Here is a 70,701-nt window from a genome sequence, read left to right on the forward strand (position 1 = left end):
AGACCCCCTTCATCCTTCCTGATTTTCAGATCTTCCCATTTTTTCCAATGTATCCCAGCATTCCTGGTACTATTTCTCCACCAGAAATTCGCCACTTTCGTCTCTATAGCTTTGCAAATCGAAATAGGGATTTTGAAGATAGACATGGCATACTGAGGAATGGCTTGTATAACTGATTTGATTAAGATTTCCTTCCCGCTTTCGTCAATAAATTCTCCTTCCAGCTTTGCAATTTCATATGAACCTTGGCAAGAATCCATCCAAACATATCCTTCTTTGAAGCCCCCCAATCCGACGGCATTCCTAAATACTTCCCAGTTTTTTCAATTTCTGTCACACGTAGTTCAAAAGCCATATTTCTCCTCAAGTTGTTCGGGCAGGTTTTACTGAAATATATGCCTGATTTGTTGCGGTTTATAGCTTGACCAGATGCAAAACAGTATTGATGTATGATAGTGGCTAGGTTTTGACACTCCAATATTGTTCCATTTAGGAAAAAGATAGAATCATCTGCGAATAATAAATGTGATAGAGTAGGGCAGCTGCTATTTAACTTGATTCCCCTTAATGTGCCATCAGCTATTGCCTCTTTCATCATGTGTGAAAGCACATTTGCCACCAAAATGAATAAATAGGGCGAGAGTGGATCACCTTGTCTAATCCCGCGTGTAGGCTTGAAGTAGGGCAGAGATTCCCCATTGAAATTTATGCTGAAAGCAACCTGAAACACACCTTTGCATGACCCACTTGGACCCCTTTGCTCACGAAACCCATTTTGATTAAGCTTGCCCGAGGAAATCCCATTCGATCCGTCATAGGCCTTTTGCATGTCTAACTTTAGAACAGCTTGAAACTTTCGTTTATTCTCCCTTGTTCTCAGCCTGTGTAGAACTTCCTGCACAATCAATATGTTATCTTGGATTTGCCTACCCCCCACAAAAGCGCTTTGTTCTTCAGCAATTAGGCTAGGTAGCAGTGGTTTAAGCCTATTTGTCATCACTTTGGAAATAATTTTATATATGAAGTTGCAAAGGCTGATTGGTCTGTACTGCTCAAGTTTTTCAGGGTTTGGGATCTTTGGGATAAGGGTTATATGGGTTTTGTTCATTTCGGGTTTAAGTATCTGTGTTGAAAAAGTTCTGTGTTTCTTTGAGGATATCTGACATAAATCTGCCCAGTGTCTTCGAAAGAATAGTCCATGAAGCCCATCTGGTCCAGGAGCTTTAGTTGCTCCTAATTGTTGCATTGCAGTAGTTATTTCCTCCATACTGACATCTGCCACTAACCCGTGATTCATATTCTCGTCCACAAAGGCAGGATTATTCTGTAGTAGAGGCTGAAAATCTCTGGAGCCTACTGATTGATATAAGTTTTGGAAGTATTTCCCGGTCATTTCCTTTAGATGTTGCTCCTCTCTTACCCATACTTCTTCTTCGTCTTCAGCATGGATATTCTGTTTCGATCCTTCTCAGTATTCGTAGCATGAAAGAATTTGGAATTTCAATCACCCCATTTGAGCCATCTAATTCTGGATCGCATGCCCTAATACATCTCCTCTTGTCTCCACAGTTGTTCTATTTCTTGTGTAATTTTCTTTGCTGCTGCACTTTCTTGTAGTTTGACCGTTCTATTCAGCAAAGTTTGAAGTTCATTTGTTAGCCATGCAAGTCTCATTTTAGCATTTGCCAAATGGTTTTTGCTCCACTTCATCAACTTGTTTGCTGTAATTTGTAATTTTTCCACCACTGTTAGTTGTTGGCTACCGGGATCAGCCCAAACTTCCTTGACTACTTGTGACATTCTTCTTCCTCAGCCCAGAATGCTTCGTATTTGAATCTCTGTGCCCGTTTCTTCCGTTGTGGGTTAAGTGTGACTAGGATAGGGCTGTGATCAGACCCTATAGGTGGTAATGCTATACTCTCTGCTATAGGATATATTGTTCTCCAAGTAGCAGTGCAAAGAGCTTTGTCGAGACGCTTCTTTACTAACTGATCCCCTTCTTTGTTGTTTGTCCAGGTGAACGCACAACCTTTGCTCTCCAAATCCATTAATGAACAGCGTTGAATGAAATCTCTGAAGGCTGTGAGTCGGTAAGTTTCAGCTCGGTGCTTGCCCACCTTTTCCCAGTTGTATAGGATCTCATTAAAATCCCCTAGACAGAGCCAAGGCTGTTGATATTGGAGACTTTCTCTGTATATAGCTTCCCATAACAAAACTCTCTCTTTAAATTCATTTGGAGCATGAATGAACGTTAGCTGCATTCTCTGTTGTGTAGCTTTAATTTGACATTGAGCATTTATAGCATTTGCCGAGGAGGAATCAATAGATATATTAACCTGATCATCCCAGAAGATAGCCAGACCCCCTGTTGTCCCTGCCGGATCAACTATAAAACTGTTCTGAAATTTCAGTTTTCTCCTTATTCTAAGCACTTTATGCGCCTGATTTTTTGTTTCCATTATGAACACAACGCTGGGCCTTTCTTGAGTCACTAGGACTCGCAAGGCTTGAACTGTCAAGGGTGTGCCCAACCCTTGACAATTCCAACTCAGAATTTTCATGTCTGATTTGGTGGCTTATTAGGGCTAGCCACCAAAGCCCATTGGTCTGATTTCGCAACCACTGTTATAGGAGTTTCCACCAGCTGTGTATGTTCAACTACTGATGTAGTTGATGTGTTTGCTCCATATGGACAGAATCTTTTCCCTTTTTTTGATGATGAGGCCTTTGCACTTTTCGATTTCTTTCTGATTAGCCCCTTCTCACTTATTGGGTTCTCTTGCATTTCCTCCTCTGCTGCCTTCTGCTGTTCCTCATATATCACAATTTCTGATTCTTCATCCAGGCAACTATTCCCTCTTTTATGAGTTTCTTTTTTCTCCATAGGGACGATTGCTAAAGGAAGGGTGAAGTAATAGTTCTCCCCTGTTGGATTTGTGGCATTCTGTTGTTCTCCTAAAGGAGTTTCAAGTACTTGCTCATCATCTTCTGGTGGGATTTCTTGCATGCCGTAAAAGATCTTTCCATATGGGCTTAGTGCCTTCACTTCAACTCTCAACCAGTGCCCGAATCTGCCCGGTAAGTTTTCAGCCAACCCTGAGTTCTCATATGGTATTTCTGTGCAATCAATTGCATAGTGACCTATTTTCCCGCATGAATAGCAATAATGCGGAAGTCTTTCATATTTGAATTCCACCCATAGCCTTTTTTTATCCAGATTTACTAAAACTCCGGTCTTAAGGGGTTCTTCCAGATTCAGCTTGACTCTTGCCTTCCCTGTTTTGTAGCTACTGTTCCCCTTTGCTTCTAGTTTAACATCTATCACTTCACCTATTTTTGAAGCAATGTTTCGGACCACTGCAGCTGACGTTCGCCCCAAGGGAAGGCCCAAAAGATTCACCCAAAATGCACAGTGAGTGAAGTTATAGCAGATTTCAGGGGTATCCGGTTCACATTCCTGCAGAACTAATAAGTTGCTTGAGAAGGACCAAGGTCCAGAGTCGAGTACTCGCTGTTTGTCTGCCTCAGAAGGAAAGGAAAATGAGAAATACCCAGGTTCTATCGTTGAGCAGGTAACGTTATCCACTTTCCAAGCTTTTTTCATAACCCCGATAAATGCTGTAAAGTTTACATTCGGCTTTGAGAAAAGTTTCCCAAACAGGGTTTTGCGACATGCTATCAAATTTTCTTCTGAAATCTCACCTGTTACATCAACCACATCTTCTTCCGACCAAAGCTTGCCTAAGCTTTTGCAAAGAGCATTCACCCGTCTCTCTTCTTCATACTGATCGTTCATCCTTTCTCCAGGGGCGAGATAGAGATGGAATCACAGCCTGACTTGCTGGTTTGGGATTTGGTGACAGTGGTTTCTGTTCGATTAGGTTGAAGGGAGCTCTGGATCGTATGTGGGGGGATGGTCTCTAAGTTAGAAGATTGGTGATGGATTAAGAGGTTTCGTGTGGTTGAAAGAATACCCTGGTTGATTCAAAGATGGTGGGGGATTAGGGTTTTACCTGCAGACGATTGAGAAGATTCCGGACCATCGCGGGGAGAGTAGGCATTTGCGTGATCTAGGGTTTTCCCCATTCCGAAAGGTGTAATCAGAGAGGAAGGGTTAGGGATTATCGATTACCTTCTGTGATGAAGGTGGAAGAGCACTACCCAGCTGGTAGAGAGAACTCTCCATCGCAGGGAGAGAGAACATTCCCCGCAAGTTGACGGGGTGACACTAGTGTCATCTAATGTCATTTCAATTGCTGAAGCTTTGTTCTCGCGGATTGCAGCTCGATTCCATGTGAAACTGAAGAGACATGTGAGGAGCTTTGTTAGTATCCTACCACTACCTCCCACTTCCATCGAATGCCGATTCTTCCTTCGAATGCAGCTAACAAAAAGGAAAATCTTTTTCCTCTCCTTCTTCGTTTTAGCCTCTTCAATTGCGTTTGGGAGACATGATTGCAGAGATTCATGCTCCAATCCAGGTGAACAGAGATGCAGAAATGCCTAGGTTGGCCTCACCAAATCTGGTAAGGCTAACCTTTGCCTATGCAACGCTTGGCGAAGCAACGGGTAGCCTCTCCCTCACCAAGGCCAGTCCTCACTAGACATTGGAAAGAGGAGGAAGAAAAAAGAGAGGAAAAAGGGAATAAAGGAAGGGTTAAAAGAAAAAAAATATATTATTAAAATATTATTTAAAAATGTCAACATCAATGCTAGCTATAACATGTAAATTGGCTAGCATCCACTTAGCAATATCTGGCCAAAACTAGTTAGAATGATTAAATTAGCTTTATGTCAAAATGTTTATGACTAAATTTAGCACAATTAAAATATTTAAAACTAAATTAATACCAGTACAATAAGTTTAAGACTTTTCTAACACTTTTCTCCTCAATTTAGTGATAATATAGGGGGATGGTTAGTGTAGTCTGGTATTCTAATGCCCATTTATGGCAAAGAGGAAAATATGCTTGATGGAAAGGGCTTTCCTTGGCGTCTCCTAAAACACTAAGGGACGGTAAGAGTGAAAATGAAGAAAGTGACGTTTGGACGAGAAATGGTATCTCCAACGTCGCATGCCGATCAAGACCCATTTCCTATGACGTTATACTAGTTACGTGTTATGGATTTTAATACATATATAGATAAGTGATAAGGGAGTTTGTCTTCTTCTGTTAAAATTTACTTATTAATATCATTGCGATTATGTATTTTTCTAGAGGAAAATCTAGAAAACATGAGATATATGGGGAAAATGAAACAAATAGTTCCTAAATTTTGATCCAATATACAATTTGATTTCTGAATTTTTAATTTGTTCAATGTGGTGCTTGAACTTTTGCTCAATGTGCAATGTAATCCCTAAATTTTTAATTTGTTCAATATAGTCATTGAATTTTTTCTACATGTTCGATACAGTATCTGAAATGTATAGAAATGCTCAATGTCCCACATTAAATATTACCATAGTTCAAGGACTATATTGAATATATATCAAAATTTTATTGATTATATTAAATAAATTAAAATTTTAGGAACCACATAACATATTGGACTAAAGTTTAGGGACCAAATTGCATATTAGACCAAATTTTAGAGACCGTTTGTGTCGTTATCCCAAATATATGGGTTTCAATGGTTACCTAACATCCCTCGTGACATTGCCTTATTGATGATGAGTTCAAAATGTTAGAATAATTATCAATATTAGAATAGGAAAACTATAGCGAAGAGATATGAATGTAACATAAAGCTAGCACAATTAATCCAACATGATACAATGAGTTCCTTCATGAAAATTAAATCCAAATCATAAAAGATAAATATCTTTTTACAGTGACATGTCAATAGTAGGCCTTAATATTGCCCCACTACTAGATTGAAAAATTGAGAAACGTAAGAGGCTGGGAAAAAAATGTGAATGAAGCTGATACTTACCAACTTATGGTGCGTTTGGTGACTATTCTATTTCTAGGAACAATTCCTGCTTCAAAATAGTTTTTTCTGATTTTGTTCTCTAGATGAGTTTTTTAGCATTTGAAAGCATTTGATAATTACACAAAATTTCTATTTCTGGAATAGAAATATGTTTGATACGGCGTTCAAATTTTTTTGCGAATTAGAATTTATTGTACTTTTTGATTTTATTTATTTTGTATTTTTCTCTTCTTCTTTTTTTCTTTTTCTCCTTTTCTTTTCTTCTTTCTCTAGTTGGTCGTAGGCCTCAGCCATGGCCGATGATTGGCTAGACGAGAGCTAGCAAACTTGCCCATCTCGAGGGAGCCTCGTCAACTCCCGGTGAGGCTGGGCCTCATCGGCCTAAGCCTCACCGTGGTTAAGAGATGCCAACCTTGCCTAGCCACGGGCGAGGCTCAACCTCGCCCCACAACTGCAAGGTTGGCATCACCCAACCATGGCAAGGTTGACCTTGCGATGACTAGGTGAGGTCGAGCCTCGCCCTAGATCTTGGCGAGACCAAGCTTGCCTAGCCACCAACGAGACTCCTTTGAGGTCACCGACTCTTGTCTAACCGGTCGTCAGGAACTGGCTGAAGGAAGAAGAAGAAGAAGAAGAAGAAGGAAAGGAAAAGAGGAAAATAAAAGAGAAAAGAAAAACAAAAAGAAGACTAGAAAAGACAAAAAAGAAGAAGAAGAAAATGCTTGATTCTTGAATTGTTTCAAGACCAAAGAAAGAACTTTTTTTTTTTTTACTTCTTGATTATATTTTAAATCTATTACCGGGAATAAATTTATTTACGAAAACAAAAATGTTACCAAACGGATTTCTATTCTATTTTGCTTTGGGAAACAAAAACAAAAAAAAAAAACATAAATAGTTACTATTTGGCCGGTTATAGAACATGCCCTTACTAAATTTGATGAACTCTTGAAATTTGTGCCAATTATTCTTTTGTGATTAGTAACCTAGTAGCGAACTTGCTAAAATGCGGTAGACTAGACCATGAGATTTTGGCTTTTTTTTTTTTAATTTTATGCTATTGTCAAGACCTACCATTTTTGTCCAAAGGGGAAACAACAATTAGTTTAGGGGTATTATCTAAAAGGACGAGCCTACACACTAGATTAGGCATGGGCTCTCCCTAGCTCATACCCTACGCAATGTTAGACTGTTCAATGTTAGCTTAAATTAAGCTATGAGAATTTTTTAATAATGAGTTATCACTAGCCTATTGGGGTTACCTAAAAACCAAGTGAAGTTCTCTCCACTGCAATTTCAGCAAAATCCAGATGTACCCATGCACGCAAAGAGACGTGGTTTGTCTATGATGCCTTGTTCTCCGGGGGAAACCTTAGCCACCATCCAAGTATATCAAGAGAAATTCATAACCCTGTCGATAGAGTTGGCAACAGGGTGTCCAAGATATGAACAATTTTAGGCTCCAAAGCACTGCATAATTTAAGATACCGGAAAAGACCGCATGGCAGGAATTTTGACATAGCATCTAGGTTGGGACCTTGTTTAAGTAGGTGGTATCCCTTTAGTACACGCCTAGCACTACGTAATTTATATCATGGGTTATATTCATGTTGGTGTGACGATCAGTCAAGTGATTGCTCGAGTTGCAAAATTCTAGGTCTTGTGGGATTCAAAATTGGAAAATTTTGGCGTTGAGTAGAACTTTAAGGTTGCTGATATTATTTTATCTTGTTAAAAATTAAACTAATCTTCCCGTGTAGGCTATTGAGTATTGATAATTAACTTTGTAATTTGATACGGTGACTAAAAACAATAAGCATGTGATGGGTCATTTCCTACCTTTGGACCTCAAGCTCCATCCAATGTATCATTTGACCACATCCTCCAACAAGAATCTACCTTTATTTTCCACAAAAATAAACTAATTAGAGTATGATAATTAAAGGAGAATCATACTTGAATATTTGGCTTTCAATATTTTCTTTTGGACACACTTGAATTTTTATTTTTGGTCAATTTTGTACTTGAATTCACCTCCTCATTTTTGCCATTTCTCCCCCTTTTCGTTATTTTTTTTTCTCAGTCTTTTCCTCAAATTTCTTCCCTTTTACTTTTTTAATCGCATGACGATTACATATTCAGAATAGTTAACTTTCAAAGAGATATATTTCTACATCACATATAGCATTTGGTCAAAGTTTGAAATAATTATTAAATAAAAAATATTTTCATTATCAATAATAATTTATGTTTTAAATATTTTTCATTTATATATTTTATAAAGGTTACAAAAATGGTTTATTTTTCACGAAATAAATTATGCTTTGTCAAAATTTATAATTAACACTTAACAAGATAGGAGTAAAACCGCGATAGATATGTGGAAATGACAAATGATTTCACACACCCAACAACCGTCGTTACTTTGCTTTTATCTAGTTCTTGGAACTTCATTGGATCTAGGTTTAGGCACGTCGGACCTTTCAAATCAGGAACCGTGGGTTGGATTTCCAGGACCCTGGTTTGGTTTGAACCGGATCTGGTCAGTTCTCGGTTCCCAGAACCAGTCAGTTGACTGTAGAAATTCCGAACTGGGACCGACCCTTTTAAAAACATGCTTCCCCTTGATTTTTAATGCTAAGTAATCGGTTCCAGGGCGGACTGGGTCGTGCAGGTCTAGTCTATTCAAGAGGTCCAGTCTGTGAGAACCGAAATCTCGTTCTCTCGGTTTCTACTAGGAATCGGATCGGATTGGGACTGATTACCTCGTGAGTCAATTTGACCTTTCAACCAGGGGCAGCTGCGGCCTCAGAGGCCGCCGAGGAAGTTTCCGAGCATTCGCGAAGCTCCTTACGGCGGTTCGAGTTCTGTATCATCGGCTTCGGTGACGGGAAACAACTTCGACGTGTTCCTGAGCTTCAGAGGAAGCGACACCCGACATGGGTTCACCGATGTTCTCTACAGAAGCCTCGTCGATCACGGGGTTCGCACCTTCTTAGACGAAGAAGAGCTTTCGATGGAGAGTACATCAGAAGCAGCTCCTGAGTCGATCAAGCTGTCGAAGATTGGCATCCCGATCCTGTCCGAGGACTATGCCTCGAGTAAGCCGTGCCTTCGTGAGCTGGCTCAGATGGTCGAGTGGCGCAAGGAAGAATGATCATCATGCCCATCTACTTCTTGATCACGGCGTGGGATGTGGAAATGAAGGATGGGGGGGTCCCTACGCCGATAAAATTGCTGCACACAAGAAGAAAGAAAATCCGGATACGATCCCAGAAATGGGTGGATGCCCTCAAAGTGACATCTGTGAAAGGGCGGCAACTGACCGGATATACTGGGTAAAGGTTGAAGAAGGATCTGTAACTAGTTTTGCTTTGTTTTCTTTTCTTTTCTCCGTTTTTGTCCTGAATAATGTGGCACTCTCATGCTCACTTCAATTGATTTCACGGCAAATTGCCCCATATACGAAAGCGGCGGCCTGTTAAGGGTTGCGATGGGCATGGCCGATGGTCACTCTGAATTGACTGGGGCACACTCTTGCATTTGTACCGAGCGTTTAACCATTCCGTCGCATTCACGTTTCATCAGTTTCAGATCTTTATCCCCAGTTAACAGTGTCCATGACTTTGTGTACTTTCCTTCTTTCTGAAACTTTTCTGTTTTCTAGGCAAGGAGAATTTGTAAAAAATGATGGTCTCAAAAGTTCTGAAGAGATTGAGAAAGGCTAAGCTCAATTTGTCTGACAAATTAGTCGGGATTGAAGACCGCTTGCCTGAGCTGAGAAGAATGTTGGATACTGACTCTAGTGACGTGCGGATGATTGTCATCTCCGGCATTCCAGGCATTGGTAAGACAACCCTCGCAAAATCTCTCTACAACGATATCTGCCACCTCTTTGACCGTCACAGCTTTCTCGGTGATATTGGAGACACTACTGAGAAGAAGGCTCTTCTAGCTTTGCAAAATCAGTTGGTTTCTGACATCGTCAAAGGGACTCAGCAAAACTCCAATCGGTTGAGGAAGGAATCAGCTTCCTCAAATTAGGTAAGCACCTGGAAAGTCCTCATCCTTTTGGACGACGTGCATGAGAAGTCTCAGCTTGAAGCTTTGGTTGGAAGTCTCGGTGGTTCGGTTCAGGGAGTAGGATCATTATCACAACCAAAAGAGTTCTCAATTTACGTGAAATGGCAGAAACTGATTATCCTTAAACACAAAGTCCCAGAGATGGAGGATAGTGATGCTCTAAAACTTTTTTTTTGTAGATACGCCTTTGCTAAGGATTGTCAGAACATGACTATGTTGATCTGTCCGAAAGAATTGTGTCCGCTACTGGAAAACTTCCATTAGCTGTTGAGCTTGTAGGTTCACACCTGTCTCTGCTTCGGGATAAAGAGGAGCTTGGGAATCTCTACTGGAGAAGTTACAAAATGTAACTGATGATAAAGTCCGAGAACAAGTTGAGAATAACTTACGAACAATTAAACAGTTTCCAACGGCATATTTTTTCTCGACATAGCTTGTTTTCTTTTTGGAGAGGATAAAGAATCGCATCTTACATGTGGGATGAGCTTCAATTGTATCCTTCTTTTGAAGTCGAGATGCTTTGTCTCATGTCCATGGTAAAGATTGGAACGACAGCAGGATGTGGATCCATGATCAGCTAAGGAAGCTGGGCAGGAAAATTGTTCAAGAAGATTGCATGAAACAGGGGAACAACAGTAGACTATAGGCCACTGAAGCTCGGAAAGATTTTTAAACAAGATGAGGTCAGATTTGACATTTCCTTTTTGGTCTGTCTGTTGAATACATAACTCTCCTTGTTTTGATCCCTTTTGGAAAGAGTGAAGCATAAATGATCCTCAGTTCAATTATTGTATTGGGGTTTCATTGGCTTCTGTCTAACAATGGTGTTTGACCAACAGAGTCAAATGAAGGTTGAAGCTCTGTGGCTTGAGATGGATAACACTGAACAAAAAGACATGGATGGTCGATCGCAGACCTCTTTGACTGGTGACCAATTTAAAAGAGTACCAAATCTCCATCTTCTCATTTTGGATCACTTTGACCTTAAGGAGGATTTTAGAAATCTTCTTTCAAAGTTACTTTGGCTCCGTTGGCATGGCTGTCCAAGAGCTTTTAATGTAATCAATTTGAACTTGGAGGTCTTGGTTGTTCTTGATTTATCGTGGAGCAAGATAACTGAAGGTTGGGAGGTTGGAATAGTATAAAGGTAGCTCAAATACTTTGCATTTCCCTTTTCACTTGAATACTTACTGCAACATTAACAGTTTCTGTCTATTTGTATTGCTTGCAGTTGGCAAGGAAGTTGAAAGTCTTAATTCTCAGAGGCTGTGTTGACTTGATACAAACTCCAAACTTCTCTAATTTCAAGTCTTTGGAGATGATGATTTTAGAATATTGCTCTCATTTGGTTCGAATCGACCCATCGATTGGTCAGTTGCAACGTTTGCAAATTTTAGATCTGAAATTTTGCACTGACCTCGGTAACTTGCCCAGAGAACTTGATTCTCTGGAAGCTTTGAGAGAGCTCCGACTTGATGGAACTTATATAGAAGATATTCCAGTCTCTGAAGATGAAGCATCTTAAAACTCTCAGCGCCTGCAACTGTAAATCATTGGCACGATTATCAGTGAAATTGGTGACATAAAATCTCTAGAATTTCTTTCGATTGATGGCTCTGAACTTACACACTCCCGGACTCAATCAAAAGGCTAGAAAAGTTGAAACAACTGTCTTTGAGAGATTGTCGGTTGTTGTGGAAACTTCCAGACGCCATTGGAAAATTGACATCATTAGAGAACCTGGATCTCTCAAGTACAGGAATAGACAAATTACCACATGCCATTGGTAATATGCATAATTTGAAAGGTGCTGAGAATGGATGGAAGTTTCATTAGAAAGTTCCCTCGATCTATTGGAATGCTGAAGAAGCTTGAGGAGATTCATGCATCACGCTGTAGGAGTTTGGAAAAAATTCCTGAGGAGATCATAGGCTTGTCTCGTTTGAGAAATTTGGTATTGTCAGATTCCAATATTCCCAGCCTACCAGGGAGCATCTCTAGTCTTTCCCACCTTCAAAACCTTGATTTATATGGCTGTGACAATCTTCATGAGGTTCCTCTGCTTCCCACTAGTTTAGCTACTTTGCGTCTCACTTATGACTCAAGTAAATTGAAGTCTTTGGATATTTCAAATCTGACCAATCTCAAAGAGTTGTCCCTTGCCAATTATTTGGAGGATGAGGCATCTCCCGGCACAGATGGATATTTGATGGTGGAGCCGATCAGCCTTTTGGGGATTGGCAAAGTGACAAAAGTTGAGACCTTAAAATTGTGCCTCCCAGGCTTCACTAAACTACCGGAAATGGATGCTCTTAAGCAGCTAAGGAAGCTTGATCTTCAATGTCCAGACCTACAACATCTCCCACGACTACCCAAAAGTTTGAAAAAACTAACCCTCCGAGACTGCAAATCCTTAAAGACATTGCCGGAGCTTAAGTATCTCAAGTCTCTATCTGGGTTGGAGCTTCTGTTATGTTCTGTAATGGAAATCGAAGGACTTCAAAATCTCTCATCCTTGGTAGCCTTGCTTATTTCTCACTGTGAGCTGGTAAAGTTAGACGGCCTTGAATGCTTGACATCGCTGAGAACATTGACCATCTCATACTGTGATTCCCTTCAAGGACTGCCAGATTTGTCGAACTTGAAGAAGCTGAGAACACGTCATATCCAACATTGCAAGAACATAACTCAAAAGGACAGCCTCTAGTAGTCGAGCTCCCTAGAAAGGCCAGATATTTGCGAAGGTTGTGGTACGCCTCTGGTCTAAATGAGGACTTGAAAGAGATCCATTTCATGCTTCCTCGAGCAAGTCTGAAGTTTCTGAGGCCAATATTCATTCTAAAGGTCATGCGTCTTTTCAATTTAATTATGATCCATAAGTTTCACTTGCATTGTTGGACTTCCTTGTGACTGGAATTCCTTCTTCTCGGATATTTCCATTTTTCTTTTCACTTCTTTAGAGAATGTAATATTTTTCCTTTATGAAGTTATTCTCAACAATGCCCAGCAATTGCTTGGTATACCACTTAACACTTCGACTTCATTGTACCGTTTTCACAAATATGTGAATGAGTGCATGAATCAGCATTTCTGAATTCCCTTTTCATTCTGGTCATTGTTGTTCTTAATTTCTTCCATCTGACTGACTGATTATCCTTAGTAAGATGATATGCCCATTTATTCAATATGCATGGAGTATTCGCTAGCAGGAGTATTGTAATGGAAGAAATAACTGGATGTGATCTCTGTTCATTTCTTTTGCCCAACGATGATGTATAGAATGGTCATATCTGAATGTGATGCAGAAAGGCCAAATATATGCTCATACACCTCTACATAGACAATACTGAGGGAAAAATCACCATGGCATGCACTTTTTATGTGGGAATTATTTATGTGATTAACAAGAGGCACCCGATAACCCTGATGATCTAGATGATTACAAGATGAAAATTCAAAAAGAATGATGAATTGATGTTACTGAAGATCATCTGGCATTAGTTTGTTGTTTTTCCCCCTTGAATAAATTTTACATGCTAAGTAGTTTATCTACTTGAATGAATATCATTCGACTCGTTTTAGTGTTTTCTGGGTACTCTGAAATATCTCTGTGAACTAATGGCTCAGGCTGAGCAGCCAACTTAGGCTGAGCAGCAGGTAAATGTTCCATCATGAATAACCCGGATTAGTATAGCACATTCCAGGACGGTCTTGCCTTTCACAACCAAATAAAATGCATCGCTTTGTTGCTAGGCCTGATCAGACAGAAGATTCAGAAGCTGTGAAGAGACTTGCATACATCATACAGTACCCACTTATTATAGTTTCCTTCTTGGTAAGTCCGTGGTAGTAAAGACTAGGCTGAGGAATCTTATGTCACATGGGTAGAGGAGCAAGGCGTGACTTCACTCAATTACATGTTTCTGAATCTTCTTTTTCAACATAGTTGATCTTTTTGCGTCTCTGCATGATTCAGGCATCTGCTTTTGATATTTACGTCCTGCTTCATTAGATGATCCCTCCGAAGAATGTAACATCTCTGGATTTCGTTTTGCTTTCTAGACACATTCCATAGAAGTGTTTCCCTTGCATTTCTACTAGCTATTTCTACGATTTATTTTGTTGAAATCTGCAAGATCTCAGCACCCACTCTGTCATCAGTTTATGATCTCTCAATTCCTAGATTTCTGGAAATGTACCATAATATGGTTGTGTGGTGTCAACTGTCAACTTAAACAGACTCTTCTGGACAAGAGAATTGAAAGAAGAAAAAGGCAAACAGATTTCCTGAGAATTGACCGCCAGTAGTTAGTGGCATTCAAACATGAGGCTCCCCGATGTTTCTATGAGCAACAACAATGAAGCCCGCGAGAGTGTTTCCGAACTTTTTCTCTTCCCATTATATGCCCTTCAAAATTTGTACCACTTGATATACCAGAAATTGTATCCTTCGAGATCTTCATAGAAGACCCTTCTTCCTATACATTCCAGTTCATGTCATCATCGATAATCAAATTCAAAAGTATCTTTTGACTTTACAGTTTTCATGCCACAAGCATCTCTCTTTAGAAAAAGTAACCACCAACATTTTCCGATGATGGAAAATTATTCAGTAGTTATGTTCGATTTATGTTTTCATGAAAATCGAATACTGGCACAGTGAAATATGTCGTGAATTAAAAGAGCCGATCATTTTGGTTCCTTCAATTTTCTATTGTATTTTCCTTCCAATTTTCTATTGTATTTTATGCGATTAATTTCTTTCCCTCGTTGTTGCTTAATACTCACATGTATGTTTTTGTCTTGTTGGTTTGCTTTCCGTGCTCTTCATTATAACGTGCCAAGAAAAAGATGTCCTATTAATATCTTGATTTCTTTTTATCGACCTTTTCTCAAGTTATTATTACAATTTGCACACATTGTCAATTGACATTTTGAACCATGTTATCGTGGTTTATTCAATCTATAACGTTCGGCCTTCATGTTTGTAGTTTCATATTGAAATTTTTCAAAAAATTTCTATTTTAACAAAAATGTCATTTTAATACTACTATCTTTACTTTTATCTTATAGTATATTTTTCCCATTAATATAAAGAAGAAGTACTACGTACATTTTGTTCAATTAATCAAATAAGCCATGATATTAAATTGCTAGATCTGCAAATTTTTCATTCATTGTTTGAAGTATGTGCAAATTTTCCATGCAATGAACTTTTTTGTGTTTTTTTATTTTTTTTCCAAATCCGCATTCAGGAAAAGAAAAAGGAAAGAATTTCTCTTACTATCCAATGAATGAGAACGCATAAAATCATCTTCCCAGTAAGATTATTTTGCTGTTAATCTATGTATTGAGGTAATATGACTTTTAATTTTTCTAAGTAATTATTCTATGGGCTGATGTTGGCTTTTTTTAATCAGGATACATGCATTGCTATTGATTCCAATGATCAATTTGAATAGTGATCAATTGAGTAATACAATTATCTATAGCAAAATTTCAATTTATTCCACGAGTGTTGCGTGGGGTGATAGACTTTTGGCCATCAGCCCACTGTCAAGACAAATAATTTTGTGAAAAATCCAGATGAGCGTTTTCCAAATTCATGTTGCCTTTTTCCATAGTAGCTTTTGGAGGCTCTTGCAATTGTAGATCTTCTGTGTCTCCTATTTGCTTCGAAGCTCATTCCTTTTGTGCGTTTATTTCAGTGCAGAAAATGGAAGAGCACGTCTTTCTGAACCGTGGTGGGTCATGGCCTCGATTGAGAGCAGTAAGCAAGTGGTGCAGATAATGGAAGAGCACATCTTCCAAATTCTTGTTGATTGACTGAGAGCAGAAAGCACGTGGTGGGTCATTGCCTTCCCTTGGACTTGATCTCCGCCCAATGTTATCATTTGGCCATATCCTCCAACAAGAATCTACCTTATCTTCCACAAAAATAAACTAAAGGAGTGCTTTTAAAGCGTGCGAGGAGAGAGGTTAGAGTATGATATTTAATTCTAAAGCAGATTATACAATTAAGAATTAATATCATAAAAAAGTCTTAAACTAATACACCCATGATAAATTTATCCAAAACTAAATTTTTTACCACGAAAAATTTCCAACCAGTACGCTTGTGACAAAATCATCATCCGTTAATTTACATTAAATTTTCTTATCAAATTATTGAATTTTATGACATGTGACAGTTGCGGATACTCTCCATTTATCATAACTCTACCAGTTTGTAGTTTTTCATAGTATTAATCTAATTTAACATAAAGTAATGGATGATAAATTTGTTACAAATTATACTAATTAAGGGATTTTAGTGATAAAAAAATTAATTTTGGATAAATTTATCAGAAGTGTATCAGTGTGAGATTTTTGTGGTATTAACCTTACAATAAAAAATGGTTTACAATTATGCTTATTGTTCATCAATCTAAAATTACGACAAACAATCATTCTATATTAAAACAGTGGGTTTTAACAACTTAGTTGACGATATATTTAATTATAATGATGACTATCAATTTATTAATTGTGATTTTAGAATACATTTTTGTAAATGAATTATAATGTGTATCAGCATATTTTATTAAATTCATTAGAATTAATATCCCATTCTATTTTCACAATGCATTTCCTGTAATAAAGCAAAAGAACCCTCATTGTACTCATCCTGTAAACTTACCGAATAAAAGTTATCCCATTCCGTTTTTATTGTATCCAACACAAATTTAGTGGAAATTGAATAGGTTATAGTTGATTGGTGTCGCTTAGTCTACGAACTTTGAAACTTTTAAATTGATATCCATTCGGTTTGTTTGCCGGTGATAAAAAAATTGTGACTTTGATGGATTAGCCCTTTCCCAAACTTGTCCATTCGATCTTTGGGTTCAATAAGTCTAGCGGTAATTCTTATTTGTGTTGGCTAAGTTAGGTCAGATTCATCATTAATGACCATTGAATTTATGATTGTCACACATAAGACCCACATAATTTATGATTGTCCATTTGATCCCATGTAGCAGACTTCGATTTAGTTGATTGGTGTCACTAAAGTCGCACTTGAATTCACCTACTCACTTTTTGCCATTTCTCCATTTTTTTAAATATAATTTATCATTTTTTCCCTCAAGTTCTTCTCTTTTGCCTTTTTTTTAGCATGACCATCGTATACTCAAAGCAGTTAACTTTCAAGAGACAAATTCCAAGTTTCATCGGACATATTCCAAGTTTCATAGGTCCAGTTGATCACAGCCCGTGGTCTTTAAATGTCATATACTCTAGCATTCTCATATTTAAGCTCATTTATTGGTTTCTACTTTCTTATATGGGATAATTTTCCATTAAAAACTCTCTAAACAATCCCCACAAATTTGGGGACTACTTGTTCTTAGTTATAGTGTTGGGGGCAAAAGCATCATGGTGGTAACATGAGAAAATTGAATTAGACAAATTGAGATAGATTTATATCAAAATGCGATACAAATATAACACACAAATAAAATGTTATGTCCCACAACTATTACAATTTATTTTCTCGCTCCACACACTCAGCCTACCTCATACTAAGACAAACTCTTTAACTCTTTGTTTATTCATTTCTCTCATGAAGCCAACTCTCTTCCTCTCTTGTTCTAAAGCTCACACTTTGGTTCCGCTGCTTACTCCCAAGCTCCAGGTAAAACTCTGTTTGTAGAGCTATTGGCATAATTACAAAAGCTGCCGCCCGAGGAAAATAACGTGGCCGCATAAGTTGAAGTGATAGAACCATGCGCTTCACGTGTAGATTTAGATCTCTAAGAAAGAACCATACTTCTTCAATTTGTCTGAAGGAATTTAATGCTTGCCTCCCAGCAAAGGAGAGCCCTGTTATTAGTGGACGTTCACCTCCTTCTAGTTTTACCATTTGCTACATGGTAGCCTAATTAAGTAATTATTGATTTCAAATAAATAGTGCTTCTTATTAAAAAAAAATGAGAAAGTAGTATTCTCACTTTTTTATTGCTTAGTTACATGGGAAAAGGACACTAACAATTCCATAACTTTCATATAACACTCGTTTTGGTGTCATAATTATTTAATCAATCACTTAAATTTTATAACTTCTAAAAAATATTCACTTAAGTGACATCAATGATTTCCATTATCAGAAAATCCAATGTGGCATGAATTTAATCTAATTTGATGTGACTTACCAAGGCACTGATATCATCAAAAGTCTGTAGAAAATTTTTTTCTTTCTACCCAAAATTGATAAATTGGGGCTAGATTAGATCAAACCAAAAAGCCCAACCGTTACCTTAACCCAAAATCAGGTCCACAAGTGACAAGTCTTTATCTTGTGGGTGCCGCCAAAGGATGCCCTTGAAGCAAATGTCTTCGCCACCGCCATCAAATCAAATAGTAGCTTCCCCCCTCTTTTGTCTATAAATTTTGCTGTTTGTTTCCTCTCTTCTTGTTGTTCAATGTAGGGGTGTGCAATGGAAATTACCCGGACTGAACTGGATCAATTAGTTTTGGGCAATTCCGAGGGGCAGCAGTTCAATTCCCAATTCCATAAAATTGAAATCGGTGATGAGTGGTCGGGTTCTCAATTCTAAGATGAGAACCAAATCAACTGGGCTGCCGGAACCGGACCAACTATACTGCCCATGCTGGATCCATTTTTTCATTAAGCTTTGTCTTTGCATTGGGAATGGAGGTGGTTTTCTCTCTCTCTATCCGACCCCAGTCTATCTCTCTCTTCTGCGACGATCCTTATCTCATGCCCAGAAAGTGTGCCTCGGCTTCAGCTTCTTCGCTCCTTCCGGCTTCGAGATTTTATTCCACCACTGAGACCTCAGAGCTCCTCCGGATGCTGCTTTCCCTGCCATTCGCATGAAGCAGAAGCAGAGCATAACGATAACACCACGATGGCTTCCTGTTCTCGCCTTTCCTCGCTGCGTCTCCCTCCTTCCAAGCCCCCTCCGAGCAAAACCTTCCTCGCGTTCCTCGCATTTCCTCGTGAAGTGCCACCTAAACGATTGACTCCAGCCAGAAACGCGTTGCCTTTAAAAAGAGTCACGTTGAATAAGTTATTATTATAAATCCACGTAAAATTTATTGTCGAATATATGTTGCTGAAGTCAGTCAGTGAAGTGATTGGACATCCCGCGCCTTGGTGGAAGAGTCAATGATTCTATTTTCCTATTCCACTCTAACTTGACTATTAATATGCTATAAATGTATGAATAACAGTTAAATATTTCTTCACTAAATATAAGTAACCATTAGATGCTGAACTACAAATAAGAAAGCCACATTAACATATACTTATAGATTAATGTAAAACGTAAAATTAAACAAATATACTATAAAAAATAATAATCTAATTTAGTATGAGATTAAACTATATGGATTTTAGATCTAAAGCGGATTATAAGAGTAAAAATGTTTCACAGTTATCCTAATAGTTCGTTAATCTAAAATTGAAACAATAAGGATTCTACGATAAATCAATCATTATTGACAACTTAATGGATGATATTCTTAATTATTATCATGACTATCAGTTTATTAACTGTGATTTTAGAATACATTTTTGTAAATGAATTATAATGCGTATCTATATATTTTATTATATTCATTAGAATTAATTTCCCATTCTACTTTCACAATCCATTTCTTATAACAAAACAAAAAGAACCTGCATTGTATCCATCCTGTGAGCTTACCAAATTAAAAGTTATTTCATTTCGTTTTATTGTTTCAAACACAAAATTAAGAAATTGAATAGGTTATAGTTTATGTTGGAAGTAGTAAAATTGATTTAGATTAAATTAAATTTTACTTGGACTTGTCTTCATACATGGCAGTTGAGTCCAATGTTGGGGTTCCCATACTCCTTAGCAAAGAAGGAAATGAAAGTCCATTATGCATGAAGTCGGCCACTAGACTGGACTTGGGGCACATATTATAATATTATATCCTCTCACAAGCAGCTAGTGGAGTCTTCAAGAAGTAGGGAACACGTCGGTCAAAAGAAAAAAGGAAGCAAGGTTCAACTTGCTAACTAGTGACTTGTGCTTGGACGTGAAGAAAAAGTTGCGGCAGACCCTTTCACATTAATGTTGGTAACTCCCTTTCACACTAAAGACGGCAAATCAAGAGGAAAAGTTCAGCTTCACTTCTTGCATGTTGAAGTCCAGGCAGTGGAAGATGCTTATAAATATATATAGTTATGTTAGTTTATTTTTTTAGAGAGTGAGAGAGCTTTAGAAGCATATAAAGAGATAAAAGAGAGTTTTAAGCTTAGCAAAGCTTGTGTGTACTCCATATTAAGCCTTCACAAGGAATTTTGAGTACTATAATCTCTCATTGTGTGTTTGCACTCCCTCCTTACAAAATCCTTCAAAGCTAGTTTATCCTTTTGGTTCCAACAATTTATTGGTGTTGCTTAGTCTATGACCTTCGAGACTTTTGCATGGATATCCATTCGTTTGTTTGCTGGTAGTAAAAAATCGTGACTTGGATGGATCAACTCTTTCCCAAACTTGTCCATTTAATCTTTAGGTTCAATAAGTCTAGCGCAAATTCTTACCTGTATCTGATACGTCATGTTAAATCTATCATAACCATTCAATTTATGATTCTTGCATGTAAGATTCACATAATTCTCACGGAATCAAGGTTTGTGATTGATCCCTTGTAACGGACTTCATTTTATGGAAGAAATATTGCAACCTTTAGACTGGCTAAGAAAGGCGAGTCACTTTTTTCTCCCTCCAAAAGGCCTCTGTGACACCTCGAAGCTCCTTAAGAAGCCACAGGTACCTAATGCTACACCTAATTACATCTCTTAGAAGAAGCATCGAAGTTCATAGACTTTTTTTTTTTGAAAACGGTCCCAGAGCGACTCATTAGCGGAAGCAAAATTTAATTTCGCCATCTCTCCCTCCAACAACCATGATACAATTGCACACCACTAAGCACCATAGGAAAAGATAGAGCCATGCCACTTTTATTTACATATTTTCGTGATGGATTTTTCATGGTCGATACAACAAAAGAAAGCCAAGATTTTCAGCTACACTTGGCGACATCCCAAAAAGATACTACGGCCCCTAAAGTAATCACATGACGTCCTCCATCTAACAGCGGCGGCTACTCCCAAAAAGAAACACCAGCTCTCTACCCCTCACGCAACCATCACACCCATCCTAGCGCGTCGGGTGGTGGTGGCGGCAACATCCCCCTAAACACTCCGTCTCGGCGAACATGAACTGACAAAAACTCCTGGATGATTGGGCCCCCAGCCAGGCCCACATCGTACATAACCAGCACTCGCACTCACACAAAAGTCAATCCAGGGATGGTGACGCAGTCGATCTCCATACATTCTACTTCTACATCCGAGGGGAGGCCATAGAAGGTGCCTCGTGTGACGGTAGGAAGCGGCATCTTTCTAATCTGAAATGTTGGTCCCCGAAGGGGTGAGTACAACCACTCAGCAAGTAAAGGATCCAATAACCACTCAATACATCATACAATACAATCGCAACATAATACATGTCATTCATGCATCCAAGCCTACATACCTTGAAGCCATGCATATACCATCATACATCCTCATCACAATCATATCACATACATGTCATCATGCCACAAGTGATCATCATCATATCATATATGCAAGTCATCATGCCATAGGTGATCATCATCATATCATATATGCATATCATCATGCCATAGGTGATCATCATCATATCATATATGCATATCATCATGCCATAGGTGATCATCATCATATCATATCATATATGCATGTCATCATGCCATAGGTGATCATCATCATATCATATATGCAAATCATCATGCCATAGGTGATCATCATCATATCATATATGCATATCATCATGCCATAGGTGATCATCATCATATCATATCATATATGCATGTCATCATGACATAGGTGATCATCATCATATCATATATGCATGTCATCATGCCATAGGTGATCATCATCATATCATATATGCATGTCATCATGCCATAGGTGATCATCATCATATCATATATACAAATCATCATGCCATAGGTGATCATCATCATATCATATCATATATGCATGATTCAATTTCCACTTTTAACTTTCAATTCGATCACCACATCACTCTTTCTCGGGATCATCAATTTCATCCCACACTTTACCACTCGCACCCCATCCTGGCATCGCGAGAAAAACCTCCGGCATTCAGCCATTTAAGGCCATCGGGCATCCGGCACCCCGACATTCCGGGCATCTCGCATCCCAACTGGCATCACGAGGCATCCCCTCGAGCAAAGACCTCCGAGGCTTCCAGCACCCAACCATTCTGGGCATCTTGAAACTCCCGAGGCCATCCCGGCCATGTATCTCTATACATTTCGGGCATCCGGCACCCCCCATCCCGGGCATCCTGATACTCCCAGGGCATTATCAACCGCCTCAAACAGTTTCCTCATTTATCATTGTTCATGTTCACCAATTTAGGTCTCAACTCAGCATGGCACATGATGTAGTGGCAAACAAAATCACTTCCATCCTTTGATTCATACATGCATCTCCAGTCATCATTATACATGCAGCAAGACACAATCATTCATAACAATAAAATTCATGAAATTCGTACAATTTGGAATTGTCCATTTATCATGCCTTTTTGAAGTTTATTAAATTCCAGCTTGTACCATTTTAGAAAAATATTTAAATTAAATATCCATATGATTCTCAAAAATCATGAAGTCAAAGCACGTGATAGACAAGACAATAAGATAATGATTTCATGAAAAACACATGGCCAATAGAGTTCCACACAAAAGATATAATTCACACAAATACAGCATGCAATTTCGGATAGAAACAGAATGTGCAGTTTTTGAAATAATTCGATCAAAATACCCGAACAACCTTCGAAAATTATGAAATTTTACCAGGTTATAGTCAAGAAACTAAAGTATATTTTCATGAAGACTTCTAGGCCAGATTCGTTTTAGATAATTTCCTATAGTCGTCCGAAGCTTCTGGTTCTCACACCAAAACGTCCAGTGTAGTCATCTCCGAAATACCGAGTTTTTACCCACTTATTCTTCTTCGTTTCCTCTGAAATTTGAATATGTTTTACGTCAAGAGGTTCCCTACAACTTTCATTAAGGAATCTAAGTCAAATTTCCAAAGAACAGTCACCATATGGGTCCATGAAGTCTCGGGTGTCCAGTACCGCGTCTCCAGATTTACCGTCTTCAAGAGTAAGTCAATTCACTAGGCTACACTTGTTAATTTTACTTCAAATTTTAGTATGTTAATATTTAAGATGTTCTCTACAATTTTAATGAAGAAGTAGAAGAGAGATTCTTGATAAAAATCGACATGCAACCACAGATCTACCAAAAGGTCAGCAAAATCATTCCAGATCTAGTGTTTTCGTAGGATGAGGGTTTGACCCCTTAAATCTCCACCATTTTGTCCCAAATTTTAGTATGTTGTATTTTAAGATGTTTTCTACAACTTTCATGAAGGAATAAAAGTCAAAATCCAACTCGAAACATGCATGCAAGCTCTCACAAGATTCTGGTTCAGGCGGTTCATACGAAAACAGCAAGCTATCTCAACAACAAAACATACTAGCTCCGGTTTCTCACTCCTAACCACCCAAAATTCGACACCACTCCAAACAACACACATGCAAGACACACATGCAAGAGTAGGAAGTGGATCCCAACTTGCCTCTAAACTCAAGAAAACAACGGCACACGGCGGACGAACGGGCGGCAAACGGGCGGCGACGGCTCCTCCTCCTCCTCGGTTCCTCTCCTCTCGGCGCCCCTCTCTCTCTCTCTCTCAATTCTCTCTCTCTCTCTCTCTCTCTCTCTCTCTCTCTCTTTGGCTTGGACGGAAACCCAACCGGCCATTCTCTCTCTCTTCCTTTTTGTTCCCCCAAATCTTCATCATTTGCAATCATCACTTGCCTCTCCACAAGCCAATGCATGAAGACCTCTCCATGCAAAGTGGGCTTGGGGTCTTTGGGCCGGCCACTCCTCTTGGGACTCAATTGGGACGGCCTCCCTTGTGGCCAACGACAGCCCCTTCGTGGGCTTCAATGGGCCGGCCATCTTGCCCCATCAAAATCCACCCTTGGGCCTAAGGCCCAAACCTTTAAAAAAAAAAATCAAAATTTTCCCTTTTATTCTTTCTTTCATAAATTTTAAATTTTAAATTTCACATGGCCAAAATCTTGTAACATTTTATTTATAGGAATCTAGTCTATGAGGTGCATAGCCAAGAATAGATTATTCTCATTAACAAATAAATAAAAATAATCATGAACACAAGCATATAGTACTTAGTCCTAAGAGAAAACTAATGGCTAAAGCATAAACCATAAGTAATTTCATTACCTAATTATGGGCTTTAATACACCTTAGAGCTTGTCTTGAATTTTTGGGATGCCACAGCCTCAGTCACTTTGGTAGTGACGAAGTGCTGATTGGATCCATCGTGCCTTTCGAGTAAAGAGCTGGAAAAGGTTTCTTGTCTTATGACAAATCTAATTGGTAACTATCGAGATCCCCTTGTAACCCAGCAAATTACTTCCATCCATCACAATCCATTTACTCCCAAATTTTGAAATATCACAAGAAAATTCTCAAATTGATAGACTCGAGCCACATTTATTTTTGCAATACTAAAACTAGTTTGGGATAAATATGATATTTGGGATTTTTTTTAATGATATTAGCCCAAAAAGTTCAAATTTTAGTTTATATTTTCAAATAGCCATGTAAGCGTCTTCAGATCAATTAGGGAAAAAAAAAAAGAGCATTTAATTCAAAGACTGAATTGGTAAATAAAAATTTTGTTCGGGTCGTACATTTTGCAAAAGTTTAAAGGTTATTGGTGTTTTTTTTTTTTAAAATATATTTTGTTGTAAATTTTTACATCCGTCTCGCCATGGTCCGCCGGTCAAAGAGGCCCTCGTACACCTACTCCCATGGTATGAAACTGGGAGGTGGATCTTTGAAATAGAGAAGAAAGAGAGACGAAAACTGAGAGGAGGAGGCCCCCAACACGGAAACCATTTTCATTTTGAAAGTAGATGGACATCCAGAATTCTAGCAACCGTGGAGGAGGTTCCTCCGAAACAAGAGAAAAGAGTTACGATGTGTATTTGAGCTTCAGAGGACCGGATACTCGCTGGGGCTTTGTGAATCATCTCACCAGAGGCTCTTACGAGAGGAGGTCCGCGTGTTCAAGGATGATGAGGCACTCCCCATAGGAGAGGAGTTTGGCCCGTGGCTTCTCCAAGCGATCAGGCATTCCAAGATCGCCATTCCGATCCTGTCAGAGAACTACCCATCGAGCAGATGGTGCCTCCGAGAGCTGGCTCAGATTGTGGAGTACCACAAGACGATGGGCCAGATCATCATGCCCGTCTTCTTCAATGTCACGCCATCGGTCGTGAAAAACAGATCCACGGTTACGGCGAGGCTATCAAGTGGCATAGAGAGCGCGGAATCGACCCAGACACCCTCCGGAAATGGGAGGAAGCTCTCATCTGTGTGGGATCCATCCCAGGGTTGGAGATTGATAGGTGAGTGTAATTGAGTAAGTTCGATTGAGTAACCTAGCATCCAAATCCCAAGGCAGCGCTTACTTCAATTTTGGTTAATCTAATTAAGACTAATGCTGCAACGTGTATCGATACCTGATGTAGCTCCCTCTGATCTGGTACTGAATGTGATCCGCTTGTTAACATTCTCACTCCCAGCTTGCCACATTACTTAATGTTTCGGTTTTGTTGACAAATTTCAGCGTTCTAGCGTTACACGTATCTCATAACTCAGTTTTTCCATGTTCGATCACTGCATTAAATGGGAGGCAGCGGTTATGGTTGTGATTTTATATCGATATGGTCCAGGAAAATGTTCTTCCTCTTGAAATCTGCATCCACAGGAAATCTACCTCTTGCAAGAAAATGCCAGTGTAGAGTGATATTGATTTGCTTAATTTCTGTGGATGCAACAGACAGCCTTTGCATCTCATTATACTGTGCTTTGTCTGTGTTGATTTAGTAAAAGCATGTACCACTAATTGCATGGCCTGTTTGTCTAAAGCTGATTGCTGTATGATAGTTTTTTGAAAGGAGAGCGTGAACTTTTTCTTGCAAACTACTTCAGAGTTTAGATATTGTTGGACTTACGTTAATCTTTGTGCGTGTACCTTGTGCACACGTGCACGCATGATACAGCTGGTCCAAAGAGACTTTAGTCATCAATGTTCTTGTCGCAAATGTGTTGAGGGCACTGAACAGATACTTCGTTGGCATCGAGCATCATGTGGAAAGAGTCATGAAATTACTAAATGTGGAATCTAGCGATATTCGTGTAGTTGGAATACATGGCATAGGGGGCACCGGGAAGACAACAATTGCAAGGTTCATCTACAAAAGAATATTTGATCTCTTTGATGGCTGTAGCTTTTTGGAAAACGTTAGAGAACATACCAAAAAACCAGGAGGTTTAGATAATTTGCAAGGTCAGTTGGTTTCTGACCTTCTAGGTGTAACGCATGGACAAATTCATTCTGTTGATGATGGGATTAAGTCCATCAGAAGCAGACTCTTGCACAAGAAGGTTCTCATTGTTCTCGATGATATTGAACCAAGCTTCGAACTTACACCGATTTTAAGTATTCTTGATTCGTTAGGCTCTGGGAGCAGGATCATAATTACCACCAGAGATGAACAGGCTTTAGATAAGTTTGAAGTGTCCCTGAAATATGAGGTCGGGGGAATGCGAGAAGAGGAAGTCGATGAACTATTCTGCTCTCATGCCTTCAGGGGGAGACCTGCTCCAGCTGACTTAGCTACTCTGTCCAAAAAAATAGTATCGACTATTGGCCGGCTTCCTTTGACTGTTGAGGTTGTTGGGTCATATCTATATTCTAAAAGCAAGGAGGTGTGGGAGCAGACATTAAACGAATTGAGAAAAGTACCTGAGCCACAAGTTCAACAGAAATTGATGGTAATAATCAAAGCATTACCTGACAAGCAAAGACTGATATTTCTGGACATTGCTTGTTTCTTCATTGGAGAGGACAAAAGTGTTGCATGCTACTTGTGGTCTGACCGTGATTCCGCAAGCGGATCGGTATTAGAAGTGCTCATCAATTCATCTATTGTTAAGATTGAGAACGATAAGTTATGGATGCATGATCAACTTCGAGACCTAGGTAGGGATATTGTCCTAGAGAAACATCTTAAACCTGGAAAGCACAGTAGATTGTGGAGTCACGAGCAAGCCCGATGTGCTGGTGAATAAAAAAGTAAGATACAAGTTCATCACTGTTTTTACCTTACTTGTATGCCTTACGACTCATGTTCCTCTTTTCATAGAAAGAAAACTATTTGGGGTGCATATTTTTAGCGGAAAAAATTATTTGAAAAATATTTTTCTAAAAATGATCATTTATATTTCTTGAAATAATTAGTTAATGAAATTTTTTCATTATTGATAACAATTTATGTCTACTTTTTTCGTGGATGATGAAAATATTTGTTATTCATTCATTTTTGTAAGAGATGAAAGCAATCATTTTAAGAATTTTTTCCAAAACCTTTTTTTTTAAAACAAATTGATCCTTAATAAAATGATTTCTTTAATTTGAAGTCTCTAAGAATTTATCATCTTCACATATTTTTGTGCGGAAATGCCAAGTCCCTTGGTAATCCAAATCCTGTATTTCACGTGTAGGGAACGGAAATTGTTAGAGGAATTCTTCTCAAATTTGGCAGTGGGTCACAATACAGTTTTGGACCAGCACATTTTGCGAGGATGTCGAACATAAGATTCCTTCGATTGGATCAGGCGAACCTCGAAGGAAATTTTGAGTGGCGTCTGTCAAGTTTAAGATGGCTCCATTGGCAGGGTTGTCCTCGGCATCTTCTTGCTGAAAAATTGGATTTGACGGAGTTGGTTGTTCTAGATCTTTCTTGGAGCAAGGTCAGTGACAAATGGAATGGTTGGAGTGAAATCAAGGTAGAGAAGTACATTATTATTGATTTCATTTGTCAAATTGTAGCGGAAAAGTTGACTCTTTTGTTATTCTATTTTCTGACAGAAAGCCAAGAAATTGAGAGTTTTGAACCTCACCGGCTGTTATGATATGATCAGAACTCCAGACTTATCTCATTACAAATGTTTAGAGAGATTGAATCTTGAAAGGTGCATTCGATTGGTTGAAATCGGTTCATCGGTAAAAATTCTGGAGAGGTTGGTTTCACTGAACTTGAGGTCTTGTATTGAACTCAATAAGTTGCCTGAAGAGCTGGGTTCCCTCATATCCTTGGAAGAGATTCTTATAGATGGAACTGCTATTCAAGAAATTCCTGCCTCCATCGGTCATTTGCAAAAGCTTAGAAGATTCAGTGCCTGCAACTGTCTTTCATTGATTCAGCTACCCGATTCAATTAGCCATGTAAAATCGCCGAGAGTCCTTGCACTACATGGTACCAAAATAACTAAACTTCCCCTATCTGGAAAGTTAGAAGCGCTACAACACTTGTCAATAAATCATTGTAGGTCGATATTGAAGTTACCATTGTCCTTGGGGACCTTGGCTTCATTGATCGAACTTGATCTATCAAGCACTGCAATTGTCGAATTACCTAGTACTATCAATGAGTTATACCTTTTAAGAGTGCTCAAAATTGATTTTACTTTTGTAAGAGAGCTGCCTTGCGCTATATGGACATTGAAGAGGCTTGAAGAGCTGCATGCTTCAAGATGTCGGAGTTTGGATGGGGAAATTTCTAAAGATATTAAGGATCTTTCGGCATTGAGGGTCTTGAGGCTTGGATACTCTCGAATTCGTGGCCTACCAGATAGCATTTCTAGACTTCCCAATCTGCAAATGCTTGATCTGCTTCATTGTGACAAGCTCCATAGAGTGCCAAAGCTTCCTCCCACTTTAATAAGCCTATCCGTCAGTTCTAAATTGATGGATACAATCCCAAAGATCGGTAGCCTGGTTAAGTTGGGAGAGTTATTCTTGGTTGATGGATCCCAGGAACTGGTGTTACCTGACCAAAGTCAAATTGAGGCAAAAGGACACACTTATTTGGAGCTCGGGAGTTTGTTAGAGCTAAAGATATTGCAGCTATCTATGTTAAAGATCCAACTACTACCTGTTGGGTTGGATCTCCTTCGTAAGCTCACAAAGCTCTCCCTTTGCTGCATTCACTTGAAAAAGCTACCATGGCTTCCTCCAGGTTTATTCACCCTCTCACTTTGCCAGTACAAATCAGGGACAGGATTGCTAAATCTTTCATATTTGGAGCTCCTGTCAGAATTCGAGCTTTTCGACTGTGCAGTAAAAAAAGTTCAAGGCCTTGGGAAGTTCAAATCCTTGCGAGTTTTCAGAATATCTCACTGCAACCTGCAACAACTGGATGAGCTAGAGAAGTTGATATTTTTAGCATCATTGAATGTTTCATACTGTCAAAGTCTTGAGAGACTTCCTGATCTATCAAAACTGAAGAAGCTGAAAGATATTAAAATCAAGGGCTGTCCGAAGATTCGTGATATTAAAAGTTTGGAACACCTGCATTCCTTCAAGAAGCCAACTAGTGCCATAATTGAGACGGAAAGCTCATCCGAGGTAACCAACACTATGATTTTCCCTCTGGACCACATAGATGGAGGTTGGCACTTGATTAGCACGTGTCATGTTTGGAATTTTTACTAAGATGAATGAATTCCTTAATATTAACAAAAGTGCATGACATGATGAATTACGAGGGACAGGATATTTTCTCCCATTAACACATGCAGAATAATTTTTCAAATGAAATTTGAGTCATCAAGACTTTGTATTTCTTTCATCTTTTTTACTTGAAAGATGGGTCCAAATTTGTAAGGACTCCACTTCTTTGAAAGAGCATTTTACTTTTTCTTGTATTTTTCTGCGATATACAACCAAAGAACTTCTATTTATGCCAGTTAGTTTAATCATGCTTTTGGGAGGTGTTGTTATGTATTCAATCCAGAGCATTGAACGTTGTATTGGTATCTTAAATCTTTGATGTGTTGCAGAAAAGCGCTGGCTTCTGTACTAGTATCTTAAATTTTTATGGGGTGCTTCCGTAATATTCAAGATCTTAATCCAAAGTACTTTTAATAAATTGGGATGAGTAGCTCATAGAAGGTATTCCATTCTTCAAACTTTTCTCTTTTAATTCAGACTTGTTTGATGAGCTACTCTTCCAAGGATATAGTCTGATCAATACCGTCAATGAAATCTCAAAACTCATTTGGTCTCTTTTCACGTTCAGTCAGTTTGAATCTAAGCATCAGTCTTTATAACCGTTTGACACATGGTAGAAGTCTTATTTGATGCACTGAATACATGCTTACACAGGTTTTGTCACAGGTGGAGTTTAGCAAACCAGCTAATACCAAACATTCTTCCATTCAGGGTGTCAAATGCAAGGATAAAGGTATGCTGTACATTGAGATTGTCAAATCTGAGTTGTCCTATAAGATTTAAGTATGATTTCAACCTTGCAATGTAGAACGCTGAAAGAGGTCATGGCTAGAAAGCTGCCAGACCATAAGGATAGGCAGTCAAAGGATTATTTCAAGCTATGCCATGTTGTTGGAACTGATTAGACCTTAGACTAATTTTTTGGGCTAAATAGAAAATTTTACTCCTTATTTAATGCTCACAAGCCCCTCTTCCTCCTAAAGCACAAGCAAAATCTTCCGATTCTGTCAAGTCAATAACTGAAACTATGGGCGCTTCTTCTAACTTGCAAAATTCTCCCTCTGTTGCAGGTTCATCAACCACGTGGCATAGAGTGAAGGTAAACTACAGACGTCTTGCTTTCTATCTCACTCCATCAATGAATAATTCTGTATTTCTTTCAGGCTGTTGCTTCCAAATTCAGCTGTCAGATGATTTCCAGAACCAAGCCAACACACTCTTTTCCACATTAATCAAACTTAAGTGTTGAGCCAGATAAGAGTGGACAGAAACTACTGGCATCTCGCCATCAACAGAGCAAGAAGATGTGCCACTTGACAGGGCATCAACTATCCCTTCTTTGGCAACAATTGGTTCTGCTGTGCCTCCTCCTGCTGCTCAACCATAGTCATCATCAGCAATGGACAAAGATAAAGCCCCTATAATTGTCGAGGCAGATTTACGTGGTGGCAGAGAGGAATCTCTTTTCTCAAAGATCGAGTCTCTGTTGAGTGATGACTCAGGAGAGCAAAATACTGGGACAGAGATGTCACAAGCAAGTCATTTTGATCTTCAAGCATACCAGAATGCATCGCAAGAGTTGGAAATTATAATGAGTCAGGGACTCCAGGCAATCGTGTTTAATCCCAAGCTACTTGGTCAATTGCAAGAATTACTGAACTTCTTAGTCGAACAAAATGCACCAGAGGTCTCTACTATTGGACATCAATGTGTCTATCTCAAATTGCAGAACTTTATTCAGACTCAGGTGACTCCTCTCTTCCCAATAAAAGATCCTCATTGAATGTGAGAGGTTAGAAAGGGAGCTCAAAATGGAAAAGTATCTTTTGGCGTCTGACAAGGATGAAGTTCGTTTGATCAAGAAACAATGTGAAGAGAAAGCTAAGAGTGTGGCTGACAATGAGCGAGTTATAACCCAACTTCAAGCAGAGATTGAGGCACGCAAGCAGACAGTTGAGAATGCAAAGTCAGAAATATCATTTCTGTCGACAATGAGATTGGAGAAAGTTAAGGAACTGAAGAATTAAGTACGAGCAGGTCCTCAGTATGAAGAGAGAGAATCCAAGCATGGAAAAGAAGAGAAATCAAGCTTTGGAAATGATTGACAAAATCAATGTAGAGTGGAATGAATTGTATGCGGATATGTAAAGGCCGATTAGCCTCTAAATAGGCTGGCACTTTTCACTTTCTTTTATTTGAATCTTCATGTATCGAAAACTTTTCCATTCTGGCAAAAAACACAGGTTTGGAGTTTCATTTGTAGTTATTTATCATTGCGGAAAGCGTGAAACAAAGTCTATTGAAACAAAGAGAACGCTCACCTTGCAAACTCAGCATGTCACTCGGCTTGGTCTGCAATCTCCGAAGGCTCCCTGTAACTAGTCTTGCCAGAGGAAAGATTGCTGGTCTCGGGAGGCAGCAGGCCATGCAGAGTCCTTTATGCAGCACCGTGCTTCTTGCTCTTCTTTGCCATAGTCCTCTTTGGTAGAGAAGGCGGTCTCTGTGATGATACCGGTGAAATTAGCATAACGTAGATATTCCATGCGTGCTCTCTCCACTGCGAATTTCAGCAAAATCCAGATGTACCCATGCACGCAAAGACGTGGTTTTGTCTATGATGCCTTGTTCTCCGGGGGAAACCTTATCCACCATCCAAGTATTTCAAGAGATTCATAACCCTGTCGATAGAGTTGGCAACAGTGTATCCAAGATATGAACAATTTTAGGCTCCGAAGCACCATAATTTAAGATAACGGAAAGACCGCATGGCAGGAATTGAGACATAGCATCTAGGTTAAGACCTTATTTTAAGTAGGTGGTATCCCTTTAGTACGCCTAGCACTACGTAATTTATATTATGGGTTATATTCATGTTGGTGTGACAATCAATCCAAGTCATTATTCGAGTTGCAAAATTCTAGGTCTTGTGGGATTCAAAATTGGAAAATTTCGGCGTTGGTAGAATTTTAAGGTTGCTAATATTTTTTTATCTTGTGGATAAAAAAGTGTGACCGATAACATGATTATTATATCAGTCATTAGTAAGTTATCATCATTATTTGAATTAACGTCCATACAAATTTATAAACTTGTTCTAAGGGCTGATGTTGACTTTTTAATCAGGATATATATGCTTGTCTATTGATACTGAAATTCCAATTACCAATTTGAACAGTGATGAATAGAGTAATACAATTATCTATAGCAAAATATTAGTTTATTTCATGCGTGTTGCAAGGGTGATGAACTTTGGGCCTATTTGTTGACGCTTTAAACAGTGCTTGATTCTATTCTTTTATTCCTCGAAACCAAAAAAATAACAAAAATTCGTTTGGTAAATTTTTATTGTCAGGAATAAATTTGGGGGGAAAATTCCAAATAAAAGCCTGAAATGTCATTGTTTTAGGCCCAAAATAGATATGTTTCAAATAAAGATCTAAAGTGATCAAATTGTCTCAAATAAAGGTTTGAAGTGGAACTTATTTCAAATAAAAGCTTGAAGTAGCCATATTAGTTTTAAAAAAGGGGGCCTAATCTATTAGACCGAATGGCATTTTTGTCTTTTAATTTATTTATCTGTTTATTTATTTTTCTTTTTTTTTTTTTTTTTTTTTATTTTTCCCCCTTCCCTCTATAGGCCATGGCGAAGGTCGCCAAACTCAAGCAAGGGCCACCCTCGCTAGGGTTTGGCAAAGGCATTCGTTTGCTAGATCTGGCAAGGGCAACCCCCACCTTCACATGGCCTCGCTAGCCCAAGTGAGGGTGAGGGTTGCCCTCACCAATGTGGAGAAGGGCTGCCTTCACTTGATCTGGCGAGGGCAACCCTCATTAGCATTGGGTGAGGGTTGCCTCGCCTGGGTTGCCGTCGCCCGCCCAGCCCAAGTGAGGCGGCTCTCGCGTGATGCCTACAAGGGCATCCCTTGCCCAAGGCAAGTGACCTCCACTGGCCATTGACAGCAATGGCCGAGGGACAAAAGAGAGAAAATGTAAAAAAGAAAAGAAAATGAAAAGAAAAAGAAAAAATCAAAATTTTTAAAAAATGTAGTTATACTTTTTTTTGAGCAAAAAAATCCCTTTCTTCGATGGTTAAAATACTCACCAACTAGCCAAAGGCCCTTATTGAGACGATTTGGCAACTTCATGCCATTATTTCATATGATTTGACCACTTTAAGATCTTATTTGAAATAAAATTCACTTTCAAGCTCTTATTTAAGTAAACGATAGTACTTTGGCCATTATTTGGAATTTTCCCATTGGAATAGTCACCAGCTGCCCTTATCTAAGATGTTTTGCAACTTCAGGCTCTTATTTCAGACGATTTGACCACTTCAGACTCTTATTTGAAACTATATCCACTTTGAACCCTTATTTGAGAAATAAGTGCACTTCAATCCTTTTTTGAATTTTTCCTAAATTTTGGAGCATATTAAAAAATAGAAAAAAGTTATTTCTTACTCCCTAGAACAATTCCAAAATCAAGGCAAATCATTTTCTTTTTTTTCTCTTTTTCTTTTCTTTCATTTTCACTTCTTCTTCCTCATTACCGGTCATTGGCCATAGAGATGTGACCGAACAAGGTCTAGCTAGGCATAGGCAGCACGCTCGGCAAAGCCTCACTGGTGGTTGGGTGAGCTCGCTTGGCCACTAACAAGGCCGACCTCACATGAGCTAGGCGAGGCTTCGACAAGCTCACCAGACCTCGTCCTAGCCTAGTGAGGCTCTAGTGAGGTCACGGGCCATTGCTAGCGACTAGCTAGAGAAAAAGAGGGAAGGAAAAAGAAAAAGAAAAAAGTGAAAGATATAATAAAAATATTTAAAAATTCAAAGAAATTTTAAGTCAGAAAAAAATTTAAGAGTCATACTAAATGCCTTTTTATTCTCATAATAGAAATTTTGGACATTTCAAATGCTTAGAATCTCATTAAGGGAACATAATAAAAAAGAATCATTTGTGAATAAAAATTATTTTTAAGAATAGAATGGTTATCAAATGCACCTTTTTTTGTCATCACCTATTGTCAAGACAAATAATTTTTTTGAAAAATCTAGATGAGGGTTTTCCCAAATTCATGTTGCTTTTTGCCCCAGTAGCTTTTGGATGCTCTCATAGATGTAGATTTTCTATCTCCCGTCTGCTCTAAAGCTCATTCACTTTGTGCGTTTTATTTCAGTGCAGAAAATGGAGGAGCAATCTTTCTGAACCGTTAATGAAGATGGAATCTGTTAAAATTAAACTAATCTTCTCGTGTAGGCTATTGAGTATTGATAATTAACTTTGTAATTTAATAGTGACTAAAAGCAGTAAGCACGTGATGGGTCATTTCCTGCCCTTGGACCTCGAGCTCCATCCAATGTATCATTTGGCCACATCTTCCGACAAGAATCTACCTTTATCTTCCACAAAAATAAACTAGTTAGAGTATGATAATTAAAGGAGAAACGGACTTGAATATTTGGCTTTCAATATTTTCTTTTGGACACATTTGAATTTTTATTTTTGGTCAGAACTTCGCACTTGAGTTCACCTCCTCATTTTTTGCCATTTCTCCCCCTTTTTGTTAATTTTTTTTCTCAATTTTTTTCCTCAATTTTCTTCCCTTCTGCTTTTTTTTTTTTAATAAAAAATGACGATTATATACTCACAACAGTTACTTTCAAGAGATATATTTCTATGTTACATATGCCATTTGGTCAGAGTTTGAAATAATTATAAAGTAAAAAATATTTTTATTATCGATAATTATTTATGTCTAAATATTTTTCATTTATTTATTTTATAAAGGTTACAATCTCAAAATGGTTTATTTTTTGCAAAACAAATGATGCTTTGTCAAAATTTATAATTAACACTTAATGAAAGATTGAATCGGATAGGAGTAAAACCATGCAAGAGATGTGGAAATGACAAATGATTTCACACACCCAATGGTCATTGCAACTTTGCTTTGATCCGTTGGTTCTTGGAAGCCTTCATTGGATCTAGGATTAAGCACGTTGGATCACCCAAATCAAGAACTACTCGGACAAGACCGGATCAACCAGTTTGGTTCGATTTCCAAAGGGATCGATCTAGTTACTAGTTCCATAAAAATGAACCAATGATTGTTGGTCCGCTTCTTGAATTCTAGAGGAATCGGATCGAACCCTGGATCGACCTTTTCTAAAAAAAAATATTTTTAAATTTCTTAAAAATACAAATAAAACTTAAAAATAGTAATAATTCCTATATTTTTTTTTTTTTTTAATTTTTTTGCTAAGTAATCGATTTCCATGGATGGAACCGGACCGGACCAAGTCCTAGATTCCCTATTCCAAAAATTGACAACCGGTTCCCCTAATTTGGTTCTCGATTCCTAGTTAGAATCGGAGCGGATTGGGCGATCACCTCTAATCTCGTCTGGTGAACAATTTGACTGTAGAAATTCCGCAGGGACGGAGAACCTGCTTCCCCATTAATCAACCAGGGCAGAGCGTGGCATTGTCAAGAGTCTGTCCGAGGGAAGTTTCCGAGCATTCGCGAGTCTCCTTTCCAGCTGCGGATGGCGAAAGAGGGTCCTCACGGCGGTTCGAGCTCAGCACCATCAGCATCGGTGACAGGAAACAACTTCGACGTGTTCCTGAGCTTCGGAGGAAGCGACACCCGACATGGGTTCACCGATGTTCTCTACAGAAGCCTCGTCGATCACGGGGTTCGCACCTTCTTAGACGAAGAAGAGCTTTCCGATGGAGAGTATATCAAGAAGCAGCTCCCTGAGTCGATCAAGCTGTCGAAGATTGGCATCCCGATCCTGTCCGAGGACTATGCCTCGAGTAAGCCGTGCCTTCGTGAGCTGGCTCAGATGGTCGAGTGGTGCAAAGAGGGAAGAATGATCTGTTGTTACTGATCAAAACAGTAAACAAGAAACAGAAAACCAGAAGCTATAGATTTCTTGAATGAGGAAGAGAAGCACAGAGAAAAAACATAACACAAACTTGCGTACATCTTGTGCTTTAAAAAAAAAACTGTCGAGTACAACCACTAAATACAAAGCAAAAAACTGCTCATGTACGTGCAACACATAACTGCACACAAACGTGCTATTAACTTCCTAGAAAATAACAAAAACACTAAATACATAACAAAATGAACTTGGCTGTTTTTTAATATAAAAAAAAAATAGAGTAAAACAGAGCAGAAAACAGAACAGAAAGAGTGAACTCACTTAAGCTTTTTACAAAGCCAAAATCCTGCAAATATCGATCTATCTTCCCATACCAAGCTCTTGGAGCCTGCTTCAGTCCATATAGAGCTTTCTTCAACCTGTATACACTCTCTTCTTGCCCTTTGATACTGAAGCCTTCAGGTTGTTCAACAAAAATCTCCTCCTCAAGCTCTCCATTCAGAAATGCAGACTTGACATCTAACTGAAATATAGGCCACCCCTTCTCTGCTGCAATAGCTAACAGTAATCTTATTGTATCAAGTCGTGCAACAGGAGCAAATGTTTCAGAATAGTCTACTCCACATATTGTGCATAGCCTTTCACCACCAGTCTAGCTTTGTGTTTATTGACAGAACCATCAGGATTAAGTTTTGTTCTAAACACCCACTTAACCCCAATCACATTCTTATCGGATGGTGTCAACAAGCTCCCATGTGTGGTTTTTCGGATCATTGCAATCTCCTCATGCATTGCTGCAATCCACCTACGATCCTCCTTAGCTTCCACAAAGTTAGATGGTTCGAGCATTGCCACATTGCTTCTTTCATAGATTTCAGCAAGTGACCTTGTGCCCCTCACGGTAAATCATCCACCTTTGTCTTCCAATCCATCTATAACTTCATCAACCTCTACATCATTGCAGGTTGTTTTTGAACTTGCTGCTTTTCTGCACTCTTTCATTCCATCCAATTCCACTCATCTTCCTCTAGAAAAACAACATCTCTGCTTACAGTCACCTTCCCTGTCATAGGGTGAAAAATCCTGTAAGCCTTTGATTGGAGACTGTACCCAATGAAGATTCCAAGCTCAGCTCTTTTATCCAACTTGTCCCTCTTGACTTGAGGAACATGAGTATAACACAAACACCCAAAAACCTTCAAATTTTCTGAGAAGGTTTAACACCATACCAAACTTCAAAAGGTGTTGACCTCTTTAAGGCCTTTGTGGGCAACTGTTCAACAAGAACCTTTGCAAGGTATTATTTGCTTCAGCCCCCGAGAACTTCTTAGGCAACATCTTCTCTGCATCATACATCGGCCATCTCCATAATACTTCTTTTTTCCTCTCATGACCCCATTCTGTTGAGGTGAATAGGGAGCTTGATGGCTTGCTGCACAATTCCTGCTTGCTCACAATTCAACTTAAACTTGTGAGCGGTATACTCAGAACCATTATCGACACTGAGCATTTTAATTTTCTTCCCACTCGATTCTCAACTAAGGCTTTAAACTTCACAAACACATCAGCAACTTCAGACTTGGCTTGCAGAAAATAAATCCAACTCATCCTAGTCATATCATCAGTGAAGGTAATGAAATACCTGCTACCATTGAGAGAAGACTTAGACATAGGTCCACATAGATCTGTGTGGACTAATTGCAGCTTTTCACATGCTCTCCAGCCTCCTCCTTTGAAAAGAAATCTGGCTTGCTTGCCAAGAAGACAAGTTGCCTTTGTGGAAATTCCTCCTCCAAACTTGGCAAGTCATCGTCAAGCTATTTTCTGCATAAACAACATGCTCTTCCTGTGAACATGCCCAAGTCTTTTATGCCATATCTCTGCATTTTCTTCTTTGCACTTTAAAGCCATTTGTTGCATCTCTTGTGGCTTGAACATGAAACTCTTGTCCTCCATTGGAATTCTTAGCACTTCTTTGCTATGCATTATTAATAAGACATTCCTTCCCTTCGAACTTCACTTTATAGCCCTTCTCAACTAATTGACCAACACTTAACAAATTATGGTCAATATTTGGCACAAAGATAACAACATTGATCAGCTTCACCTCCTGATTTCCTTCAATAGCCCTTTGTACCCTTCCCTTGCACTTCGATATACTTGTCAGTTGCCAATTCGACTCTGGACTGACGGCGACTGTCTAGACTCCTTGGTTTCGAATTGCCGGTCATATGATTGGTACAGCCACTATCCACCAGCCATGCATCATTCCCAACAGAAGATTCAGAAAAAGAAGCTACAAACAAGTGCTCTTCCTCAGTTTCATTCACTGCTACCTGGGCTTTTCCTACTTGCTGGTAATTTTTTTCTTTGCAGATGGCTTCCATGTGACCCAACTTGTGACATCTTATGCATCTAATATCAGGCTTTCTCCAACATCTAAAAAACTGATGATTAGTTCCACCATAGTATTGACAAGGCTTTTTGTTCATCTTCCATTTGCTAGACCCACCAGAATTTCCTTATTTTGCTACAAACTTGGAGTCACCGGCATTTTCTCTAGACTGAATCCATTTCTTCCCTTTGCCTCCATCATTTGACTTCACTCTAGCTTGCGGCCTTCCCTCTACAAACTCTTCTCATCGGTCTTACGTGCTCTTGTGCTGCAGAGCATTTAACAATTCTGCAAGCTTTATATCAGCTAAGTCTCTTGTATTTTCCGAGAGATGCTATGGTGGCTTCGAACTTCTGCGGAAGAGACACCGGGATCTTCCGAACAAGCCTTTCATCCTTCAAGTCAGTCCCTAAAACTCTGATTTTTCAGCTATCACAACCAATCTATCAGTACTCCTTCACGACTCGAATCTTTCATCTGCTGCCTCTCAAACTCCCTCGAGAGATTCAGCACCTTCATGCCTCTTATCTTCTCATCTCCCTCGTATTCATCCTTCAAGAAATCCCATATTGCCTTTGCAGAATCACATCTCATGATCCTTGTGAAGATAGTGGGTGAAATAAAGCGTACGGGCATGACTTTGCCTTGGCCTTCCTTGTGATTCTCTCTTTATAGTACTTTATCGATTCAAAGTCGGATTGTCTGGAAGTGGAGCAACCTCATAATCATCCTCCACAGCTTCCCACAGATCATGACCCTCCAAAAATGCTGTCATCTTAACAGCCCATGCTTGATAATTCTCTCCACCAGTAAGCCATCGCAGAGAAACCACTCGACCTTGTCTCCATCACCCTTTAACTTCTTTACACTTCGATACTTGCTTCACTTCACAGTCCCTCAAGATCATTCACGCTCTGATACCACTGTTGTTACTGATCAAAACAGTAAACAAGAAACAGAAAACCAGAAGCTATAGATTTCTTGAATGAGGAAGAGAAGCACAGAGAAAAAACAGAACACAAACTTGTGTACGTCTTGTGCTTTAAAAAAAAAACTGTCGAGTACAACCACTAAATACAAAGCAAAAAACTGCTCACGTACGTGCAACACATAACTGCACACAAACGTGCTATTAACTTCCTAGAAAATAACAAAAACACTAAATACATAACAAAATGAACTTGGCTGTTTTTTAATAAAAAAAACAGAGTAAAACAGAACAGAAAACATAACAGAAAACAGCAAAAAACAGAGTAAAAAAACAAAACAGAAAACAGCAACTGAGACATTATAATCCAACATGATCATCATGCCCGTCTACTTCTTGATCACGGCATGGGATGTGGAAATGAAGGATGGGAGGGGTCCCTACGCCGATAAAATTGCGGCACACAAGGAGAAAGGAGTTGATCCGGACACGGTTCAGAAATGGGTGGATGCCCTCAAAGAAGTGACATCTGTCAAAGGGCGGCAACTGACCGAATCTACTAGGTAAGGTTGAAGAAGGATCTGTAACTAGTTTTGCTTTGTTTTCTTTTCTTTTCTTTTCTCTCTTTTTTGTCCTGAATAATGTGATACTCTCATGCTCAATTAAATTGATTTCATGGCAAATTGCCCCCGTATACGAAAGTCACGGTCTGTTAAGGGTTGCGATGGGCATGGCCAATGGTCACTCTGAATTGACTGGGGCACACTCTTGCATTTGTACCGAGCGTTTACCCATTCCGTCCCATTCACGTTTCATCAGCTTCAGATCTTTATCCCCAGTTAACAGTGTCCATGACTTCGTGAACCTTCCTTCTTTCTGAGACTTTTTCTGTTTTCTAGGCGAGGAGAATTTGCAATTATGATGGTCTCAAAAGTTCTGAAGAGATTGAGAAAGGCTAAGCTCAATTTGTCTGACAAATTAGTCGGGATTGAAGACCGCTTGCCCGAGCTGAGAAGAATGTTGGATACTGACTCTAGTGACGTGCGGATGATTGTCATCTCCGGCATTCCAGGCATTGGTAAGACAACCCTCGCAAAATCTCTCTACAACGATATCTGCCACCTCTTTGACCGTCACAGCTTTCTCGGTGATATTGGAGACGCTACTGACAAGAAGGCTCTTCTAGCTTTGCAAAATCAGTTGGTCTCTGACATCGTCCAAAGGGACTCAGCAAAACTCCAATCGGTTGAGGAAGGAATCAGCTTCCTCAAATTAAGATTAAGCACCTGGAAAGTCCTCATCCTTTTGGACGACGTGCATGAGAAGTCTCAGCTTGAAGCTTTGGTTGGAAGTCTCGATTGGTTCGGTTCAGGGAGTAGGATCATTATCACAACCAAAAGAGTTCTCAATTTACGTGAAATGGCAGAAACTGATGACGTTGAAACTTACAAAGTCCCAGAGATGGAGGATAGTGATGCTCTAAAACTTTTTGTAGATACGCCTTTGCTAAGGATTGTCCAGAACATGACTATGTTGATCTGTCCGAAAGAATAGTGTATGCTACTGGAAAGCTTCCATTAGCTGTTGAGCTCGTAGGTTCACACCTGTCTCTGCTTCGGGATAAAAGAGGAGCTTGGGAATCTCTACTGGAGAAGTTACAAAATGTAACTGATGATAAAGTCGAGAACAAGTTGAGAATAACTTACGAACAATTAAACAGTTTCCAACAGCATATTTTTCTCGACATAGCTTGTTTTCTTTTTGGGGAGGATAAAAGATCGCATCGTACATGTGGGATGAGCTTAAATTGTATCCTTCTTTTGAAGTCGAGATGCTTTGTCTCATGTCCATGGTAAAGATTGGAGACGACAATAGGATGTGGATCCACGATCAGCTAAGGAAGCTGGGCAGGAAAATTGTTCAAGAAGATTTCATGAAACAAGGGAACAACAGTAGACTATGGGCCACTGAAGCTCGGAAGATTTTTAAACAAGATGAGGTCAGATTTGACATTTCTTTTTTTGGTCTGTCTGTTGAATATCTAACTCTCCTTGTTTTGATCCCTTTTGGAAAGAGTGAAGCATAAATGATCCTCAGTTCAATTACTGTATTGGGGTTTCGTTGGCTTCTGTCTAACAATGGTGTTTGACCAACAGAGCCAAATGAAGGTTGAAGCTCTGTGGCTTGAGATGGATAACACTGAACAAAAAGACATGGATGGTCGATCGCAGACCTCTTTGACTGGTGACCAATTTAAAGAGTACCAAATCTCCGTCTTCTCATTTTGGATCACTTTGACATTAAGAAGGATTTTAGAAATCTTCTTTCAAAGTTACTTTGGCTCCGTTGGCATGGCTGTCCGAGAGCTTTTAATGTAATCAATTTGAACTTGGAGGTCTTGGTTGTTCTTGATTTATCGTGGAGCAAGGTAACTGAAGGTTGGGAGGGTTGGAATAGTATAAAGGTAGCTCAAATACTTTGCATTTCCCTTTTCACTTGAATACTTACTGCAACATTAACAGTTTCTGTCTTTGTATTGCTTGCAGTTGGCAAGGAAGTTGAAAGTCTTAATTCTCAGAGGATGTGTTGACTTGATACAAACTCCAAACTTCTCTAATTTCGAGTCTTTGGAGATGCTGATTTTAGAATATTGCTCTCATTTGGTTCGAATCGACCCATCGATTGGTCAGTTGCAACGTTTGCAAATTTTAGATCTGAAATTTTGCACTGACCTCGGTAACTTGCCCAGAGAACTTGATTCTCTGGAAGCTTTGAGAGAGCTCCGACTTGATGGAACTTATATAGAAGATATTCCGGTCTCCCAAGATATGAAGCATCTTAAAACTCTCAGCGCCTGCAACTGTAAATCATTGGCACGATTATCCAGTGAAATTGGTGACATAAAATCTCTAGAATTTCTTTCGATTGATGGCTCTGAACTTACCACACTCCCCGACTCAATTAAAAGGCTAGAAAAGTTGAAACAACTGTCTTTGAGAGATTGTCGGTTGTTGTGGAAACTTCCAGACGCCATTGGAAACTTGACATCATTAGAGAACCTGGATCTCTCAAGTACAGGAATAGACAAATTACCACACGCCATTGGTAATATGCATCATTTGAAGATGCTGAAAATGGACGGAAGTTTCATTAGAAAGTTCCCTCGATCTATCGGAATGCTGAAGAAGCTTGAGGAGATTCATGCATCACGCTGCAGGAGTTTGGAAAAAATTCCTGAGGAGATCAAAGGCTTGTCTCGTTTGAGAAATTTGGTGTTGTCAGATTCCAATATTCCCAGCCTACCAGGGAGCATCTCTAGTCTTTCCCACCTTCAAAACCTTGATTTATATGGCTGCGACAATCTTCATGAGGTTCCTCTGCTTCCCACTAGTTTAGCCACTTTGCATCTCACTTATGACTCAAGTAAATTGAAGTCTTTGGATATTTCAAATCTGACCAATCTCAAAGAGTTGTACCTTGCCAATAATATGGAGGAGGAGGCATCTCCCGGCACAGACGGATATTTGATGGTGGAGCCAATCAGCCTTTTGGGGATTGGCAAAGTGACAAAAGTTGAGACCTTGAAATTGTGCCTCCCAGGCTTCACTAAACTACCGGAAATGGATGCTCTCAAGCAGCTAAGGAAGCTTGATCTTCAATGTCCAGACCTACAACATCTCCACGACTACCCAAAAGTTTGAAAAAACTAACCCTCCGGGACTGCAAATCCTTAAAGACATTGCCGGAGCTTAAGTATCTCAAGTCTCTATCTGGATTGGAGCTTCTGTTATGTTCTGTAATGGAAATCGAAGGACTTCAAAATCTCTCATCCTTGGTAGCCTTGCTTATTTCTCACTGTGAGCTGGTAAAGCTAGACGGCCTCGAATGCTTGACATCCCTGAGAACATTGACCATCTCATACTGTGATTCCCTTCAAGGACTGCCAGATTTGTCGAACTTGAAGAAGCTGAGAACATGCCATATCCAACATTGCAAGAACATAACTCAAAAGGACAGCCTCTAGTAGTCGAGCTCCCTAGAAAGGCCAGATATTTGCGAAGGTCGTGGTACGCCTCTGGTCTAAATGAGGACTTGAAAGAGATCCATTTCATGCTTCCTCGAGCAAGTCTGAAGTTTCTGAGGCCAATGTTCATTCTAAAGGTCATGTGTCTTTTCAATTTAATGATGATCCATAACTTTCACTTGCATTGTTGGACTTCCTTGTAACTGGAATGCCTTCTTCTCCGATATTTCCATTTTTCTTTTCACTTCTTTAGAGAATGCAATATTTTTCCTTTATGAAGTTATTCTCAACAATGCCCAGCAATTGCTTGGTATACCACTTAACACTTCGACTTTATTGTACTGTTTTCACAAATATGTGAATGTGTGCATGAATCAGCATTTCTGAATTACCTAATCATTCGGGTCGTTGCTGTTCTTAATTTCTTCCATCTAACTGACTGATTATCCTTAGTAAGATGATATGCCCATTTATTCAATATACATGGAGTATTCACTAGCGGGAGTATTGTAATGGAAGAAATAACGGGATGTGATCTCTGTTCATTTCTTTTGCCCATCGATGATGTATAGAATAGTCATATCCGAATGCGATGCAGAAAGGCCAAATATATGCTCATACACCTCTACATAGACAATACTGAGGGAAAAATCACCATGGCATGCACTTTTTATGTGGGAATTATTTATGTGATTAATGAGAGGCACCCGATAACCCTGATGATCTAGATGATTATAGGATGAAAAATTCAAAAAGAATGATGAATTGATGTTACTGAACATCATCTGGCATCAGTTTGTTGTTTTTCCCCCTTGAATAAATTTTACATGCTAAGTAGTTTATCTACTTGAATGAATATCATTCGACTCGTTTTAGTGTTTTCTGGGTACTCTGAAATATCTCTGTAAACTAATGTCTCGGGCTGAGCAGCAGGTAAAAATGCCCCATCATGAATAACCCGGATTATTATGGCACATTCCAGGACGGTCCTGCCTTTCACAACCAAATAAAATGCATCTCTTTATTGCCAGGCCTGATCAAACTGAAGATTCAGAACTTGTGAAGAGACCTGCATACATCATTACAGGACCCACTTATTATAGTTTCCTTCTTGGTTAGTCTGTGGTAGTAAAACCAGGCTGAGGAATCTTATGTCACATGGGTAGAGGAGCAAGGCGTGATTTCACTCAATTACATGTTTCTGAATCTTCTTTTTCAACGTAGTCGATCTTTACTTGCGTCTCTGCATGATTCAGGCATCTGCTTTTGATATTTACGTCCTGCTTCGTTGGATGATCCACGCCAAAGAATGTAACATCTCTGGATTTCGTTTTGCTTTTTAGACACATTCCATAGAAGTGTTTCCCTTGCATTTCTTCTGGCTATTTCTAAGATTTATTTTGAGTCAAAAAACAGAGAATTCCGACACGTTAGAACACGTTGTATATTAAATATATATTTTTATATATACATAATAAATTATCATTTTTAATTATTTCAATCAAATTAATTTGAATCAAATTCATAAATAAATAAATAAATAAAGCCTAGGATGAATATACACTAAAAATATTAATTCGCTATTTATTAGTATTATTCATTATTCCAGTTTGACAAATTCAACTTTATTTCAAATATATATAACTCGCATGTTAGATATGTTGAAAGAGGAGAAAAAAAAAACTTAAAGGGTGAATTGCGTATCACGAGAAGTGAGAGTCAAAAGAAGATAAGACTATGTTTTTCTTCTTTCTTCATTTATTATTTTTATTATTGTGTTTTATTTTTTCACACACACACACACACACACATGTTGGAAACTCGTATGTCAGAATTCTGACTCGAGTATCGAAGAGTGACAAGAAAGTTGACAATATCGAAAAGTGACAAAAAAGTTGACAATGTGTCAGATTTTACGACACCTGTTGACCGAGTGTCGGAAAGTGTCCGAGAGTGTCAGATACACGTTGAAGTGTCCGACACGATAGGAAAACTTTTGAAGAGTGTCGGTACTTCATAGACTGGTATAGCTGTTAATTGTCACGTATTATTCAACTCAGTAATTTGATAGGTAAATTTAACGGAAACTAATAAAGGGCAAATTTGTCACGGATATATCGGTTTGGAGTTTTTTGGGATTAAAAAATTATTTTAGGGTAAATTTCTCACAAGTATACTAATTTGAGGTTTTTCACTGTTCTAATGTTTCTTGTGATAAGGGTTATTGAGTTTAAGGAGAGGTATCAAAGACCTATTTTTTAATTCATTTTTAACGGATTGAATCGCACATGGGTTAGTTTAAATTTAAAAAATTGGTTGGTTGTTATGGGTTTAGAATAGCAAAGCCCAACAAGATATGGATTTTAATGGGATAAGTATATTGAAAATTCTAAAATTTGTTGTCATGAAAGTACAATTAAGTTATAGAACTTGTCATAAAAATGCAATTGAATTCTAAAACTTTCAAAAATGCAATTAATTCTTAAAACTTGTAAAATTGGTCCAATCGAGTCATTCCGTTGAATTCATTTTTTGAATGTTTTAGGACTCGATTGTTCACTAGTATGATCAGTTTTATATCTCAATTACACTTTCATGAAAATTTTTATGATTTAATTGTATTTTTTGAAAGTTTTAGGACTCGAATACACTTTTATGACAAGTTTTGAGACTTAACTGTACTTTTGAACATTTCGAAACTCAATTGTATTTTCATGACGAGTTTTAAGACTTTCATCGTACTTAACCCAATTTTAATGCACCTACATTGGCAAATGTTGCGCCATATTAGGGGGAAAATGCTACAAATAGAAAGACTAAAATACAAAGAAACAAAAACTAGAGAGAGAGGCCCTTTTTACCATTGTCACCGGCTGGGTTGCGCACCCTTGGGGTTGATGTGGCGGCCCTCGTCACAGCCAAGCAAAGTGTGATGAAGGCCACCAGCAAGAGTAGTCAAGAAGGTTGTCCTTGGCTACGAAGGGGCAGTGCCCTTCTATATCATTACTTTGCCTGTGCAGTGTCTCCATTTCCCTCTCTTTTAACTTTCAAGGAATCAGTTTTTGTTTTTTCATTGTTTTCATTTTTTGTACAATAGGTTAGAATAATAAGTTGAGCATTCAAATGGTTGCTCTAATTTTCATCGTATTCAAAGATCGTTTGTTTAGTTACCTATCTTTTGTAGGATTCAATATCATAATATAAGCCAAACAAAGAGTCATGCGTAAATAAGAGGAAAACGAGGGACCGAATCCTAAGTTGGAGTTCGCCGACCGGAGGAGGGGCTGCATAGCAAATAAGAGGAATCCGAGAGGACCGATTCCGAAGTTTCTTTTCTTGGGTGGGAGAGCCAAAGAAGAAGCGCCTCTCGTCTCCCTTCTCCCTCCTTTTCCTCGCATTCTCGCCGACTTTCTCCGAGCGGTTCTCAAAAATCCCCCCACCAGCTACAGCAAACGGACAGGTACTGCTCCCCACTTCAATCTCTGATTTCGATGGCGGATTTTCATCGTCTCTCCCGATTCCTTCCTTTCCTTGACGAGTTTCCAAAACCCTAGCTTGCTCCCCCTTCTCCTCCTCCTCCTCGCTGCTTCGTACGCCTACTCCCGTGGTATGAAACTGGGAGATGGATCTTTGAAATAGAGTGAGAAGAGGGACGAAAACTGATTTCGTTTGGAAAGAAGATGGACATCCAGGATTCTCGCAACTGTGGAGAAGGTTCCTCCGAAACAAGAGAAGAGAGTTTCGATGTGTTTTTGAGCTTCAGTGGACGGGATACTCCCAGTGGCTTTGTGGATCATCTCCACCGTAGCCTCCTCCACGCGGAGATCAGCGTGTTGAGGGATGATGGGGAACTCACCACCGTGGGAGAGGAGAAAGGGCCGTCGCATACCCAAGCGATCAGGCATTCCAAGATCGCCATTCCGATCCTGTCAGAGAACTATCTGTCGAGCATGCCGTGCCACGCAAAGCTGGCTCAGATCGTGGAGTGCCACAAGTGCCACAAGACGACTGGCCAGATCATCATGCCGGTCTTCTACAGCGTCTCGCCAACGGTCGTGAAAGAAGGATCCCCGATTACAGAAAGGCTGTCGCCAGGCATAAAGACCTAAAGACCCTCCAGGAATGGAAGGAAGCTCTCATCCATGTGGGGTTCATCTCAGGGTTGGCGGGTAATCGGTGAGTGTAATTGAGTAAGTTCGATTGAGTAACGTAGCATTTAAATCCCAAGGTAGCGCTTACTTCAATTTAAGTTAATCTAATTAGACTAATGCTGCTAGGTGTATCAATACCTGATGTAACTCCCTCTGATCTGGTACTGAATGTGATCCGTTTGTTTCTATTCTTACTCCCAGCTTGCCACATTACTTAGTGCTTCGGTTTTGTCGATAAATTTCAGCGTTCTAGTGTTACACGTAATCTCATAACTCAGTTTTTCCATGTTGGATCACTGCATTAAATGGGATGCAGCGGTTATAGTTTTGATTTTATGTCAATATGGTCCAGGAGAATGTTCTTCCTCTTGTAATCTGCATCCACAAGAAATCTAACTCTTGCAAGAAAATGCCAGTGTAGAGTGATACCGATTTGCTTATTCTGTGGATGCAACTGACAACCTTTGCATCCCATCATATTGTGCTTTGTCTGTGTTGATTTAGCAAAAACACGTGCAGCTAATTGCGTGGCCTGTTTGTCTAAAGCTGATCGATGTATGATAGTTTTGTAAAGGAAAGAGTGGTCTTTTTCTTGCTAATTACTTTAGAGTTTCGACATTGTTGGACTTACATTAATCTCTGTGCATGTGACTTGTGCCCATGGGCACGCGTGATACAGCTCTAGCACAGATGCTTCACTCATTGATGAACTTGTCGCAAATGTGTTGAGGGCGTTGAACAGATACCTTGTTGACATCAAGCATGATGTGGAAAGAGTTATGGAATTACTAGATGAGGAATCTAGCGATGTTCGTGTAGTAGGAATACATGGCATAAGGGGCACCGGGAAGACCACAATTGCAAAGCTCATCTGCACAAGAATGTTTCATCTCTTTGATGGCTGGAGCTTTCTAGAAAGCGTTAGAGAATATGAAGAAAAACAAGTAGATTTAAAAATTTTATGAGGTCATGTTCCTCTTTTGATAGGGGAAAAATACTTATGGTGTATATGTTTCACAAAAAATAAAAAATTTGAAAAATATTTTCTAAAAATGATCATTTAAATTTTTGAAATAATTAGTCAATGAAATTTTTTCATTGTTGATAACAATTTATATATATTTTTCATAAATAATAAAAATATTTATTGTTCATTCGTTTTTGTGAGAAATGAAAGCAAGCATTTTCAAGGAATTTTTTTCAAAACAATTTTTTTTTGGTGAAATAAATTGATCCTAAATAAAATGATTTCTTTAGTTTGAAATATCTTGGTAACCCAAATCTTATATTCCATGTGTAGGGAACGGAAACACTTAAGGGAGTTGTTCTCAAATTTGGTTGTCAGTCACATCACAGCTTTGGACCAGCACATTTTGCGGGGACGTCGAGCATAAGATTCCTTTGATTGGATCAGGCGGACCTCATTGGAAATTTTAAGGGGTGTCTGTCAAGTTTAAGATGGCTCCATTGGCAAGGTTGTCCTTGGACTCTTCATGCTAATAATTTGGATTCGGAGGAGTTGGTTATTCTAGATCTTTCCCGGAGCATGGTCCATGAAAAATGGAACAGTTGGATTCAAATCCAGGTAGAGAAGTATATTATTTTTAATTTCATTTGTCAAATTGTTGTGAAAAAGTTAACTCTTTTCTTATTTTACTTTATGACAGAAAGCCAAGAAATTGAAAGTTTTGAACCTCATCGGTTGTGTTCACTTGATCAAAAATCCAGACTTATCTCATTTCAAATGTTTATAGAGATTGATTCTTGAAAGATGCACGTGGTTGGATGAAATTGGTCCATCGGTAAAAAGTTTGCGGTGCTTGGTTTCACTGAACTTAAGGTTTTGCACTGAACTCAAAAAGTTGCCCCATGAGCTAGGTTCCCTCACATCCTAGGTTCCCTCACATCCTTGGAAGATATTCTTATAGATGAAACTGCTGTTCAAGAGATTCCTATCTTCATCCGTGATTTGCAAAAGCTTAAAAGATTCAATAAAAGATTCCAACTATCTTTCATTAACCCAGCTGCCCAAATCAATTAGCCATGTAGAATCTCTAGAAGTCCTCACACTGAATGGTATAGAATTAACTAAACTTCCTTTTGAAGAGTTAGGAGTGCTGCAATATTTGTCAATAAGTAATTATAGGTTGATATTGAGCTTGCCAACGTCCATGGGGACTTTGGCTTTGTTGAGTGAACTAGACCTATCAAGTACTTGGATTAATGAATTATCTGGCACTATCAATGAGTCAAGTCTTTTAATATACTCAAAATTGATTTTACTTTTATAAAAAAGCTGCCTCCCGCTATATGAAAATTGAAGAGGCTTGAAGAACTTCACGCTTCAGGATGTCGGAGTTTGGAGGGGAAAATTCCTAGACAAATTAAGATGCTTTCCGCATTAAGGGTCTTGAAACTTGGATACTCTCGGATTTGTGGTCTACCATATAGTATTTATGGACTTCCCAATTTCCAAACACTTGATCTGCTTCATTGTGATTAGCTCCGTGAAGTGTCCGAACTTCTTTCTAGTTTAATAAGTCTTCTAAATTGATGGAAATTGATTGGACGGGACACATCGTAGTTTGGTTAAGTTGGGGGAGTTATTCTTGGTTGAAGATCCCAAGAATTGATGTTACTAGTTCAAGATAGAATTGAGGAGAAAGAATGCACTTTGCTTGGGAGTTTGTTAGAGCTTGAGAGTTTGCATTAAAAATCCAACTACTAAGATACCTTTATAAGCAGCTCTCCCATTAAAGATCCAACTACTACCTATTGGTTGCATTACCTTTATAAGCTCTTAAAAAGCTCTCCCTTTGCTGCATTCACTTGAAAAAGCTACCACCACTTCCTCCAGGTTTATTTACTCTATCACTTTGCCATTACAAATTGCAGACAATGCCAGATCTTTTGTATTTGGTGCTCCTATCAGAATTCGAGTTTTTCGACCGTGTAGTAATAAAAGTTTCAGGCCTTGGGAAGTTCAAATCCTTGCGAGTTTTCAGAGTATCTCACTGCGATCTGCAGCAAGTGGATGAGCTGGAGAATTTGATCTTTATAGCATCATTAAATGTTTCATACTATCAAAGTCTTGAAACACTTCCCGATCTATTAAAACTAATGATGTTGAAAGACATTAAAATCGAGGGCTGTCTGATGATTCTCTATCTATTAAAATTGATGAGCTAGAAAATTTGATCTTTAGACATGTAACGCGATAAGCGAGATTTGCCTGCCATCACTACCTCGATTTTAATATCTTTCAGCATCGTCAGTTTTAAAAGATAGGAAGTCTCTCAAGACTTTGCCAATATGAGACATCTAATGATGCTAAAAATATCAAATTCTCCAGCTCATCCACTTGCTACAGATCGCAGTGACTCTGAAAACTTGCAATGATTTAAACTTCCCGAGGCCTAGAACTTTTGTTACTACATAGTTGAAAAGCTCGAATTCTAACAAGAGCACCAACTACGAAAGATTTTGCATTATCTGCAATTTGTAATGGCGAAATAATAGAGTGAAGCGCTTTTTTAAGTGAATGCAGCAAAAAGAGAGCTTCTTGAGCTTATAAAGGTAATGCAAACCAACATGTAGTAGTTGGATCTTTAACGCAGATAGTTACAATATCTTCAGCTCTGACAAATTCCCAAGCTGCAAAGTGCATTATTTCTGCTTAATTTAATCTTGAATTGGTAACACCGGTTCCTGGGATCCTTCACCCAAGAATAACTCTCCCAACTTAACTAGAATACTGATGTCTGTGATCATGTCCATCAATTTAAAATTGACAGATAGGCTTATTAAATTAGAAGGAAGTTCAAACACTTCACGGAACTGGTCACAATGAAGCAAATCAAGTGTTTGAAGATTGGGAAAGTCCAGAATTGCTATCTAGTAAACCACAAATCGAAAGTATCCAAGTTTTAAGACTCTTAATGCGGAAAGCATCTTAATTTGTCTAAGAATTTTTCCTCCAAACTCCAATATCCTGAAGCGTGAAGCTCTTCAAGCCTCTTCAATTTCCATATAGTGGGAGGCAGCTTTCTCACAAAAGTAAAATCAATTTTGAGCACTCTTAAAAGACTTGACTTATTGACAATATCAGGTAATTCATTAATTTCAATGTTTGATAGGTCTAGTTCACCCAACAAAGCCAAAGTCCCATAGACATTGGCAAGCTCAATATCGACCTATAATTACTTATTGACAAGTATTGCAGCACTCCTAACTCTTCAAACAAGGGAAGCTTAATTATTTCTCTACCATTCAATGTGGGGACTTCTAGAGATTCTACATGGCTAATTGATTCAGGCAGTGGGTCAATGAAAGACAATAAGCACTGAATCTTTTAAGGTTTTACAAATCACCGATAAAGGCAAGAATCTCTTAAATAGCGGTTTCATCTATAAGAAAAAGGTTGAACTTTTTAATGCCTTTTGAGTTTTCGGAAATCTTTTTTAATTTTTGTTATTTTTCAAAAAAATTGTTTTTTTTTTTTTTTTTGAAATTTTTGAATTTTAATATATTGTTAATATTTAATATTATTATACCTCAAGAAAATGGGTTCGGACCAGGTAAACCCAGTCCGGCCCGCTAACCCAGCCCAAACGTGGATCCGACCCAATCGGATAAAAAGACATTTTTTCATATTATTTTTTTAAAGAAAATTAATTTTTTTTTTTAAAAGTAATATTTGTCTTCTTCCCTGTTTCGTCTTCTTCTACTGCACTTTCTCTTCTGCCGTTCCTCCTTCCCGAAGCAACTTTTGCTTGCTTTTTCTTCTTTACTTTTTAAGTTTTGGCTACACTCTTTTTCTTGCTTTTTCTTTTGTTTTTGTTTTTACTCTTCTTTGGTCTTCTTCTTCGTGCGATCTCCTTCACCGAGCTCCAGCCTTCCGAAGATCCCATTTTTCAAGACAAACCTCGACCAAAGCTCAAGCCACCGCCGAGCCAATACCCTTCACCGGTCGTACACCCCGACCACCACTCGTCGACCGACCTCCCCGTCGATTTTCTTTTGTCATCGGACGGCCATTGTCGGCCACAAAGCATGAAACACAACACAATGTAAACGATGACGGGGGCGTTGGCAGCGAAACGACCGAACGACCAACGCCGGGAATGCTAATCACAAAAACGACATCTCGACAGAACAAATCAACCTGTGGACATTCAGTTTTGGCCAAAAAGGGCAAAAGCAAAACTAGATCTCGGTGAAGCATTTCATCGAGAGAGTGGCGTACGACCTCGAGCGAAGGGTTTCCGACTCAACCAGGACTCGAAACGAGGCCGGGATTCTCAGAAAACATCCAACAACACCCAGTGACTTAGCTAAAGACCTACGGGGGCCGGGGTTCGTGGGGAGTTCGTGTGAGCCGAATGGCCACGAACCCCAGCCCGGCGTACCCAAGAGGGGCAGCAAACAAAGGCGAAGACGGAAGCTTACTAGTTCGGGCTTGAGAACTTCTACCAGGAGGGGTCGTTGGGCGGAGCTCGCGTGTGGCCAAGTGGTCAGCCGAGGCTCCCTCTCGTTCTTCGTTCAGTCTCGGCTTTCACTGTCTCGACTCCTCTCCTCTCTCGTGGCTCTGGTTGTCTTCGGCTGGTTCGGCGTCGGGAGCAGCGGCGGCGAGTGCTGTAGATCGGCGCTTGGAGGGCAGCGGCGGCTCGGACGGCGGTAGGGCAGCGTCGACGACACCTCTTCCCCTTTCTCGGTTCTATTCCTCCGCTTTTTCTTTGTGCTTGGTCTCCTTTTTTGTTCCCCACTTTTCTGGTCTGCTCGTGTTATGCTTCTGTTTTCCCTTTTGCAGGTCGTCGTCCTGCCGTGCCAGCTCTCTTTCCTTTCCATCTTCAGCTCAAATTGTCCTCGGTCAGTCCAGCCTCCCTGCCTCTATATATGCCTGCACCCGGTCTTCTCCTCAGGACGGAGTTCGTCTGTTTTCAGCTACAACGGCTGCAGGTTTTCTTGGGCTCCGTCAACTGCAGGCGCTGCCCCGCCGCAGCCAAGCTTTCATTGCTTCCCTTCTTCTGCTCTGTCTTCTGCCGCTCCCTCAGTTCTGTTTCTTTCTTTTTTTTGCAGGTCTTCGAAGACCGACACAGACGGAGGAAGACCCTCGCTCGCGGGCTGAAAGGGAAAAAGGGGCTGGGCCGGGCCGGGCCCAGCGCGGGGGAAGAGAAAAAGAAAAGGAGCGGGTCGGGCCCAGGTCAGATCCAGCCCGACCCGACTTTTTTTTTCGAATCTTTTAAAAAAATTAATTTTAATTTTTTTGATAAATTTTAAAACTAGTGATGCAAATACTCCTAATGTCTATATGTGATGCAATTTTAATAAAAAAAAATTGTTAAGGGGCTGGAAATTAATCTCTAATTTTCTAATGCAATTAATAAACACTTAAATAAATTGCCAAAATTTAGTTGTAAACATGAACTTTTGGCATCCTTACTATGTCTTAGTGTGTTAGAGAAACTCCTTAATTTCCAAAGGGATATATGGCTTATGTATCCAATGCCTTTGAGTGGCCAGGATACTATTTGGTTCCAGAAACATTCTTGATTGAAGTCATGATGTCTTCTCTATATTATGATATAGGGATATGGTAAAAGGACTCAGCCAATTGCATAGCTTGGGAATAATCCATTGGGACTTAAGCCTACAAACGTCTTGATTACTAAGAATCCATTTCGTGCTAAGCTATCTAATATGGGCATGAGCAGATGCCTTCCTGATGATAGATCTTCCTTGGGATATCATGCCACTAGTAAGTGCTCATGATAGCTTTATTCAAACCCTTGATCTTCTTTTCTTCAATATTGATCCATGCATAATCTGAATCTATACAGTGGTAAATCATCTTTGGATTCCTGGCTAAAAATATTAGACCTATAATTTTACTTTGTTAGAACAATTTCTTCTTTTAAAGAAGACTGTTATGGTGGAAGTTAGGTTGCTTTGTATTGCTTCCTATGTCGTGGTAAAGTTTGTGGAGATTTAATAGTCTTTGCCATGGTCTCCCTTCATTGATTGGTGAATCTATTATATCCATCTATATTTTGTCCAAGTGATGAGGGCTCTTTTATTGATCTTTGTTGTCTGTCTTGCAAGTTGTGGAACCAAAGGATATCAAGAACCTGAAGTGTCTCGTGATGGTGGGCGCCAAACGCGGGCAATGGATTTGTTTAGTTTAGGGTGTGTCTTGTTCTTTTGCGTCACTTGTGGAAAACATCTATTTGGTGACAACATTGCTTTCAACAATCCGAACCTATCCTTGGTGAAAGATATGCCAGAAGCTCATGATTTGATTTCACGTTTACTAAGCCAAAATCCCGAATCGAGGTGAGTGTATATTGTCATCGTTATTTTGCATCACTACCTTTTCCATTCTGCCATTTTATAGACTTTACAACCATTGTTAGTTGACCGATTTCCACTTTCCTGCATCACTTAATCTTATGAGCATTAAAGGCGCCCCGAAACTCATCGACCATGGCTTAAATATCTTTCCTGCTGTGGGGCTCTATTTTTTTTTTTTTTTTGTCAATCCTACTCTATTCCTACTCTACACTCACTCTCAGACTTTTGCATTGCCTCTTGCAGGGCGTGGGAGTCGAAACCCACTCCTGAAACTTACGTGTCCCTACCCCATCCCCCTCTGAGAATGTGGGGATTTGAACCCCCCACTCTCCCTTCCATGTTAGAAGGGTGGCCACTGGGGCGCATCCTAGTGGTTACTGTGGGGCTCTACTTGATGAGCAAAAAATGTTTAGATCCCACTTATTTCTTTTGGAAATTGACAATAGAAGCCGAAGAAAAGGTTGACCATGTAATAACCTAAATGCCTTTGACAATTGTGATATTCCAACGTAAGATGATCATTGTCGGAAGCCTAGTTATTAGGGGTATAAATTTGTTACCCACCCACGAACAAATAAATTCCAATCATTCCTAGCGCAATATTAGATTTGCTATACGTGCACTGAAGAGGATTTCGTATGAAGATTCGGGGGGTTTTAGCATATGGCACTCACTATGAAATAAGAATCCTAGGGACAAGATGATTAGATTTCTAATTTAAAATACTCGGAGTAAATAATTCCTAGGTTCTTATTGTAGTCAAATAACTACTGCCTTCATCCTAGATTCGTGAGTTGTGAATTTCATGGAAGTTTTCAAACATTTTGATTAATTCATTGAGCTAATGCAATTTTAATTATTTTAAAGATTGCATGAATGCCAAACTTACGACGCTTTTAAAGTCAAGAAGTCGGTCTATTTCAGTATTGTTTTTTTTTTTTTTTTTTGGTAATCCAGGGAAACCCGTTCGCCGCTTTGCGGCAGAGTAAACCCTGGGATAGGTAGAATCACCACCACCCTTGCCTGCCGAGTAAGTCACTTGACGATGCCGAGAATCAAACGCTGGATCTCTCGTGAAAGGAACCGGTGCCCAACTAACGATGCCGCCACCGTGGGTGGTGTCTATTTCAATATTGTTTGTGTAATTGATTTCTTTGAAATGTTGGGTCAATAATAAATTACTTTTTATGACTAGCAGGTTAAAGGCATTGAAGGTGCTTCACCATCCATTTTTTTGGAGTTCATATATGAGACTGAAATTTCTTCATGACGTCAGCATCAAAGTAAAAGCGGAAGCTAAGAAAGCCAAATCAGTTCCTCTCAAAGCATCAGGGTCGTCACTCATAAAGTGGAATCGAAAGCTGAAGCTGGGAAAGGCAATTCAGACTTCCCAAAAAAAATTGAAGAACATTGCGCAATTGATTTTTGATGAGGATTGGATTAAGAAAATAGATGAAGATGTTATGAACGACCTACGTCTACATAGACATAGGCTTTATGATGGAAGCAGTGTCAGAGACTTATTAAGAGTCGTGCGAAATAAGTTCAATCACCTTGTGGGTGCTTCAGAACATGTTGAGGTACTCTCTCTCTCTCTCTCTCTCTAATAGTGGTGATATTTACAGCCCCATGCGTACAAGGCTCATATCTTGTATTGCTTTGATGATTTTGACAAGCGATCCTCGGATCAGATTCTAGTGATTTGGATGCTTACTTCACCAAACGATTCCCGAGACTCTTGATTGAGTCATACAAAGCGGTGTCCCAAAGCCCCTACGGGAAGAAATTGCTTGCGGAAGTGCTTTCTTTGCTTTCTAAGTAACGTGCTTTTGACCCTTTGGCCACTTCCCGCGGTGATTCCTTCTTCAAGCCACCAGGGTTGGCCATGAATATTACTGGACATTCCACAAGTCTTTTCTGTCGTGTCTGCCGTCTTGGTGACGTGGATGAAGCTAGATGGGGCGTCAGACTCTATTCATATTGTCCCTAATATCAAATCTTAAATAATTTTATAGTAGTATTGCCGCATACTTGAAATGTTTGATGTATTGTTCTTGATATTGTATTTCAATTTCATGCAATTTTTTCAATAACGCAATTTTTAAATTTAAATCTTGTACATTTTTTTTCAAAAGTTTTATTTTTAGAGTTTAAAAAAAAAAAAAAAAAAAAAGGCCCAGGGCCCACGCTTGGGCCAATGCAGCCCAGGGGTCAGCCCTCATAGACACTTTTCATCAACAAAAGGTACCGTCACCTCCTTAATAGTTTAGCAACTTCTTCGCCTTTCTAGTAATTTTTTCCATATGCAACCTACATGTCTAAAGAAAAATATTTAGGTCAAATAAATCTCAATGGAGTGGGTAACATTCTCAGTTATGAAAGAAATGTCACTCAACTCACAAGTTTTTACCTATGAAATAAGCATCACCCTATTATTTTGAAGTATTTACACACTCTCTCATTGGAGGGAATTAAAAGTTGAATCTACATGTAATTAAAATATTTAAAAATAACATTTATGTATTTCAAAACCTCAAAAAGAAATCAATGGCAATAAAATGCATTAACAGTTGTAAACCTCACAAAAAGTGGACAAAAAATCTTATCTATCGTCTACATACTCCATGCTTTCTCTAGACAAATTTATGTACACTTAGTTTGTCCAATCAAGTAGCTCTAGTTTCACAAATTTTTAGATCAAGTCTATATGACACAAAATAAAACTAAATTTGGGAGATGTGGCATCAAATGACCCCAAAGTATGATGTGAAAAAATATATAGATGCACACATGGATGCATGTGTGTGAAAAAATAGCCAATATAGATAGTATTGAATTATGACTCATTACCTATTGTTGACGCTCATGTGGATGACTACATTGGAAAATTTTTAATCACATCATACTCGCTACTATATCACTTGATGGTCATGTTAGCTAGATTCGGCCAAATTTGATGTCAAAAGGATTTGATTAAAAAAATTGTGAAAAAAGTAAGATGACCTCATTAGACAAATTAAAAATATAAGAACTTGATTAGAAAACAAAGTAAAAAGTACAGAGACGAAAAGTAAAATTTTTTGTAAAATAATTGGCTCTTGCGTCTGTCTCTCTCTCACACGCAGATTGCTTCAGATGTTGCAAGTATATAATTCTTTTTTTAAATTAAAAATATAAGAACTTGATTAGAAAACAAAGTAAAAATAAAAGGTAAAAGTATAGTGACGAAAAGAAAAAATAATTGTAAAATAATTGGCTCTTGCGTCTCTCTCTCACAGATTGCTTCAGATGTTGCAAGTATATTATTTTATCTATTTTATTCTAACCACATATAATGGGTGAGAATATCTCGAGTCCAGGAAAAGGGTTAAAGACATAAATAATATTATTATCAAACAATTCACACTTTCGATACTATGGCTCCAACATTATTCGCAACCAACCCATCCAAAACAATCATCAATGATTAAACTTTTGAAATTATCGGGTGTGAGAAGCTCTAATATAAAAACAAAAAATTCTAATATATGATGACAGTCACTAACACCTTATCATTTTCAAAGATTTAAAAAGCTTTCTTACATTTTATTTTTTGACCCTAGTCATCACGTAATAGTGATTATAGAGCATGATAAATTTATTTTCCAATAATTTCTGATCATATTTACCGCGCAAAGCTTACCGAGCGTCAAACATAAAAGTTGAAGTTCCTCAGTACAAATTTTCACGAGGCCGTGCGGTTTAACTACCCTGATTCACCACGTTTCACTTAACAATTGGTTTCACTTTTCTACACACTATAGACGTTGCATATTGTAAGATCTACATCATTGATTAAATTCTGACATATATCTTTATCATGGTGAGTGTTGTGTCATCAATTAAATTTCATATAATTTGTTTGCACACCTTGTGACGTTATCGAATTCATAATTTTCAAGCTTTGTCGTCGATTTAATTCCGACTTGGTTTGAGATTATACAATATTGTTTGGATCGAAGAAGTTGATTTTTGTTTGTTTGTATTATTTTCTATCCAAAATTAGCACAGAACCTTAATTTCCTCAAATTATAATTGAAGAACAACCTTCGATGAAAGATATTTCATTTCAGAAAATTTCAACAAAACATCTTTTTGGCACACACAATAGAATCAGTGTTGATGATATGGGAAATAAAACGACACGTCGTACGGGAGTCAACTTGATACCATTGATACTGGTGGGAATAATTCACCACCACAGCCCGCTGACGAAAGGGTTGGACGCGCTGAGTTGTCGATGGCATCTCCAGCTTGATGCCTCAGACTATTCTGGCGCCTATTCCATACAGGCCACCTATTTCCGTTTATTCATGGGAATAAATGGAAAGATTATTTCATGAACAATTCCAGAGATCCATCCCTGATGTGTCTATGAAGCAGTAAAATGATGAGTTGATAGATCAGTTCATATTTCGGTTCAAAAAGGCAAGGAATCGATGCCTTCTGCCTTTACTGGAAAAATCCCTTGTGGATGTAGCTCTGGCAGGTTTGAAGTTTTCTATCAGAGAAAAGATGGTAGGACGATAAATTAATGATCTTGTCCACTTGGCAACAGTGGCAACCAAGCATGAAAACATTTTGAAAGAGAAGAAAGCATGGAAAACATGACGTAACCCTTGTGGAGCGATACAAGAACGATGCAAACCAGGGTGAATATGTTGAGGTAGCTGGGGCCAATACGATGACTGATGAGCCTTATACCCATCACACGTTAAGACCATTGAAAGCGAAAGAGAAGTTGAAAGAGAACATTACGTCTAGAGCGAATTTCTAACTATTTGGTTGTAAATTATGTTGCTTTGATATAAAAAATTCAAAATTTGTATGAGGAAATACATGGTTGGACATATAATTATACATGCAATTATGCATGACTAAGTCCAATAATCTTTTTTGCGATGCTAAGGTTAAACTCCGTAGTTAATCTAATTTCCTATTTAGATTGGATATTACTCCCAATTAAAAGAATGGAAAATGCTTTTCTTAAAATATATAATTTATGATGCAATCTTATTGACACCCACTATCCTGCTTATAAACTTATATTTTCTCAACAGTTTGAACATATGTTAATACAACACCATGCTAATATAAACATAAGCTATATGGGGTTGTGTTTATAACTGTAAAAGTTTTTATGTTGTTAGTTGCATTAATTAATATTATAATTTATATTTTTATGGGATTAATCTAATAATGTGATATATAAGGATTCTAAGTTGGTCTAACATGGGAGTGGTTAGTATGAACCGAATAAAACTTGACTTGTAATGAGAGGGCATTTTATTTAAAACTCTATAAGGAGTGTTTACTAAATGCTGAAAGTGAGAAGCAATCTCATTGAGCCAATGATATAAAAGACAATAGCGAAGAAGCACTTAAGCTTTAGATCATTATTGTTGCATCAAGAACGATGGATTCCAAATCGAACGCATAAATTTCTTTTACTTGATTATATGTATTCTTGATTCTATCTACGGAGATCTTCAATACCATTTTCATGGCTTACATTCTTATCCTTTTAACATTTTGAGTAAATTATAATTCTTTAAAGATTATTCTATAAACTTATTAAGCTTATTGGTGATTCTCTTGCTAATTATAATGGTACCAAATATTTCTCTATAAACTTTATTATATTTTCTTGAAAATTGCTCTAATTGTGATATCGTTCTTTTGGAACTTAGAAATTGTTTTTCTTTCTGTTTTGAAATGAAAATTTCTTGTATTTTCTCATACTTTGTCACCATCATATGTTTGAAAGAATTTAAAAGAGCTTATTTGAATGTGCATAATATCTACTACCTATAAAAATATAATGTGTTTTCAACATATTTTTATCTATTCTTACTATCATATAGATCTCATAATCATGAGCCACAACATGTCAAGCCACTTTAAGTTTTGTCGCTCAATTTATTGTTGTCTATTTTATATCATAAATAATTGTACTCTAAAATTAATTAGTAAATAGTGTCTTTCGGTCAAAAGTTGCAATCATTAAGTTAGTAGCATGTTAATTCATATTAAAGTTACATCTATTTATAGTACATTTATAATACATGACTATTCGTGTGGCTTCCATAGATTAACTCATTTGTCCGTTTTAGCTCATTTCATACTGAGCTTCACGGTCTTGTCCTTTGATGTACAGGCGGACACCTTTTCAAGAGATCATTCATGTTGGTAGTGCTCCCATTTGAGCGCACTTAATTATGGAGTTTGAAAACTAAGTATTGTCATTACCTCAAAATGCGCCTCCATGAATTAATTTAAGTTTTGACATATTTATTCTAGAGTATCTTTTCGCCTATTTGGTGCATAGTTCAGTTTATTCTTGCTCTCTTCACTATTTTAGAAACCTACTAGAAGTCACTCCTTGTCCACGCCCTCTGGCTCCAACAACCACTCCTTGCTCTCATCGAATCTAATTGTTATAGGCCTACCAACTTCCATGTAATTCATTTCCAAACCACATACCTACTAAAGGGGGTCCTACTCCAATACCGTATTATAACATTATTGGATTAACTCACTAAGATATTATTCGCTTTGACTCGTCCCATAACTAAGCCTTATAGTTTTGCCTTTTGGTGTTAAGGTGGATAGTGCCCCCACCTAAGCATGCTTAACTTTAGAGTTCTAAAGCTAAAACGTTACTATGTGCCTTAGTGAATTAATTCAACTTACACACACACATATATATATTACAAAATCGTTGTCGTCTACTTATTCAGTGCACAATTCAATCCATTTCTACCTCTTCACCATGTTAGAGCTTCGCGACCACTCCCCATCTTACAATTCGTACAAATAATGCGTCTTTCCATCTACTTTTAAAGGATTAAGTGTGAGAAAATATTTCATCTTTGTTATTTGTTAACTAGGAAAAAAAAAGCGTAAATCCTTAAAAGTCACGTCTTTTCTCGTTATAATTCGTCAATACTTCGGCTGCACATAAAGGAAAAAGAGAAACGTGGAGATTCACGTGAAACCTTTTCTGGTAGTCACTTATTTGACCAAAAAGACTTACTAAACGCCAAAAACTTTTGTTTTTCCTTATACCAGGCAGATCACTCGAGAATTTTTGACAAGATCATGCTTCAAGCTAAACATAATCATCAAGATCCAAGTAAGACTCACCAACCGACTTGAACATGGCTACTTTGAAACGAAAAGTTAAATCTCGTTCTGTCAAAGAGAAAGCAGCCCTCATGCATTAAACTGGTCACAGCAAAAAATCTACGACCCTGACTGCTAGCGACATCGGTTTCTGTCGTCCTATAGACTAATAAAAGTTTAATAGGCTTCTTCGTCATCATAATCCTTAAGACCACTTTCCATTTCTCACGATATGATCTCCTCTGCTTCGAATGAAAAGCCCTTCAGAATGTGTAATGCTGCTGAATGGAATCGATGTCCAGGCCTTTGAGCTTGACCACGGATTCAACATGGCCCTTCAGAGTGTGTAGCTCGCGAAGCCTGCAACAACAGATTCACTCTGTCTTACCATCGCATGCAGGACTTAAACGGTGAAAAGGAATTGCTAGCAGCGAATGGTTTAAACTCTGTTTCGAGACAGTAAGGCGCCTAAACTCGGTTAAATACAGCACGGCCTTTGAACTTCAGTTATTAGGCAAGCAAACAGGTACGGAAGCGAAGAAGGTGGAACTATGTTTTTCAGTAAAACACCATTTTCCTTACGAGTGTTGAAGTATGAGAATCAAGGTGCTCACCTCGCAACCTCAGCTCGTCGCTTGGCTTGCTCTGCAATCTCTGAAAGCTCCCTGTAGCTACCCTTGTCAGATTTTTGGTTGCTGGTTTCAGGAGGCTGAAGGCCGTGCAGAGTCCTCTGTGCAGTTGCCCACTGAGCTTCTCGCTCTTCTTTGCCATAGTCTTTTTTAGAAGTGAAGGCAGTCTGCGTGATAAAATTAGCCAAAATTAATGCAATGTAGGGTTTTTCATAATACATAATCCGTGGTGGTGCCTCTTTCTTAGTGGAAATACCTTGTTCTCCAAAAGGAATTCCATGCTCTCCCGCTCAGAATGTAGCGGATCGCGAACTTAAGAATATCAAGTGGAACATATGTCACCAAACTGTAAAGCCAGATGACACCAGCCCACCCCCATCCTGTTCCTTTTATCCTTGCAAAACCCCAATTTGCATAAACCGCTATAAGTGTCGCAACCTGTCCATGAAAAATTTTGCATCAGAGAAGCATATTGATGAATGGTGATTAAGATATCAGTTATCCAAACTATTCTGAGGACTTTTAACCATTCACCATCAGTTAAAGCTAATAAATCTTAGTTCTCACTTCGACCGGATTCCAATGAAATTAGTCAGTAGAAGGTACCATAGCAAACTTATATGCTCCCAGTAGAAAGTGAACAGACTATGACTCAGAAATTCTTACCAGCTGAGCAGCTACAAATGCGCTGACCAATAGAAGTCCCGGGCGTTCAACAAAGGACCAGCTGCGCGATCTGGTGACAAAGATTAGAGCCTGGCTAACTATACTCACTTGCAAGTATAGAGCTGCCATCATTTCATCAGGGCTACCTTGGATTGATTTTACACCAAACTTGTCCTGTACATAGAATAGGGTAGCAATATTTTAGTATCTGTGGCTCCAATAGTTCAACAAAAGGTATACACGAGAAATAGAAGTAGAAAACCCAACAAGAAACAGATACTTACTGAGAAAAAGTCAGTATCCCTCATGGCCCAAAAGAAAATTACGGTCATTAATGCCTGGTAACCTCCCAGAACAATTCCAGTAGCGAAAATTTCTTTCAACTTCCAGCTATCTGGCTGTGGAGATGGCTTCACTCGATCTTTGGAGATTGTCATGATCGTTCCTGAGATTGGTATAGATAATTAATCAAACTGGTTCTTCTTGATCAGCATTTATGATGAGAACTGGAGTAAAAGAATGAAAAACTACGGTCTTACCATCGTTTAAGATAGCAATGATCAAAACCATAAAGGGCGCAAAGTCAAACTTCCAGATCAAAGCAATGAACATAAAGCCAAACTGCAGAAGCAAAATGATGAGACTTGTTGCATGAAATTTCATGAGGGAATAGTTTCTCTATCTTGAGTCCACATTTTGAGATGAAGCACTTACCACAATACGAATTGTAATGGAGACTGCATAAATCTGCAAAGATCAGCCACCTTGGAGTAAGCTCGGAATACAGTTAAGCATATGAAAATTTTTGGTGCATAATAATTGGGTAACGCGATTGAAATCACTAACCGTGTAGTTCTTCATTCTTTGGAATATAGCCCGGCTGGTCAGCACAGCACTTATTATGACACTCAATCCCGGTTCAGTGAGGACAATGTCCGAGGCACTTCTGGCAGCATCAGTGGCATCAGCAACTGCAATCCCGATGTCTGCCTTCTTCAAAGCTGGGGCATCATTCACACCATCTCCAGTCATACCACATATGTGCTTCCTCTCTTGCAGCTTCTTTACGATTTCATACTTGTGTTCTGACATGCACCAATCAGAATGTCAAGAGCGTAGAAATTACACTGTAACTATTAAAAGAGGATGTCACAATCTCATAAGGTTAAAAAAATCAATTGGTTGTGGTCAACGCGGGTTGAGTGCTTTTTAGAATCAAGTTAACGCGAAGAATCATGGAAATAAGCAAAGCTTACCAGGAAATACTCCAGCAAATCCATCCGCCTTCTCAATCAATTCCTCCACAGGAAGGATACATATTTGTGATCACCTGAAATTAAAGGAGGACAAAAATTAGCATCCATAAAAGAAAGCATCTTTGTGTTGGCCAAGCAATGATGAAGAAGGATACATATTTGTCCCCATTCCAAGCCTCCTACCAGTTTCCTTGGCAATAGCAAGTTGATCACCTGAAATTAAAGGAGGACAAAAATTACATCCATAAAAGAAAGCATTAGTCGTTTTGTTCTTTTGTTTCTTCCGAGAGTGTTTCTTTTCTGGAGAAACAACTTTTTTGTTTCTTTTCTGTTCTTAGTGACTGATGGAGCTCTGTGATGCCAGTTCTTACCAGTAATCATCTTCACATTGACACCAAGATTGAGGGCCCTTCGGATTGTTTCTGCACTATCGTGCCTTGGAGGATCGAAAAGAGGCAACAAACCTACAAACTGCCAAGGAGCACCTGGGCTATCTTTTGTTCTCTCAGGAATTTCCTGCAAATCGCGTGTAGAGGCAAGTAAATGAACTGTTCCATGGTCTTAGCAATTAGATATGTGGATCCCCATATTAGCACACCTGTCTTGTAACAGCTAAAGATCTAAGTCCACACTCAGCAAACTTGTCAATCACTGCATGAGCCTTCCTCCTAACATCTTCCTTGCAATTGCAGAGGTTTAATATCTGTCCATGGCATGAGAATTAGATATATCATTCATGGCATTCAAGAATCTACCGTAGCTGCAACTATCAAGGAAAGTGATCACAAGTACCTGCTCCGGAGCGCCTTTGCTTGCACGATGCCATTTCCCATCGGAGTCAATGTATGTCAGAGCAGTCCTCTTATCCACGGGGTTAAATGGAAGGAAATGGACCTCACGGATACCAGCTCGGGCCTGCCCAGAAGGAGAAACATGACTAATAACCCATACTCTTCATGGTCCAATAATTTTAGAAAGTCATGGACATTCCAAAGCTGATAGATTTGAACCGATATGAGACATACCTCCTTTGGATCTGCAAGCATTCCAACAATTGCAGCGTCAATTGCGTCTTGATTTTCGGTCCTAGATGCCCTGGCTGCAAGAAGAATGACATGCTCCTTTTCGACGCCCTTTGCAAACACCTCGATCAAGGTCCTATCAACGGTCAGCTTATTCAGGGTGAGGGTTCCAGTTTTGTCGCTGCAAAGTACATCCATCCCGGCCATTTCTTCTATGGCGGTCATTCTCTTGGTAATGGCACCTTGCTGAGAGAGCCTGTGGGATCCAATTGCCATAGTAACAGATAAAACTGTAGGCATTGCAATCGGAATCCCTCCGATCAAAAGAACCAGCAAGTTGTCAATCCCTTCCCTGTATTTGCGGTGTTGTATCGGGTACATGACTATGAGCTCTACTGCTATCCCGATGGCAATAGAGCATATGCAGAAGTTTCCGATAGCGGTGAGAACTTTCTGGAAGTGACCGACCTGATTGGTGCTGTCCACCAGATGTGCAGCTTTGCCAAAGAAAGTATGCACACCGGTAGCAATAACCACCGCTTCTATTTCGCCTTGTTTGCAGGTCGAACCGGAAAATACTTCATCCGACGGGTTCTTAGTAACAGGAAGGGATTCACCAGTAAGAGCAGATTGATCAATCTTAAGGGGATCACCCTCAAGGAGACGGGCATCCGCTGGAACTATATCGCCCAATTTGATGCTGATGATGTCTCCAGGCACTAACATTGCAGCATCCTGCTCGCTCCATCGGCCATCTCTGAGAACCTACATTTCACAGCCACAAGTGCATGTTCTACGTTATGATCCTTTTGGTAAGAGAACTCTTGTTCATGCACTATCAGAAGCTCTCTTCTCACCTTAGTTTTGGGAGCAAGACCGGCCATAAGGGCAGCCGCCGCATTACCGGCATTGTTTTCTTCAATGAAACTTATGGTTGAGTTGATTAGCAACAGTACAATGATACCCACAAAATCTTGCCAATCCGGAGGCCTTCCACCACCGTTTGCCAATGCAATGGCCATCAAAGCAGCAGCTTCCATGACCCATGACAGCGGGTTCCACATAAAGCCCAAAAACTTGAGAATTTTGCTCTCCTGCATTTAACAGGCCGACACGTCAATTGTATGGCAAAGCTTCAAGGAAGCAAACTGAAGCTTATCGGCAAATTCCATTGTTAATAAAAAAAAAAGAACCTTTTTCTCTTCCAGTTTGTTTGGTCCGAAAACCTGAAGCCGGTGGGCTCCTTCGTCCGAGCTCAGACCTTCTCTCGTACATTTCAGCTGCTCAAACACTTCCTCTACTGGAATCTTTTCCTGCAAAACGGAAGGCAAACTGTCAGAGCCCAATTCCCTTTGACACAAATCTAGTTGCCCGGAAGCTTCAGGAACCTATCCAGTTTTCGCCAGCCCCAAAATAATTCTTCCCCAAAATACATCTAGAACAACAAGCAATTCCTCCTCACACGTAACTAAAGTCCAGATCAGACGGTTTGACAGCAAATATCAGTCATCTACTATTGGCTTCTCAGGCGGCATCCTAGTATATATCAGGTGGCAGTGATCAAACACAACTGCAAAACCACTTGTTATAGCACTAGCTTGAACTGTGAATTTGCTGCAATTTAGTAAGACTGCTTCACTAGCACTGAAATCAAGTGAACCCGAGTGGTGTGTCATTCAACAGGCGTCTTTCAGTGGATTGGAAGAGTCAGTTAGCTCAAAGTGACGTAGTCAAAAGATGGAAAGAAGCTGGAGCCAATGGGTAACTGCTAAAAGAAGTCATCATCAAAATAATGGGAAGATCCAGAAGATCAAGTTAGTCGCACCCATCATGTGAACTTGAAGACTATTCCGGATTCCACTGCAACTTAAAGTCACGAGGATGGCCCCTCTCTGACTGACTCTCTTTCTCTCTCTCTCTCCATTACTCTTAAGAAGTGATCGTGATTGAGATAACGCAGGGTTGAAATTGCTGTCCACCAGCGAGTACAAGCAATCATTTTCGAAGGAGGAAGAAATCGAATGGCTTCTAAACATTCCAGGAAACATCACGGTTCACAAAAATTACAATGAACCCTCCACTATTCCCCAACTTCTGTCGGTACCGTCCAAATTCTGACATTAAAATAAAGGAGGCTGGAAAAACACAAGCCCACTTCTTTTGACCGTCACTAGCATGTTCGTTTTAACTACCACGCACCACCCACTTCAAGATCGAGAATGATTTTGCCGAAATTTTTCCTTTCTTCTTTTTACATTTTGAAGTCAAACCATAAGCTATGAAATGAGATAAAATAATTTCAAGGACAATACAGTACGGCACAAATAATTATCGAAAGAGAGGGTGTAAGTCTTTTCATACTGGTCCACATGGGAAAACGACAAGGTAGAACTAAACAAATTAGATATCGTTATAGAGTAAATCAGTTTCCCACCTTGGAACTAAAATTAGGGACTGAGACCTTGTTCATCACACAATGGGTATTACAATATTTGTTATGGCTTCGTCAGTTCCGTCATTATGGTACGATTCCTCCCAAAAACTGAGAACTACCTAGAACTAGTAGGTATCATGTGATTCCAAGTGTGATTGGGACCGATACACACGCATACTAACATCCTTCGATTCGATGCGAACCCCCGCAAAATCATTCGGTACAAGCCTTTTGACAAACTCATCGATTAAGATGAATCCGACCCATGTGGACCCAAATTCTGGCGAGCATTCCCGACCATCAAAGGATCCGTTCTGGTTAGGTGGGGGGAACGTGTCCGGCACGTGGGAGAGGAGAGAACCGAAAAGCCCTAAGCAAGGTATCCCCCGCCATGGAACATGCCGGGGGAAAAAGGTACAAGAAACCAATCCAGAGGACACGCGTGGGAAAACTAAAGAAGCAGACCATTAAAAAAGAACAACAAAAAAAGAATCAAAGCGCAAGCAGCACGAAGCACAGCCACTGAGGAGAGCAAGGCATCGATGCCTGCCACGTCAGCCACCACCGGAAACCCGCGGCGCCGGTGAGCCGGACGTTGAAATTTCGACCCGGCCGGCCCGGATTCGCGCCGCCTACGTAAGTTAGGCGGCGGCGGAGAAGAAAAACTGTACCTAGGCACTCCAAGCTATGTAAAAAAAAAAAAAAAAATAAGTAATAACAAATTTGAATTCCTGACGCCAGGTGGTAATCCAAAGTCCAGGAAATCATCAGAAAAGTCCACCGTAAAATGCTCAAAAGGTGGAAAAGGATAAGGACGGGGAAGAAGCCGTGCCGAACGGTGCCGAACGGGACCGAATGAACACCCCCGCCCTAACGATGTCGATGTCGCTGTCGGCGGAACAGAACCAAAACCAGAACCCGAACCCGAAACCGAACCCGATTCTCCCTCAAAACGCAAAAAAAAAAGAAAAATAGAGGAAAAAAAAAACAGAGAGAGGAACGAGCGAGGTGGTGAATTGAGTTACGCTGCTAAAATCACGAGCTTCGCATGGAAAAAAGGAAAAGCAAAAAAGAAAAAAAAAAAAAAAAAAAAACCAAGCTTTGCCGCAAAGAGAGGCGGAAATGATGTGCCGAAGAAGAAGGAGGACTAGAAACCATCGTCATCGACCTGCGACCCTTAAGGATTCTGTTTTTCTTTTTTTAATGTTGTTCCTTAATCCTGTCGTTTTGGGTCTCCTGAATTCTCTCCTCGGAACCAGGAATTAAGGAAATGAGAAAGAGAGAGAGAGAGAGAGAAGAGAGGGGCGGAGTGTGTGTTTTTTACCAGATCGACGGTCTCGTTCTTAATCTCCTCGAGGCTGATGGCCTTGTTGCTCCCCATGGCTCCCGAGAGCCGCCCGGCGCCGCCGGCGATCCCGAGCGAGCTAGCGGCGGAGGCGGCGGAGGAGGAGAAATGGGAATCGAATTAGACCGAGTGGGGGTGGTGGGGGAGAATGTTAGCGTCAGTGGAGGAGAAATGGCTTCTTCTTCGCCTTTCTCCCTTCTCCTTCGTCTTCTGGCAGTGCGCCCCCGGGTGGTCGATTTATATACCCGCAGAAGATTTCTCCGTGGGGGCCGCTCCCTCCTCTGGGTCCCACCTCCTCCCCCTCCCTTCGGTATAATAGTAGTCAGCTCCTTGCCGGGGGTCCCACGGCACCGCCGCCTCGGCCGCAGTTGACGGCTCGACCCTCGCCGCGACGCTGCTGCTGTCGCCCTGTTCCGCACGGAGCCCTCGAAAATTCCTCCCGGAAACTTCGTGTGTGGCTCAGGAAAAAGGGTTCCGCCCTTCTTATACCGGCACATTGAATTTATCCCGTACAAGCAATCGCTTCTCGTTTTTGGAAGATTTATTACTTGCCCTTTTTCCTTTCGTTTCTTCTTTCTTTTCTCATCTCGATTTTCACTATTGGAGGCGGCGAAATTACCTACTCATGCCCCTCTCAAACAACATTCAATTAACTACTAG

General features: G+C 39.3%; 8 protein-coding genes across 16 annotated transcripts; 7 read left to right on the forward strand and 1 right to left on the reverse strand.

Annotated features, from left to right (window-relative positions):
• The first annotated feature begins 9,624 nt into the window (after positions 1-9,624).
• LOC120291817 (disease resistance protein RUN1-like) lies at positions 9,625-9,981 on the forward strand. Its single transcript, XM_039309562.1, has one exon. It carries the CDS (start codon positions 9,625-9,627, stop codon positions 9,979-9,981), a length of 357 nt encoding a protein of 118 aa, XP_039165496.1.
• Positions 9,982-11,651: 1,670 nt separating this feature from the next.
• On the forward strand, positions 11,652-14,320 carry LOC104437203 (disease resistance protein RUN1-like). Its single transcript, XM_039308336.1, has 2 exons — positions 11,652-12,864; positions 14,260-14,320. Exon 1 carries the CDS (start codon positions 11,837-11,839, stop codon positions 12,725-12,727), a length of 891 nt encoding a protein of 296 aa, XP_039164270.1. The 5' UTR covers positions 11,652-11,836; the 3' UTR covers positions 12,728-12,864; positions 14,260-14,320.
• A 10,672-nt stretch (positions 14,321-24,992) lies between these two features.
• LOC104439542 (disease resistance protein RPV1-like) lies at positions 24,993-32,067 on the forward strand. Of its 9 annotated transcripts, none has more exons than XR_005549779.1 (7): positions 24,994-25,622; positions 26,280-27,355; positions 27,784-28,068; positions 28,151-29,732; positions 30,449-30,527; positions 30,865-30,893; positions 30,958-31,009. XR_005549779.1 is itself a non-coding variant. In XM_039310050.1 (7 exons), the coding sequence occupies exons 3-7, from the start codon at positions 27,865-27,867 to the stop codon at positions 31,024-31,026; spliced, it is 2,004 nt and encodes a 667-aa protein (XP_039165984.1). In that variant the 5' UTR covers positions 24,995-25,622; positions 26,280-27,355; positions 27,784-27,864; the 3' UTR covers positions 31,027-32,067. The 9 variants fall into 9 exon arrangements, 8 of the variants coding, with proteins under 8 accessions (XP_039165982.1, XP_039165980.1, XP_039165985.1 ...); XM_039310050.1 differs by having other exon boundaries at positions 24,995-25,622; positions 28,151-29,689; positions 30,781-30,893; positions 30,958-32,067; XM_039310053.1 differs by having other exon boundaries at positions 24,995-25,622; positions 28,151-29,689; positions 30,958-32,067.
• Positions 25,396-27,351, forward strand: LOC104439491 (disease resistance protein RUN1-like). Its single transcript, XM_039309563.1, has 2 exons — positions 25,396-25,622; positions 26,280-27,351. The coding sequence occupies exons 1-2, from the start codon at positions 25,396-25,398 to the stop codon at positions 27,349-27,351; spliced, it is 1,299 nt and encodes a 432-aa protein (XP_039165497.1).
• A 4,268-nt stretch (positions 32,068-36,335) lies between the features above and the next one.
• LOC104432069 (disease resistance protein RPV1-like) lies at positions 36,336-42,260 on the forward strand. The gene is made up of 4 exons (XM_039309564.1): positions 36,336-36,662; positions 40,373-40,563; positions 40,900-41,999; positions 42,157-42,260. Exons 1-3 carry the CDS (start codon positions 36,336-36,338, stop codon positions 41,552-41,554), a joined length of 1,173 nt encoding a protein of 390 aa, XP_039165498.1. The 3' UTR covers positions 41,555-41,999; positions 42,157-42,260.
• Positions 42,259-43,701, forward strand: LOC120291818 (disease resistance protein RPV1-like). The gene is made up of 2 exons (XM_039309565.1): positions 42,259-42,464; positions 42,547-43,701. The coding sequence occupies exon 2, from the start codon at positions 42,634-42,636 to the stop codon at positions 43,699-43,701; it is 1,068 nt and encodes a 355-aa protein (XP_039165499.1). The 5' UTR covers positions 42,259-42,464; positions 42,547-42,633.
• Positions 43,702-47,374: 3,673 nt separating this feature from the next.
• Positions 47,375-50,153, forward strand: LOC120291365 (disease resistance protein RUN1-like). Its single transcript, XM_039308625.1, has 2 exons — positions 47,375-47,484; positions 47,705-50,153. The coding sequence occupies exon 2, from the start codon at positions 47,705-47,707 to the stop codon at positions 48,131-48,133; it is 429 nt and encodes a 142-aa protein (XP_039164559.1). The 5' UTR covers positions 47,375-47,484; the 3' UTR covers positions 48,134-50,153.
• A 12,447-nt stretch (positions 50,154-62,600) lies between these two features.
• On the reverse strand, positions 62,601-70,493 carry LOC104437235 (plasma membrane ATPase 4). Its single transcript, XM_010050144.3, is given in 17 exon segments — positions 62,601-63,049; positions 63,304-63,485; positions 63,575-63,586; positions 63,589-63,756; positions 63,985-64,158; positions 64,269-64,429; positions 64,524-64,605; positions 64,699-64,731; positions 64,831-65,069; positions 65,241-65,453; positions 65,612-65,756; positions 65,839-65,943; positions 66,033-66,155; positions 66,266-67,027; positions 67,120-67,356; positions 67,456-67,575; positions 70,021-70,493. Coding segments are annotated over 17 exon segments (2,910 nt in total). The 5' UTR covers positions 70,078-70,493; the 3' UTR covers positions 62,601-62,952.
• Positions 70,494-70,701: the final 208 nt, after the last annotated feature.

Source organism: Eucalyptus grandis, chromosome 3 (genome assembly GCF_016545825.1).
Source record: "Eucalyptus grandis isolate ANBG69807.140 chromosome 3, ASM1654582v1, whole genome shotgun sequence".
NCBI lineage: Eukaryota > Viridiplantae > Streptophyta > Magnoliopsida > Myrtales > Myrtaceae > Eucalyptus > Eucalyptus grandis.

Bases quoted from the DNA above. Each gene is read 5' to 3' on its own strand.
- LOC120291817 (XM_039309562.1), top strand. From the start codon at position 9,625: ATGATGGTCTCAAAAGTTCTGAAGAGATTGAGAAAGGCTAAGCTCAAT.
- LOC104439542 (XM_039310046.1), top strand. From the start codon at position 27,865: ATGTCGAACATAAGATTCCTTCGATTGGATCAGGCGAACCTCGAAGGA. The intron at 28,069-28,150 runs GTAGAGAAGTAC...ATTTTCTGACAG, and splicing joins ATGGTTGGAGTGAAATCAAG to AAAGCCAAGAAATTGAGAGT. The intron at 29,690-30,448 runs GTAACCAACACT...ATGCTTACACAG, and splicing joins AGACGGAAAGCTCATCCGAG to GTTTTGTCACAGGTGGAGTT.
- LOC120291818 (XM_039309565.1), top strand. From the start codon at position 42,634: ATGCTGATTTTAGAATATTGCTCTCATTTGGTTCGAATCGACCCATCG.
- LOC104439491 (XM_039309563.1), top strand. From the start codon at position 25,396: ATGGTGCCTCCGAGAGCTGGCTCAGATTGTGGAGTACCACAAGACGAT. The intron at 25,623-26,279 runs GTGAGTGTAATT...CGCATGATACAG, and splicing joins CCAGGGTTGGAGATTGATAG to CTGGTCCAAAGAGACTTTAG.
- LOC120291365 (XM_039308625.1), top strand. From the start codon at position 47,705: ATGGACATCCAGGATTCTCGCAACTGTGGAGAAGGTTCCTCCGAAACA.
- LOC104432069 (XM_039309564.1), top strand. From the start codon at position 36,336: ATGGCGAAAGAGGGTCCTCACGGCGGTTCGAGCTCAGCACCATCAGCA. The intron at 36,663-40,372 runs ATGATCTGTTGT...TTATAATCCAAC, and splicing joins AGTGGTGCAAAGAGGGAAGA to ATGATCATCATGCCCGTCTA. The intron at 40,564-40,899 runs GTAAGGTTGAAG...TCTGTTTTCTAG, and splicing joins CAACTGACCGAATCTACTAG to GCGAGGAGAATTTGCAATTA.
- LOC104437203 (XM_039308336.1), top strand. From the start codon at position 11,837: ATGGATGGAAGTTTCATTAGAAAGTTCCCTCGATCTATTGGAATGCTG.